The sequence below is a fragment of the Gouania willdenowi genome, chromosome 20 (genome assembly GCF_900634775.1).
Source record: "Gouania willdenowi chromosome 20, fGouWil2.1, whole genome shotgun sequence".
Taxonomy (NCBI): Eukaryota; Metazoa; Chordata; class Actinopteri; order Blenniiformes; family Gobiesocidae; genus Gouania; species Gouania willdenowi.
Window position 1 is genome coordinate 16,955,621 of NC_041063.1, and position 66,353 is coordinate 17,021,973.

Sequence of the window (66,353 nt, forward strand, 5' to 3'; positions counted from 1 at the left end):
TAAAGTTACATTAGGTTAACTATTATTTTTTGAAATGCATATTATAATCATGTTTTTTTGAAAAATAAATAATTCCTTTTCGTATTGAGTTTTATTATAATCGTGTTTTTTTGGAGAATAAACTATTCCTATTCGTATTGACATTGCTGCATGAGACACTATTACTTTACTCAAATTGTTGACTGAGATTGTCACTCACTCAAATCACAGCGGAACTAGCGAAAATTCATTTTCCGGTAGTGCGCATGCTCATAATCGATCTCAGCACGAGGTGGTCTGAGACGTAAGTGAAGCTGGTCCAAATTGAACACAAATGGTCTCAATCGTTTGTGCTGCTTTCATTTTTAAGATATAGCAAGTTCATTACAAGGTGATGACGTCACTCAGCCTCCCATAATGTCCAAATTGAACAGAAATGGTCTCAATCATTAGTGCAGCAGCTGCTGACAGAATTATCGTTTGTGCAGCTTTGGTTTTAACGATATATAATAGTTTCTCTCCCCATGTATCTGTCAGACTATCATTGTTCCCTGCTTTAGAATCAGAATTCCTTTATTAATCCCAGGGGGAAATTGCTTTTATTACAGCCACTTATGTCACAATTAAAAGAATAAACTTTAAATAAGTGTATAATTAATTAAAAGGGTGTTAAAAAAAAGCTTCACTTAGGTTAAACACCTTCCGTGACGGATGTCACGTACGCACTGTTCATAGGACGGACCTCAGCATCTTTTTCAGTGATTAAAATGACCGAGGATGAATATAGGAGCGGACAGACAGATGGACAACAGGTCAATATCAGGAGTACAGAACTTTTCCGGGTGTTACAGTACCTGTGGTTGACGAAAAACCCCACTCCTCATCATCGGTTGTGCTATGTGTGTTAAACGAAAACTCCTCTTATTACTAGTGACGTCACTGACGTGGTACAGCCCCGAAACGCGGAATCCCATAATAAACAGAGGACCATGAACGCATCGGACAGGAACTGTCTATTGTCTACTAGTTTCTTTCTTCCTAAGAGGCGTTCAGGTTCAACTGCCAAAATGAGAATTAGTGCTGCCGCCGGTGGCTTGAGAAACGTACATCCGGCTGACTAATGCATTCAGGATATATGCGATACGGTGAATACATGTCCTTTAATTGTTTGAACAGCTATGTTTTAATAGGCTGTGTTGTGTTATTAACGTTAGTAAAGTATTTTCCTGTGTTTTAAGCTAATCTACACAAAGCAAGGGGTCGCTGGTACCAACTATTTCATTAAGGTTTATTATTATTTGTTTTTTTGTTCATTGGTTTATTTAACAGGACCAGTTTAGATTAAGATCAATATCAAATATATACCATATACAGCCAAAAGGCTATTTTTCATCTGCAGTCCCTGGACAGAATGTTCGATTGTCACCCTAAAAGGATATTAATTATTATTATTATTATTATTAATGACAATACTAAACTCCATCACAGCATTGATTGGGTTATTTTTAGGTAATTCAGGGACTGTAGAGGAAAGGCTTTAATGTGATCTTAATAAAATAATATTTTACCACAGTGTAATTATAGTATTACATGTTTTTTTTTTTTTTTTTTTTTTAAATAAAAAGTTGAGAATTTTTTTAAATGCCTTGTCTGTTATTGCTTGGGGAATAGCAGCAGGTATTTATTGCACTCTTATGAAACAGAAACAAAGCAAAAAAACAACAACAAAAAAAAACAATGATGTAGTGTAGGACGTGATGCACTGAACAGGTCAGATTGAGCCATAAATTAACCTCCTTTAGTTTTTTTTTTTAGATGCATCTGATTTTAACTTCCTCTTGCCTGTCTATGAATCAATTCTACATATCCTCTTAATTGATTAGACACAGATAGTATTGCTTTCTTTAAGTGTATCCATTTGATCACCTGAGCACAGAATATTTAATATATTCAAGTTAACTTAAATTCCAGTTAAAGTACATTTAACTCAGCCATTGACACATACATTTTTTTTTTTACATATTCTAAAAGTAAAGCAGCTAATGTTCGGCATTATACTATTTTGCCACTAGATGGCAGTGTCAGCTTTTGACAAATGGGTTTTTGTGGCGCAGCACAAAAAACAAATCTGTGGAAAAACTGTAGCTCATGTAAAGCAACACAAATTTCCAAATCTACAAAAGCATTTTGTTTACCTAAATGGGGAATTTATAAGCATTTATACATGTCAGCATTGCAAGTCCAAAGTGAGGTTTATCACAAACATCAGCCCCTTTGACGGCCGCAGTAGAACTTAAGTTCAACACACTTGTTTGATTTGCGCTCAATAACTTTAATAAAAATACTGTCAGCATAAAGATTTGCTAATTAATTGCATGTTGGATGGTCTTAGGGCAGGTGTGTCGAAACAGTAATCTGCTAACGAGCCTCTCAAACTTACCTTCTTTCAACATGACGGACGCGCATGCGCAGTTCGCCAGATGCGCATGCCCATTCTCTACCGTAGGAAACCTTTCCCGATAGGGTTATTGACCCGTTTTGACCTGTCTAATAAGTCATTAGTGAATACCAGAGAACCACATGAGTGAGCATTAGAAATAAAAAGACAATACATAATGAAAATAAAATGTAAATGCCTAACTTAAAGACAAGCAACGTGAAATTAACAGTAAATATGCAACGTGTTGACTTGTATATTAACTGTAAGTATATTAAATAAATAAATGTGCTTCATATACACATTTATGTTTTAATTTAGGCTGTTTTATAATTTAGGAATTAGCGCTGGGCAATATATCAAGATTCAAGCTGTATGGAGTTTTCTATTTTGGTGATATATAAAACTACAATATTGCAGATATCAATATATATATATACAGTTAATATAGCTTATTTTGTATCAAAATGCTAGTTTTAGGAGTCGCTGCTTTTACTTCTCAGAACAACATGTAAAGCTCAGTTAGATGTATTTCTGAGTGTGTCCTAACCTGACCTTCCCCATAACAAGCTACACTACAGAACACACTCACACGTGCTGTCCCTTACAGGTGAAAAAGCCAAGAGTGCCACATATTGTACAGCTGTTTGTTAATAAATGTGCCTCTGTCGCATTTTACATGAGCAAATTTAACCCTAATTATCTTTCTGGTCTGACTTAATCTGATAAAAAATTATATAGATTCATATCATGTATCACCTTTTTTGAGAAAAATGATTGAGATATGAGTTTTGGTTCATATCACCCAGAATGTTCACAGCATTTCAAAGTAAAGGTCGGCCTACCAGATTCCAATTAGTAAGTGTAAGTGGTTGAAAAGTGAGTATTGTACATTTTTTTGCACACATCTTAAAATAAAATGGAAACTGTAGCTTAGTTTGATTAATCAACTCAATAAAATTATATGTAGCTCCCACTGTACAAACAACAACAACAAACTGTTACTATTACATCTACATCACGACCTAAAATTGATGACTCACGTCAGATTTTCAGAAAATTTCCAGGCAAAGTCAGCTGACACACCACTCCTCAGACCAAAGCAATGAAGCACAGATAGGGGAGATAACCAAAACCAAATACATTAAATTATGTCCAGCTGCTTTTGTTAACACCTTTCTTTCATCACAAAGTAAATTTCATGATAAAATATGGGGTTTACTTCACGTGTAGCGTTTGGTTTAAAGTTGTGTCATGTGTGTTGAATTAAAAAGTAAATCAGTACGCCCCTCTTTTTACTAGAGACATGGTACAGTCCAGAACGCGGAATCACATAAACACAGAAAAAACCGTGAACGCCTCAAACTAAAACTGTCTAGTTTGTCTAGTTTTCTTTCTCTCTCGTAGGTGTTTAGATTCATCTGCCAAAATGAGTATGTGTGGTGGTTTGACCGCCGCAAAGCCGGCTGACCAATCCATTCAGGATATGTGCGATCAGGTGAGATAATAACCCGTGAATATATTACGTGTTTGAGCAGCTTTGTTCTAATGGCCTGTGCTGTTTTTTTTAACGTTGGGTTTTCCACATTGTTTCTCAGGTGAAAGGTCAGGCTGAACAAAAAGCAGGAAAATCCTTTCCTGTGTTTGAAGCAAAGAGCTACTGCTCTCAAGTGGTCGCTGGGACCAACCACTTCATCAAGGTTTATTATTGTTATTCAATAACAATTGACGCCAATAACTATGTTTGACAATTTTTAATTTTTTTTTTTTTTAAGATTGTTACTATATTCTATAATTTTGGGATAGTAACAAAGTAAAATCTCTGTTATAATCAAAATATTAAACATCAGTGACAGTTGAAATTAAGTTCACTTCACCCTATATGTTTATTAGTGCTGAGTAGAGGTGTGTATTGACTGGCATCTGGCGATACGATTCGTATCCCGATAAATATGTCACAATACGATACAATACAATATATCTCGATATTAAAGTACAAGGCAATTATTGCGATTTATTTTATTTTATTTATAGATTACTTAAGAAACAACTAATATGTAAATGTGTACACCTTCATGATAACATTATGTATGAAATACATTTTATTGACATATTTTATACTAAAAACATTGGCTTTAACATGCCATGTGCCAACAAGTTAAAATAAAGAAAGAACATACAATTGCGATATATCGCTGAATCGTTTTTTGTTTTTTTGTTTTTTTTAAAACACCCCTAGTAACAATTAATTTATAGGCTGGCTGGATGGAAAATGTGAAAATTGCCCTGTTGAAGCCAGTCTATTACAACTTAATGAATACTTTAATTTCTTTGGTCACTGGTCAGAACATATTGACTGTTGTGAGCTGCTACATTAGTTAAAGTATTAACCTTTACACCTTTTTTTGAGATGAATGCTACTGTCATCAGTATTTCTTATGTACACAATTGATTCATCGTCTAATTTCTTCAGAGTGATGGAAATGCAAAGAACTTTCAATGGACTTTGCATCCACTGTCTTAGTTTAGTGAAGTCCTTATGGCAGAAAAGCCTTTCTGCCATAAGTTTAGAGAACATTGTTGCTTGAAATAAGGAACATTTGGTGTTCAAACAACTCATTCAGCAACTGTAGTCCTTTTACTCTTTCAGTACATGTGTATTTGTGGATATTTTCTGATATGATTCATGTTTCCTTGCAGATCCATGTTGGAGACAGCGATCATATTCACCTTCGTGTGTTTAAATCCCTCCCACATGCCGGTTCAGAGCTTAAGGTGCATGGTGTCCAACAGGGCAAGAAGCTTGAGGACCCCATCGAACACTTCTGATGAGACCAGAAACCAAGCAATGCATCAGTGGCTCCAACCAGCTGCACATTCATATACAGTTGTTTAAAAAAGGCTGTTACATTAAAACATTTTGGACCTGTTTTGTATAAGATTGATAAATAAAAGGAGCAGTTTTTTTGAGATTTTGTTGCAATACTTTTCATTCTCTTGTGTGTATTTAATGTTTTAAAAGTAACTGATAAAACATTTGATTCATACACCAGACATGTAAGCTTCTCTGCCAATCACTTTTATAAAAAGCTATAAACACTGTTGATTAGGTAATTTTTTTTTTTATTTTTATTTTTTGTTTTTTTTTACAATATCTAGCTCAGGGATCTGCAACCTTTACTCTCAAAGAAGCCATTTTGCCTCATCTCACCTGTATTAAACTCCTGGAGCCAGAAGAAAAACCTTCTCAATGAAGACAATACAGTGAATGAAATTCTATACAGTTAAAATGACATAGAATAATGTTTGAATTCATGATTTGATTTATATTGATCACGTAAATGGCAACTTAAAAACAGATTAAAATAAAATGAAATAAATTAACATCAAGAAATAACAACTAAACAGTATCTTGCATCTTCAAATTCTTACACATCTCAGTTTACATGAACACAATGTTATATAAAGAAGATTATTTTTAGTTAATGTATTTAAAGGGCTACAAAAAGTAACTTGAAGTTATCAACACATGCTAATTTCTCATTTCTTGCCACACATAAAACATGCATATTTAACCTGCACATTGGTGGTTAAATGAATCTGTCCCCACACAATTAAAATATCTCTATTTTCTTCCAGAATAGTGTTTTTGTTGGTTTAGTTATTTACCAGGGATTTAAAACTTAAGGTTAGCCACATCTTCAGATCGGAAATCCGAACACTCAAATTAGGTCGTATACAGTACATACATAAAAAAGTGTTGAGTGATTGAATCCTAATATTGCAATGATTCATGAAGTCAACCAAGTCTGACGAGTAATCAAAAGTGGTAACCTATCCCAATCGAGGTACATGTGACCCAAGTGGTATTAAAATATATTGTTGAGGGTACAGGGGAATCAGTTATTAATTAATGTCATGATAACATGAGACAATTTCCAGTGATTTTAGACGCTTAATTCAAACAAAGTGCGTGTGCACTTGAAAAACTCCACCATATCAATAATAAATTGTCACACAACTTTTTAAAAAAACATTCAGTGGAAAATGACAGAAACCAGAATTTCCAAATACATGAATTGGTTGTTCATGTACTGAATTACTTTTGCACTATAGCCTGCTGATACAAACATCAAATAATAATAAGAAGAAAAGAAAAGTGTATATAATTTAATTTAAAGGCTTTGGCTATCATCATCAAAAACACCCAATCTCAGTTTAATATACTCTGAATATTTAGAAACGACAGCTTTAATGTAAAAAAAAAAAAAAAAAAAATATGAATATTGGATCTCAACTCTATTGGTGATCTCACTTTTAGACTCACATGATTTTTCATAAATCTTTATATAAGGTCAAAGGTGAAGTAGCCTTTTTCACGGTGTAAGCAGTTATTTCTGGGTTTAAAATATGGTTGGTTTGTTGATGAGGTGAATAAACACAGATCTGAGACGTATACGTGAACATACATAAACAAACCATTGACTATAAAGAAAAGTCATCCAAATGATATTTGGATCATATTTAGTGAATCTTTTTCATCAGCTGCTGTGTTACAGCTGTGTATCTGTCCATTGATAGTTGCACTAGTGATTTTCTTAAATACAGGGTAAAAACATAGTTTTGAAATGCTCAAACACATCCAGCTAAATTCATCCTACACCCCTTCTTCAGTCTAATGCTTCTGCACTTTTCTCACACACGGTATAGGCTGTGACGCCCTTTCACGCTTCATTGAGCACCAAAAGAAGGTGATCCATAACCTGTCAACAAGCCTGTCTCTGTTCTGTCAACCAGAGTTCATTTAGACAACTAGTTTAGATTCAGTTTTAGTCGTAGTCTTTTGACTAGAATACAACCTAGTGTTAGTCAAAATAGTCTAGTCGACTAAATCAGTTACAGATACAGCTGACTTACATATTTTAAAGCTTCAATTACCATTTGGGTATATATGGGATAATATATGGGCTTGTCATTGTAGTTTTCATTGGATACCTTCCAAAAAAGAACCTATTTGTGATTGGATTTCATCCCATGAGAACATTATATACACTAGTTCATTTTTTTGTTAGACGCTGAACATATCAATATAGTTTTGTATGTATTTAAAAAACAAAAAAAAACAGTCATATTTTCATTATTGTCACTTAAAAAAATATAAAAAAAAAAAAAAAAAAAAAAAAAAAAAACCTTAGGAAATACTTTTCTATTTGGTTTCCAAGGAATGAATCGCTGACAGACTTCAACGTTGTCCCGCCTGGTCTTCAGCTTTACCAAGAATCACTGATGTCAAGCTTTCACTCCTTCTTCCATTGAACACTTTCACTTCTGTTAAAACAAACAAAGGAGTGGTGGACACAGCACAGAACCACACCGTCTGAACATGTGTAGGGGTCACAAAAAGGTATTTGCATTGTAGTAGGATCAGTAAGAAGCTGTGTAAACATATTTCTGTGAGTCGCACCCTACACATCACATGACATGAATAGGTTTAGCAATGCAGCCCAGTGGAGAAAATATGTTCTAGTGATGGGAATTAATTACATGATGTTCCATGTTAGCTGACATGAACAAAATCCATGTTAAAACTATGTTTGTATCCTTTAGAGCAAATGGACAATTCTATCACAGCAGGGGCCACGTGTGTGTGTGATTGTATCTGATCCAAGGGTCACATGATCAACATTCAGAATAATGACCCATTAGAGCAAAAAGGGTTTGTCTTTGGTTTTGATGTTTTCTCAGTTTTTAGTCATTTTGTGTGTATTAGGGGTCATTATGTGTGTTTTTGTGATCATATTTTAATGTGCATTTTTTGGGTCACTATATGTTTGATGTTTTTTGTATTTTCTTTTCATATTGTGTAATTTTAACAGTTTGTGCATCTTTGGAGCTATTCTGTAACTTGTTTTGTGTGTTTTTGTAGTCATTTTGTTTAGGTGGTTGTCGTCTGTCTTTTTGTGTATCATGGCATTATTTTGTGTACTTTGTGCATTTTGCTGCCAGTTTGTGTGTACAGGCAGTTATTTTGTGTATTATGTTGGGCTTCATATTCCTTCCAACTTCTTAAAGTTACAATTTTGGGGGATTTGCTTTGGGAGCTGCTAATAATTTGACTGAGGGCCACATACGGCCCCCGGGCCTACAGCTGCCTAAGTCTGATCTCTTTCCCTCAATCCATTAACTCAAAATCCACTTACATTGGATGAAGGCAATGTTGGAAAAATGTACAGGATTTTTTTCAGAATGCCCTGTGATGGACTGGCTCCCTGTCCTGGGTGAACCTGGGTCTGATAATGTATGAACACCATTTCTGCAAGATAAGCAGATTTAAAAATAATAAATCAGATATATACTGTGATACATAACTACACCCTAACAGATGAGTAAACACATCAGACTGCATGAGTTGTGCTGGTTAATCTCTAAACTTGATTACTCACTGCTTGACTGTTAAACCTCATGACTGCGGTTCCTCTTTATTACACCCTGCATGACTTTTGTTCCCAAGAAAGCAGCTGAAATGAAACTTTTAACACTGTATATCTTTTAAATCAGTTAAAAAGGGATGCTCTGATTGCTTAAAGCCATTTAAACAGCTTTTTTAATGCCACTCAAAATTTAAATCAAGCCCTACATCTCTTGTGATGTGATGTTAATGCAAGAGGGATTCGTTAAAAGTTACCAATCAATTTGATATTTGAGACAAATGTCAGAAATAAAAATCCTACTTATCACAGGTTAACATTTTTAAGACTTTTGAAAAACATTTTAAAGCATTTTACATGAATGAATGCCTTAAGGATCCACAGGAACTCTGGATTTACTCTTTGGAACACCTGAGAAAATGCCTGAATGTGGACACTCAGCCACATTATTTTATCAAATAAAGTTTAGCATCCTAATTAGGATGCCCCCTGAACGCCTCCCTAGTGAGGCGTTCAGGGCACGTCCCTCCGGAAGGAGGCCCCGGGGAAGACCCAGGACACGCTGGAGAGACTATGTCTCTCGGCTGGCCTGGGAACGTCTCGGGGTCCCCCCGGAAGAGCTGGAGGAAGTGGCCGGGGAGAGGGAAGTCTGGGCCTCCCTACTGAGGATGCTGCCCCCGCGACCCGGAAACGGCTAAGCGGAAGAAGATGGATGGATAAAGTTTACACAATAATATAGATTAGCTGGAAACTGCTTACACGAATGATACCATTTATCAAGAGTTCTTCAACATCTAAACTATTTTACTTCTTTAAATAAACAACGGATGCTAAACTTCTCCGGTTTGATGCATGAGCAAAGAACCAAGTCATTGCATTGGAATCAAAACAAAAACAAGAGGCATCATTTGAAAGTTCATGGCTGACTTCTTTTAAAAAAAACAACTACTTTTGTACAATAATTGTAAGTAGAGAAGTATACAGATGACTGTTTTACAGCGGTGGTAAAGTCAATCACATTGGAATATCAGTGGAGGTCTGAGTGGTCCTGATGCTGAACCAGCTGCAGTTATTAGGACTCAGCAGCAGGTCACAGCGTTGGCTCCAGTCTGGTTTATAGCTTCTAGTGAAGTGACTCCTTTCATAAGAAAGACGTTCACTTCACCTTTGGTGGCGTGTAATGGATTCGGCATCTTTCATTGAAAACCTGTTGGAAAAAAAGAAAAGAAACAGGGATCAGACGATGGACGTTGCAAGTCTGATTATTAAGTATTATTAAAAACAGTGAAGGAAACTTCACCTTCAAGCTTCTATCATTGACAACTTCTTCCACATTCAGCTCAGACTGCATCAGCTTTAACTGGAATTAATGAGCACAAACACAAGACATTAGTGACATAGTCCTTCTCACTTTCTCCCAGAATAAATATGCTCACACTAAATAAAAAGAATATAAAATGGAAACATTGCATCATTGATATGCGTATATTTGCTCTGCTGAAGAACTTTGGTTTGCAAACTAAAAAAAGAGAAAACCATAAAGATAAGCCACAAACCACGATAATAAACACCTCCAGTATTTCATTTTTAAAGTAGAACGTGCTTTAAAACAATATGTCCATAATGGTGATAAACACAAAAATGTTTCCTTTTAATCTCATTTAGTTGACTAAAACTAGGTCCCGATGATGACATTCTGACTAAAACTAAGTTGCAGAAACTAAATCAAAATTTGCTGTCAAAATGAACAATGATTTGACCCTGTAACTAAATGCAGAACCAGCAGTTAAACACTGATAAAACATTGTGCATTGGAGAAAAATAAAATATTCGATTGCTGCCATCTGGTGTTAGAAGTGTGAGAAGGTCGCAAAAATATTTCTCCTTCAAAATAAGAGAACTTAGTCCAGTAGCACATTAATACTGATTATTGGAAAAAAAGAATGTCTCATCAATGTTATGAAATCAAAATAAACAGTGTTTTAATGCAAGAAGAATTAAGGTAGCTAGTGCTTTTTATAGTTTTTTGTAGATTCAGCTAAACCAGTGTTTCACTTAAGTAAGGTATACGAGCAAGAATTCCTTAAACTTTTACAAGGACTTAAAAAATTCACCCTATGTCGACCAACAACTCAGCTAATCAATTGATCCATCAGAGAAGCGGTCTTCCCTGACTGCCTAAAAAAAAGGAAGTGGTTAAACCTTTGCATGAGGGAGGAGACAAAGCTGAGCTGGCCAATTATAGACCAGTGAGTAATAGTATCCTACCTGTAATATCTAAGGTAGTCGAGAAAGTAGTGGTCATGCAACTGATTGATCATTAGAATTATGGAGAGCACCCCCTGAATCCACTTCAGTTTGGTTTTAGAAAACACCATTCAACTGAAACGGCACTTAGTTATTTTGTTGAACAACTCAAAGCCATGTTGGATGGGGGAGGGGGGTGCCATATTTTTAAATCTGAAAAGAGCATTCGACACGTTAAACCATGACATCCTGTTATCCAAATTGTCCATCCACAATATTTCTGAAGAGACATTACAATGGTTTAAATCATATTTAGAGAACAGGAAGCACTGCACAAGAATTAAGAGCACTACTGTATGTCTTCTTTTTTAGACAGCTCAGTTGGGGTGCCACAAGGCTCCATCTCTTGTTCAGTGTTTATATAAATGATCTTCCATCTATTTGTCCTGAAGTTCACGTACAAATGTACGCTGATGACGCCGTGATATATGTCCATATCAAGTCAGAAAGCAGCAGCTGTGCTCCAGAGAGCGATGGAAAAAAAAATCTCAGATTGGATGGTGCAATCATGCTTGACACTAAATTTGAGCAAAACCGCCGGAATGTTTCTTTCAATAAGGAATTCTAGAAGCAGAGTCTGTTAAGTATTTAGGCGGTGTTGGACAGGACATTGTCATTTAAAAAGCACGTTTCAAAACTGATAAAAACTGTAAAATGTAATGTATCGCAGTTCAGATATATTCACCCTCTAATGAGCACAGATGCAGCCAAGCTTTATATGCATTCAATGGTATTTTCACATCTTACATATTGCATCACAACTTGGTCTCTATCAACCAACACTGCGTCACAGCCGTTTCAAAGCTTGTGCAAACAGGCACTCAAAACATTAAATAAAAAAACCTGTTTCATACCTCTACTGTAACATTGTGAAGAAGTATGAATTATTAACGTTTGAAAATTTCATTTTGATTTTGAATGTCAGTTTAGTGTATAAAACTCTTCATGTTTGTGAAATCTTGTGTAGAGGCAGGACTTAGAACAATGCAAGCCTCCTCCAGAGGAGACTGTTATGTGAACTTTAGGTCCTCTACCTTTGGACAGAATAGCTTCTCTGTGAAAGCTGCAGGGATGTGGAACTCGTTGCCATTAACTGTTCGAGAGAAAGAAGTGGTTGAAAGATGGTCAGACTTGTGATCATTAGCAAAAAAAAACTGGTTAATCAGGATATTATTAAAAATGTAAGAAGGTAAACATTTTTTAAACTGTAAATAATTCTAATTGCAATTGTAAATACTATAAATATTGCATTGAATGTTTGTTGAGGTGATCCTTTTGCCAGTGCTTTATCTGTTTTTTTCATATTGTGAATAGACTCTTCAGTAAGAATGCTCATTGACCACTGTATAAACCTGCTGTCACTTTACCTTTGTCCAGAGAATACAGATGAAAATTAGCTTGTATCTATCTCTGGTCTGTGCAACACATTTGTTGTGCAATATCCCTGTCAAATAAATAAAAAATAAATAAACAAACTAGAATATTTGCTGACCCTCATGCCTGCTATAGAAAACAGGTCTACGATGAGAGCTTGCATCTGCATCTCGCCAATAAACCACCGGTTCACACGTACTCCTTTTAATGTAAAAATAAAGTTTTTTACTTTATGTTTCTCTGCCTGTTGCCTTTGGAACATTTCCTGGTTCTGAAGGCTTGTAATTGTGGGAAACCATCAGAGGTGAAAGTAACAGATTGCATGTACTCACATTACTGTAATTGAGTTGCTTTTATGGGTATTAGACTTGTGCTTAAGTACATTTTAAAGGCCGTTTGAGTAAATTATTATTATTTTTTTGTTTGAAAATGATCAACAGATATTGTGAAACTACAAAAAAATAAAATGACCAGACAAAAATCTAATGCATCACATCATAGTCGACCAACCAGATTAAATAATGCACCGCGCAAAAACAGCATTGAATGGAGGTTATTTTCTTTGCTTTAGAGTTCCTAAATTTAGCTATAGTTAGAGCCTGAGATTATTTTTATTATTTTGAATTGAATTCATTGGTGTTGTTTTATTTAAAAATATATTTTTTATTATTTTATTCCTTCTTTTGTGGAAAATAAATTAAGTTCCAATTGAACAAGATTTGGTCTCTTCCTTTTTAAGTTTATACATGAGATGATTACTGTATGCAAAAATACACTGAAAGTAACTATTTTTTACTTGTACTTGAATCCCAACACTTCCACATTGTGGGGTCCTCAGTGATTAACATCAGGCCTTACATTGGTCTGCTCCTTCCTCAGCTGTTTGATCAATGCCAGGTTCTCACTGTCCTTGGCTCTTTCCTCGCGCAGCTGCCCCACCACCTCAGACGTCTGTGCGATGCAGACCTTGATCGCTTTGTCCCTGCTCAGATGAGCCTCCATCATCTGCACAAACCAGGTATTAAATGGTGGCACGTGTTCCAGGTCGGCGGACTCATTTGGGTTAGTTTTCACCTACAGATTCGTAGAGCTCTTTGCAGGTTTGTGTAGCATCCACTTTGCCTGAGAAGGAGACGGTGGGCACGGTGGTGTTAAGGGCGTGGACGATGCGGTCGTCAATGGTGCGCATCACTTTCAGCACCTCCTGAGGGACACATAGAGGTGCAGAGACCGAGACTGTCACAAAATACAAATAAAAGGCCAAAGTAGAAGAAAAAGACATTTCAAACCGGGAGGTAAACTCTTAACAGATTAAACTGTGTGCATGACTACCATATAAAATACAAATCCACTGTCGGTCTAGCTTTTCTTTACAATATTTTCATTTTCTATCATCTTTCAGCAACTGTAATGTAATGACCAAGTATAATGAATATTAGGGATGTATCACTATTAATTCAGTCTCACCCAGAGGTGTTAACATCTTTGCAGTCCTTTGAACATGTTTTTTCTTTAAACCAGATAACATTTTACACAAAACATCTTAGAAACACAGCATATACATATACACTAAAAAAATTATAATTACACAAGAGTTGTACGATATATCGCGATTCAAGATATATCTAGTTTTCTATTTTGTCAATATAGAAAATTTTGATATTGCCTATATGGATATTTTTTTTTATAACTTAGCAACAGTTTGTTAATAGATGTGTCTGTGTGGGATTTTATGTCAGCAAATTTAAACCTTAATTGTCTTTCTGGTCATACTTCATTTGAATTAAAATTATCGGGATTGATATCGTATATCGGCATTTTGAGAAAAAAAATATCGAGATAAGAGTTTTGGTCCATATCGCCCAGGCCTAAATGACACACCCACATCATGATAATTTTTCTCTCTTCATTTCTCTGCAGCCTGTATTGGATGTTCTAATAATTGACAATCAATGAAACTTGTGATAATGTACACTATCTACTTCCAAGTGTGTTGAAAAAGGGATTAAAAGGTTTTTAATGTACTTTAAGACTCAGGTCAACTTCTGTCCCTAAAAGTGATTTAATAATAAGTCAAGCAGGCCTGAAGCCTTTCGGCACTAAATGTACATTTGAAATTCTATACACTGGGTTTCTGATCAGGTTTGTTAGTATTTTGACCTTTTGAACCACATGTGTTCACTTCTAGATCTCTAAACCTGGACCAGCCTCACACTATGGAACTGCAGGGTCACCCACTAACCGGGCTAACACACAGAACCACCGGCACGACGTGTCAACGGGTACCGGGTGACAGCTCGGACCCAAGTGGCCGTGTTTTCGCTCTCATTCACACTGGGCTAAGCAACGTTCATTTACCTGAAACATTGAAAAGTCCTCACAGTTTAACGTCCCACCGTGCGCCGCCATTGTGGACTGCGGGGTCCTCCACACTCCCAACCACAGCGGCTGTTCAAGAAGGTGCCTGAAATAAATTATGTACAAGTGGGTGGTAGTAAGATAGTAAGGAGCTGATGGATCAATTTGTTTAAATCATTTATATCTGGAAATATGTCATGTTTAGCCTTTATCAAGACTGTTTTGATGGGGTTTTTTCCCCTCCGTGATATGCAATGCAAATGGAGAATATGGCAGAGCACTTAGATCTAAGTTAAAATAAATAATCAGAAATCGAGGCAAACAATGATTTACTTTGAACTATAACTATTTCAAAGAATGTTACAAGGTAGGTAAAAATTAATCTGTGTTTAAATCTTGCTTTTTTTGTGTTTTTTTTTTTTAAACAAATAACAACCACATTAACAACATATACAAAACACAATACTACATAGCTTTGAAAATCAAGAGCTAAGCTGAAAAACTAGAACCCAAACAAAATCAGAGGTTACACATTCAAGACAAATTTCCAATAATTTGGGAAAGAAGGTTTTGGATGAACAAACTTGAAAAAAAAAAATAAAAATAAAAAAAATAAAAAAAAAAAAAAAAAAAAAAAAAAAAAAATATATATATATATATATATATATATATATATATATATATATATATATATATATATATATATATATATTAACGAGTTAACAAAAAAATGTAAAATATGGTTCTATTTTAAAATATCTACATTTTTGAATGATTTTGTTAGTTTTGTTTAACTGGGGTTTCACGCGCGTTGACCGAATGAACGTTGTGCCCTATGACGCATGCGCGTTGGGTCTGCTTATAAAACCAGGCTTAGTGTTGTTTTTAGTCAGGCGCTGTACAGACCGCCCTGATGGGTACGTGTGTCGACTTTTAGCCACTGAAGGATCTCGTTGAGCAGTTTTTATCTGTCATGGGGGTGTAGAGACACTGAAAACTCAACAAACGAAACGACATGAATCTGCTCCGATCTCGACTTTCATTTGGCAGCCTTTTTGGTTCGTACGGTTTTCTTTCACCTTTATTCGTTGTTGTCTTTGCTGCGTTATTGGTCACCTTCAATAAATGTGCGCTCGTGTCAAACAGAGTGCCTCTATCGCTGTGGTTACAAACATAAGGTTTGGGGTCTAACCTGGCCCAGCAGCCTGCATGATAACTTTTGCAAAGTGTACACAAACTGAAAAATCAAAGCAAAAAAGATCAAGGGTTCCAACTTTACTTGTTTTTGTTCTGATGGTTAATATTAACAGGTCAGAGATGGAGCCACAGAGGGATGTGCAACAAACCAGAGGAGGTGAAATCTCAGCCTCCACTTGCTCCAGCAGTTCCAGGTGAGGATCTTTGAATAAAATAAATAAATTTAAAAAATCTCTTGAGTTTTTGGACTTCTATCTAAAGTGCATAAAACAAATCTAACTCAAATCACCATTCTATACATAAACTTGGCTACTTTTGCAAGAAATAAATGTAATTTAGAAAATAAAAGCTAAAGCTTTGATATATGGAGAGATCTGTCTCACGAATATATCCACAATTTTCACATGTATTTTTCACATGCATAATTTGTGTCGACGACTTTTCTGAAAAACGCGTGGAAATCTAAAAAACACGTGAAAATCTGAAGAAGAAAAAAACCCACGTGAGAAAATTGTGGATATATTTTTGAGAAAAATCTCCCCATATTGATGAGGGTTTTCATAACAGTCTCTCTTCTAAACAATCAGTGAATGATTTCCTTCATAGTTTAGTATGAGAATGTTTATTCTTTTTAACTCTCCAGAGACTAAAAGGGGGACACAGGAAATGAGTTCACTGGTTGCGAGGGGTCTGTGGAGCTTTGGTTATTTGTTCATTATTATAATGTTTGTTTTTCGAGCCAGAACCGCGTCCTGCTTTCAAGCTCCCTGGTTACAGGCCCTCAGAGATGGACAAGAGGATTTTGATCTGGTCAGGACGCTTTAAGACGGCCGATCAGATACCAGCCACTGTGTCGTAAGTCACTTTTTCCTGTTTATGTGGCGTCAGTACTGTCCACCCCACACAGCTCTGATTTTAGTGATTGAGTTATGTAAAGAACAGGACCACTGCTGCTCCTGAGTTCAAAGAGGACGTGTTGATCGGGGTCTGAGCTGCTGTGATGAGATCGTCCTGATATGCTCACAAAAGCTTTAATTAACCTGGCTTGTGTTTTCTGATCTAGATCTCTGAGTCTAGGAGCTTTAACATCAGTTTTATTGCTTGTTTTTTTTTAATCAACGGTCTAAGAATACCTTGTTGAGTGCGTATCTTTGTGCCACAGATTTGAGACCATCGACGCTGCCAGAAACAAAATCAGAGTGAAGGCAGCCTACGTCATGATGGGAGTAACAATCGGAGCCTGCTTAGTGATGGTCGTTATGGGCAAAAGAGTAAGTAAATTCACTCAGATGCAGAGTAAACGGTTGATTTTTTTTTTTTTTTTTTTTTTTCCTGCTTGGCTTTGGATAAACATCACATTTGATTGGTCTTTCATCAGACATCTTGGTTAGGAAATTAGCAAATCGTAAATCTGGAGATTTTCATGTGCAGTCAGTCCATAATGCCATTATCTTAAGGATAGTTATTCAAAGAACACCTCTGATTAGACGGGTGTACCTGGCACCCCTCCCCCCCCCAAGTGAACTCACAAAATGTTTAAGAAAAAAAAAACCAAAGTGTCAAATATAAAAATGACAGAAAATACACCAAATGAAAACAAATACACATAGGATAATTCAATATAGCAAAATTACTCACACGATGACAACACAAATAATGTAAAAATTATACCAAACTACAAGAGACAAATTGCGCAATATAGCAACATGAATCCTCAAAATTACTCCCAAAATGCACTCAAAACAACAAACACAATAAACCCTTGTTGATCCCTGTGTTAATGCTCAGATTGGTTTTATTTCTAAATGCTGACATGAATTAAGACAATGTGGCCCTTGGATCAAACAATTACATTTTAGGGCCCCTGCTGTGATAAGTTGCCCATCTCTGCCACAGACTGTTGGTTTCTATAGTAACAGCCTTTCCTCATCCTGATCAGCACTTTTTAGAAAGGCTTTGCCACATTTATATCCCTTTAAATACTCAAATTAAAGTACCTCTTTGCTCTTATTTTCATGTAATCTTACCTCAACCAATCATAAAACTGTTGTGGAACTGAATGATACGAGACACTGTGTAAAGGGAAGTTGGTCCTATTGTGTCATATCTATCTATACATACTTATCCTGATTAGGGGAGTGGGTGGGCCTTCAAAATGAGGATATAAAGTGGAGTGTCCTCACACACTTCACTATCAACACAAGTTTGTTTTGTGTGTAGGCTGCTGGTAGGAATGAGTCCCTGACGGCTCACAACATGGAAAAGAAGGCCAGATGGAGGGAGGAGATCCAGATGGAGAAGAAAAGTGCTGCAGCTCTGGCTGAGAAGCCTGAGTGACCCCATCAGCTGCTGACCCCTCACCTACACACCACCAGAGCGGTCCCCACTTTGCACTGTAGGATAATCTTTAACCAGGAGACGAGCACATTAACAGCCAAATGCTGAGTGATTGTTATGATTGAGGGTGAAATGAAACTACATTAAGAACGTTTGCAGTAGGACTAGGTTTTCTCTGGAGCTCCGATAGGACATGTCGTCATTGTAGAGGATGATTTGACAGTTTGAGCCTATTAGCAGTACATTGAGTAAAATTTCAGTACTTGCCTCACTCTCTCCAGTGTTAATAAGCATATGTCATGGTTTTAAATCATACCAGCTGCCTTACTTCTGAAGGCAAATCTTTCATTCTTTTCACCTGATTTGTGCCCATATGGTGTAACATTACTTTGTATATAGTGAACACCAGTTAACAAAAAAATAAAACTTACTACTCTTCCTGAGATGTGCCCTGTTATCTGAATCTACCTTGGAAGACATTCAGATTTTCAAGCATTTCTACACGTGAACCTGTTTGTAAAGTAACAGTGAGTAAACAGACTTTACTGCAACAGCAGCTTGATTTATTATGGTGAGGACAAGCTCTTCTAAAGCAAACTCACTCGTATCGTCTGTTAATCTACTGTTAGTATGTGCAGTCGTGTTGGAAAAAGTCTGCAGGTGTTCAAACTAAATTTTCTATAAAGGATTAATTGCACTGCTCGCAACCTATAAGGCTAATTTCACTGAAAGCACACAGTAATTAGAAAAACATACCAATACTGTAAAAAGGGTTCATGTAAAAAAGTTCTGCTGTTGTAATTTGCACATCCAAAAAACTGAATCATAACCTTTTAAATGCCTTTGATAATTAGGTAAGTTTTAACAATTAGTGTATTGTGAGCTCGCGTGCAAAATTAATTGACCTGTTTTTGGAAAAAAAACAGCAAAACTAATTTAAAAAGTTGAAATCATCACTTACAATAAAACTTTTGAAATCACTTTTATGCAAATGGCATGACAGGAGACAGATGCACAAACTCATCACAACAAACAGAAATGAACATGTAGAGCTGGTCATCACTTGGAGATTAAAAAAAAAAAAAAAACAAATTGTAAGCATTCCAAAGGTAAACATTCTGTTTTCACTAAAGTGATCACCAGGATTTTCAGTTTGATGTGTTCTTGAAATATTTTCAAAGAATTATGGCACCATTAGGTACACGACAAGTGCTAATCCCAATAATAATACCAAAATATATCCATTTTTTTCCCTTTAAAGAGACTGGTTGTTGAACTGGCATGATCGAATTAAAAGATTCTTCTACATGAAAAGGTGTTGAAAGCTCTCGGCTAGTTTACTACATCGTTACTCTAAAGTTACTCTGGCACTGCGGAGGAGGCGGGATCCTCTGATTATAAGAAATGTGCCAAAAGAATCAGTCCACAATCTGCTGGAATCCCAAAGGGCAAGCCATGTCAACATTGTAATACCAGAGCACAGAAGATACACACAGACCTCCTCTTTAAACACCAAACATCCTGAGGAGGAAAGAGCCACATAATCAACCAATTAAATAGTTCATGTCATAACTATAGTACACTGTCAATGAGCAGGCCTCAGTCTTGAACTAAAGTGCAGAAAATGAAATGAAATCCTTAAAAGATAATTAAAAAAATAATTCCTGCTGGTTGGCTGGACAGAATCCAGGCTTAAATAGTCTGTTGGGTTACGTCCAAGTCTGTCCAATTGTCTCAGTGCGAGGGAAGACACCAATTCCAATGGTTCCATGGAGTTTCCATGACTCATCAGGTAGGAGACAGTTGCCGCTCTCCACGAAGGAGCCTGTGTCGGCAGAAAAGTGCCACTTCTGGAAAAAGGAATGCATTATGTGGGATAGAGGAAAGGAAGCCGGGTCATCACTGAAGCTTCCTATTTAATGTGATCAAGTTATTGGTTTGTCCGTCTGTGATGACTGACAGCCAGGAGTGAAATCCAACCCTCTGGGTTTGAGACACTTCAAAGAAGTCAGTTTCCACACAGCTTTGCTGTGGGCAGTTCTGTCTGGTGACCACAGTCACACGGTCAACGTCTCCTGGTCAGTCCAGTGTTTCAGTTAAAATAATCTGATGGTCTGCGACAGGAAAATATTTATTTAATTTTTTTCTTAAATTTAATGTCCGTGTTTGTCTGTCTTATGAGTTCATAATGCTTCAATCAGACAAATAGTGCAGTCCATAAACACCCACCAGCTCAAAGTTAGCCAACGCTAATCCTTTAGGATCACAGAGAGGTGCTTCTTGTTGGGGGAAGCCCAGAAAAAACAAAACTATGTAGTGCTACAGACACTGGAGCTTAAAGCAAGTCTGACGATCCAAAACACAAAATGAGTGAAACCTTCACTAACTGGCTGACGAGACTCCAAAACTCCACCCATGTTTGATGTATGCATGTACACACACGCGCACTCCTGTTAGGTTAAATATCTAATAATCACAATGACTTCTTCAGCCTCTCGGGTGACAAGAACGGAAGAGGGGAGGCCGTGGGTTGTTTTCACCAAGCATCATGGCTCCGAGCAGAGTGAGCGTAGATAAGAATTAGGGTGGAGCTCGATGATAAGTGGGAGGGTTTAGCATTATAGCTGGAAACCATCCATCGGGGCCTCGCACTGCTGGAAGAGGAACTGCTGCTGCTGCAGATCAACGGCTGGAGCTAGAGCCTGGTCCTCGTCATCAGTGTTGAAGAAGCGCTCGATTAGGTCGAAGGCTTTCTGGTAGATGTCCTGGTTATCGTGGCCCTGCAGAAACTCCAGCTTGTCCAGACCTGAAGAAAGGAACAGGGTCGGTTCACCAAACGCTAATGGTCTTGTTCAAATCAGAGACTTCTCATTTACAACAAAGAATAATCAACATTTGAGCAAGAAAAATTTACTATTTAAGTACACCCCCAGGTTTTTGCTGATCTGCCACTCGGGGGAAATTCAAAAAAATGCCTTGATTATGGGCATTACTCCTCGAGTAGTTAAGACACGCCTAGTCACAGCAGCCCCACCCCCACAGCGCAGCATGGAGTTGTCAATCAATGCTCACTGAGGCCTGTGAGAGGAGAAACTAACAGTGACGGTTAGTGATGTCACTGGTCCAAATAAATGGTCACTGATCTAATCTCAGCAAATAGCAAAATTAAACTGCAGTAGCTGGCGTTCAACAAAAACACTAAATTTCAATACTTACACTAAATTGTGATGAACGGGAGTAGAATCAATAAACTACATTACTTCATACCTGATCATATGTATTAAGCAGAAAAAAGTTGTTTTTCTTATACTTTAACAGAAGTTTGACAGTTTAATATTCTCAGCAGAGTGAATACGAGAAGACATTGGGTCACACAGATGCTGCATTTAACTGTTATGCTTTACTTGCTTTAACTTGATATAAATTTGTTGTGGTCGAGCTGTGTCCAAATGCAATCATTCTTAAATGGACTTGGAATGGTAAATGGACTTGATTTTATATAGCGCTTTATCACCACACTGAAGCACTCTCAAAGCGCTTTACGTATCAGCTCATTCACCCAATCACTCTCACATTCACACACCAGTGGGACAGGACTGCCATGCAAGGCGCTAGTCAACCACTGGGAGCAACTTAGGGTACAGTGTCTTGCCCAAGGACACTTCGGCACATAGTCAGGTACTGGGATCGAACCCCCAACCTCTCGATCAGAAGACGACCCGCTACCACCTGAGCCACGGTCGCCCTTAAATCAATTCCCATTAGATTTGATAAATATCTGTTACGTAAAACAAAAGTGTTTAAATTGGTGGCATTGTGTGTAACTGAGTGAAATCAAACCATGACAAGTAACACAATGAAACAGACACAAGTAATAACTTTTTCTAGTTTCTCTCTATGGCTTCATAACTAAAGTAGCAGAGGGGACCCGACACCACCTTTGTGTCAATTAATCTCAAATTTCAAACAACAAATATATTGTGTTCATGTGGCATCTGTTAAAGACAAACCTGCCTGCATATTTAATTTATTCATAGTACAAAAACATGTAATATGTGACTGTTAGTGCAGCGTGGACCCACCGTAGGCCTCCTCGATGAGTGCACAGTATGGGTTGATGCCTCCACTGCGCTTAGCCTCCAGTTCTCCCAGTCGGAGGATGTTTTCGATGCCATTTAGAGCAACCTGAACTATTTTGGAGTCCATGACTGTGAGCAGGTCACACAGAGGTTTAATACAGCCTAGTTCCACCAGGTGCCTGCAGCAGGTAGAACATAATTAAGGATTTAATGGAAAGACAATGCACGTTTTCAGTTTGAAAAAATACAGTTTGCTGATAAAGTAAATATAGGTTTAGCCAAAACTAATGGATATTTGCTAATACCACAAAATCTGCAAAATTTGAAATTTGTTTTCCTTGATTTCTCATGTCAAGTTCTGTAGCCTTTAAAACTCACTAAAGATTTATAGTGCAATAACATAAAGCACATGTTTTGTGATTAGAATAAAGCTGTGTGTCATTCATCATTAATAATACAGGTTTAAATCCTCAGTCCTACCTGATCTGTTCTGCAGAGCCCCCGGAGGTGGCGTTGGTAATTGCCCATGCCGCCTCCTTTCTTGTGCGAAATTCTGCAACTTGTAGGATAGTGATTAAAGGAGGCAACAGACCTGCATCAATCACCATCTGTAAAAAAAAAAACATTGTTCAGTTATGACCTATACAAATTATATAACTCGTAATGAAATATAATGTAGATTACTACTGACACACCTGAATTTGTGCTCGGTTCCCTGCAGTGATGTTGGAGATGGTCCAACAGGCTTCCTTCTTGATGGACTCTTTTGGGCTGCTCAGCAGTTGAAGCAGAGACTGCAGGACACCACAGTTCAGGATCACCTAGAAAATAAATACCAGCAAGTCAGAAAAAACCAACAGCGTTCATAAAGTTGATATATCGCTCAGTCTTCATTGCGGGGGGGGGGGGGGGGGTACCTGCGTTTGTACATCATCTCCAGTGACAATATTTCCAACAGCCCGCAGTGCAGGAGACACCACTTTATAGTCAGAGTTCCTGAAAAGAAGCAGAAGCAGAATCAATGACCGTTATTCCTCAAGCTGTCATATTTAATGTTCAAGGGAAATAAATTCCAAAATTGTGACTTTTTCACACACACACACACACACACACAAAAAAACATTTTTCAGCTATAGGGTCAAAAGAGAATATAATATAACATAAAATATGTATGTTTATGCATGAATTTGTGTCCTTACAACAGCAGTTCAACCAGCCGGCGGCAAACTCCAGAGTCAATAACAGCCTGGATTTTCTCATTTGGGCCATCAGACAGGTAGGAAAGAGCCCAGCATGCATCAGCCAAGATGTCTGTGTCGTTGACGAACAGAAGCCAGGACAACACACTGAGACAGGGAGACACCTAGAAGAGAACATGCAAAAGCAATGAGAAAGACACACATTTATGTTATTCAATGAAAAACAAGCATTACTTTAGTCAAAATTAAGATAGGATGGTGATACAATTTATACTTTAGCGTTTACCTTAGCGAAGTCTGGAGGTGGGTTTTTTCCTCTGCAGAGATTTGAGAGCGCCCAAACAGCATTCCTCATCATTGTTAGACGATTTTGTTTGGCCAATAACCTGTGGGAGAAAATTCAATAGACGGTAACCAAAGTTTTGCTTCAAAGTCGTTTTGTATCCCCACAATGTTAAATACACAGATTGGGTTAATACTAACTGCACAAGGGAAGGCAGAATGTTGCAGTCGATGACGAAGTCTCTGCATTCTGTGCTGTCTCCTGCTATATTACCCAAGGCCCACACAGCCTGAGGAGGGGAGGAGGGACAGTCAGCCAAATGCAGAAAACAACAGTACGAAGAAGAAACATCTGGATGGATCAAATGTTGTCTTACTTGTTCTTGAACGTCTTCAAAATCTGAGCAGAGCATCTCTATGAATATGGGCACAGCTCCTGCCTGGATCACAACCCGTGTCTGGTGGGATGTTCCTGAAGCGATGTTGGTCAACACCCACGCTGCCTCAAACTGAAAAATAAATGCAGAAAAAACTCACTTGCACTCGTCAAACATTTTTGGAAATTGAAAAATGTAGCCAAGGTTTCTTTATTTTATTTATTTGAGTGGAACAGTGTGTATTAATGTACAGCCAAAGTTGTAAATACACCGGAATTAGCTAAATGCTAATTTCCACCCATAGTCCCATGGTGCAGGGGGAAATGGAATATAAAAGGCAAAACATACACAGCTCCACAACAGTATGACAATACACAATGAGGTAAACAACTAACTATTGACAAAAATAATATTTAACTCATTTTGTCAGGATAATCACCTGCAATGTGCAGTTTTCTCGTCTCTTCAGAAAATCGACAAAACGCTCCACCACACCTGGTGTGGCAATGACTTCATCAATAGGTGGATTGGGTTCTATGAGAGTAGAGCAAACAATGCAATGATCAATGTTCAGGTAAAACTAAACATGGACAAAACAGAAGTAACTGACGCTGATTTAGGTGAAGTTACCTTTAGAAAGAAGTTTCCTAAAACGTTGGGTTCCTATAAGCTGCTGCTCAGGAGACACCGAGAAGATCATTTGAATCATATCCTCAGAAATCACCCCACCCTGTGCAAGACAGCCATGAGAATTGAAAAAACGTAAGTGAATATATCAAAATCATAATCTGAATTAGGCTACAGCATTTCATGGTATGATTCCAGGTTTTTATTGGCATTAGAGAGCTTACCGTAAGAGGGTCCATGTTGTTGGCCTGGGACTCCAAGTAGCCGCTATCGGCCATCCCATCATCTTCCAGGAGGCCATCGTCCTCCACAGTGGCAACGTTCCTCCTCTTAAAAAGCTGAAACACAATAAAGTGATGAAATGATTCAACAACAATGGCAAGACAACATTAAAGGACTGCAAAAGTTGTTTTACGCTTCATGGCAGCCTTCAGAAAAATCCAAGCGTGTTCTCTTTCTTCAACACAGACTGCTGTGTGTACACCAGACTTACTTGTTCATCTTTCTTCTGTTTGCGGAGCTGCAGACCTTCCTCTTCCCTCCGTCGCCTCATTTCATCTGTGTTGAGGGACTTGTTTTTGTAGCTCTTGAGTCGAGCATTGTCTTTGCCCTGACTCATTGTGGAAGCTGAAAAGATGCAAACACATATGAGCAAATGACACATGGAGCCTGAAAACAATTCCTTCATTTTGACTTGGACACATATTTCCAATCTTGTTTAGAAGTGTGACGATATCTCGATACGGAAATATATCGCGATATTTTTTTTCGCACAATCGATTATCGATATGCTTGCACTAAGTATCAATTTTTTATTTATTTTTTTCAAAACCTTTTTTGCTTTTTCACTAAAATGTGCAGGTACGTCTTCACAGAAATTTTGTCACTGTTTGTTGAAGGAACCAATATATTTGTTACTGGAATATTGCACTATAATGGTGTCACTGGTAAAAAAATAAATAATAAAAAAAAAAACCCACCTATTTTTTGTTTACAGAAAGCACTATTGGAGATACTTATTCGTTTACGTTGGTATGTTGACACTTATTTACAGAAATGTTGAACTAAAATAGTGTCACTGTTCATAGGACACTTTTTCAATGTATTGTCTTTCAGAGATATAAAATAAAAACTGTATTTTTTCATTTAATCTTTTTTTTTCTTATGTAACAGATTACTGTAGATTGATTTCTGACCAATATATCAATAATCGCAGTATCATGAGATAATCGTTATCGTGAGTTTTGTATTGCGTATCGTGAGGTACCCAGAGGTTCCCAACCCTAATCTTGTTAGTTTTACAAGTTTTCATCCAGGCAAGATTAATAGATCACAGAGCACAAAATAACAGTCTACGTGAAATCCAGCTAACATTGTGTAAATAATGTTCAATTTGAAGACTATCAAGATAGCAAGACAGCTCCATCACTCACGGTTACAGAGCGAAATAATGTAGAGAATGTTAAGACAATCTCAGTGTTTTGATCTAGAAGCATCTTGTATTATATAAAATATAAACTCAGGTTAGTCATCATTATAACCGAGGTACCAAGTAATCCAAAACCTCCTCTTAGTCCCGAAAAATAGCCTCTACGCAAACGAGATATGGCTATTATAAGCAAATTAACTCTCAAAAATGTCACCCAGGACTACCAATAACTATATACTAATGAATTTTTCTTCCTTCAGATACCCTTTATTAAACCAGCATCATACATGTCAACACAGTTGTTTTCACGTCATCTGGCTATTGTCATACCCGCAGTTAGCTGAAAAGGTCTAGCATTAGCTTAGCGTTAGCATCAATCTCGATATCAAACATTGTCGTTGAGCTCACACACGTGTTTTTAGAAAACAATCCATCCTGTGTTAGCAAGTCAAAGAGCCACGGTTGTAATACGTTTCCAAGAATGTAAAGTTAATGTAGCGCTCTGTGGTTATTTGACCTGTCAGATCGGGCTCCGTAATCCTCTGCTAGGCCACCGTCCGTACAACAACCGGTAACGCAATACGCATGCGTGAAATCAGCCACCTCTCTTCTCTGGCCGCCCACACACGCTGGTTGTTCTTCTCTGGTTTACAATTTTTTTTTAAAGTGTATTATTATTATTATTATTATTATTATTATTATTATTATTATTAGACATACAGGTGTAAAAAAATATTTCATCTGTGGAAGTAATTGGAAAGTGTGCTATGCTACAACAGCTAATTATTTATTAATAATAAAAACAACAATTTCTCTCTTAAGGCACAGGGTAATGATTACGGAAAAATATGTTTTACATGGTAAACACTGCTTTCAGTTCATTAAAGACAAGAGCAATGGATTTGGAGTGTTATAAGATGAATAAACATGAACTACTGCATAAAACAAGACATAAACACACTTTTAAAGTGTGAGCCACAGTAGAAACACACAATGCTTAGTGGTATCTGCTGGTCAAAAACAAGTAAATTAGTATTTTTGTATACCTGTTAATTTATCATTAAGTGTCATATTTAATTCTTTAATTTCCCTTTTCTGGGTTTTTTTTTTTTTTTTTTAATCTGAAGTCTGAAATATATTTCTTTTATTTCTGTATTTTTGGAAAATGAAGAAAAAACCTCACAAGTCTATGTTCAGTTTTGAAATTCTTATTATGCGAAGGTGTACAAGCATGACAACAGTAAAATGTACATTATAGTCTGTTATTTGACATTTTAAAATAGCTGCATTTATTACACTTTGATTGACATAATTCAATAAATATGGCCTTTTTATTTTTAAAGTATTTATTTAAGTATGTTCTGTTATTTATTTTATTTTTTTGACTGTCTGCACTTTTGAAATTTCCAGTTTGCAAACCAAGAGCAAACAGAAAATACTTGATGGTAAACTGCATTGATTTTTATTTTAAGGTGCATATTAATCCAAGACATAGACATAAACAACATATAATGTAGTTGATAATGGATGCGAGAGATTTAGTGTAGGTGAATGAATGTGTGAATGATAAAGCATTTATTATTAACAATAGTTCATGCTTCCCAAAACCCCTAACCCTAGGTTTGTGTGATGTCACGATAAATGACTGTGCTGGAGGCGTACGAAGATGACACATTGGAAAATGTAAATAGGCAATCAGAATGATAAAATCATGAAGGCTATATTAGATTTTCCGTTCATGTTTAGAGTAAAAATAGTGGAACTATTGAACAAAAAACAAAAAGAGAGATGAGAACACTTTGAAGGTTTTTTATTGTAGCTTCAATGCTGATCTGAAGGTGATTGGTTGTGGATACAAGTGTTATTCAGTGGTTTGCATCCTAATGATGATTCACTTAGTTTTATGCACAAATTATTCAGGTTGAAGCAGCAGCTCTTACTGCAGGAGTGTGTTTACAGTAAATATAATGTTACGTTGTTGACAGATGAGATGCTGAAATAAAAGCCGGTTAAATATGACCAGTCTATGAGGAAGCAGGAATATGACAACACAAGAACTGACATTATTAAAGTAATTAAGCATGAACTAATTGTAAAATGTTTATAGAAAATATATAAATGTGTTAATAATAAAATAATAGAAATAAAAAAAAGGCATGGTACAGTATATATACAGTAAATATACATACATTTCTTAAGAGTTTTCACAAGTAATGGTCACTGTAAATACATTTACCCCCTCTTTGTCCCAAAGTTAACCTCAACAGACCTTTGGTTCACCATCTGGAAATCCATTCATTAAAAAAAATGAAATACAATTCAATATCAGCTTTTTGTGCGTTTTCCATCAAGGATCTAATTAATTATATCAATGTAGAATTAAATTATTAGTTTCATTAATAAAGGCAAAAAAGTTTGCCAACCTGCCTAATAAATGTCCATTTTAATTAAACACCTGTGACTTTGAGCTGTTTGAATGATCCTGTTTCAAGCGTCTGAACTGAGACATGACCTTTGTCTATACTTTTAAACTTTATAACAGGCAGGTGCACCTTCATTGAAGAAGTTCTCTTCTGTTTTGTTCTCATTTGCAATTTGTTTATGATTTGGATCATTCTTTTAATTTATTTTTTTCAACAGAACATGCATTGTTGGTGTAAAATAGTTGTGTATATTGCTGATCAAATACTCGTGAAATGTTTTCGGGGTCGAACATTCGTATTCAGGCTTTAAAGTGATCACTGTTGTTGGTAATCAAAGAAACTTTTATTTATTTATGCATTTATTTATTTTTAATTCCATAAATATTTTTATTGTAGGCTTTTTTCAAAGTGATACAATTTTCAATTATACTCACACTTACAAAGCAATTTGGTATCACTTGTTTTATACAAATATCGGAAACAAATATAAAAAGAAAACACAATAACAAAATAATAGTTAAAATAACACTTTTTTTTAATTTAATGTCACTTTTGGAATGAAAACATTTTTTTTAAGTGGAAACATTTTACAGAAGGATGAAATAAATATATAAAGAAAGGAAATGCCAGAAAAATGCAGGAATCAATACATATGAAAGTTAAATAAACGTATGTATAGTCAAAGTTTTTACAGTTCTGGGGTTTAATGCAGGCTGAATGGATTCTGTGTATTGTTCTAATTCTATAAAAATAGTTCAAATACTGTTTTTTTTGTAAGTAAATTTTACATTAATGAATATGGAATTTTGCTATGATGATCAACAATTTAATTATGTAGTATTGTTTATTTTCGAAGTTACAAACGTTGTAGAAACCTCACAAAGAATCCAGAGGTGAAAGTACTCACATTGTTGTAATTGAGTTGCTTTTATGGGTACTTTTTCCACTATATTTATAAATCAATATTTTTACTTGTACTTAAGTATGTTTTAAAACAAGTAACGTAATTGTTACATTTCTACACCCAACCGAGTAAACTATTATTTTTTTTGTTTTAAAATGATCAACGGACATTGTGAAACTACAAAAAATGAAATGAGCAAACAATCAAAAGCATCAAATCTTGAATGACCAACTAGATAACACGTAATGCACCTTGCCAAAACAGCATTAAATACCGGTTATTTTCTCAGTTTTAGAGTTCATAAATGTACCTATACTTAAAATCTTATAAATACATATGTTTTATTTTGTATTAAACTCATTGGTGTAAATAATTGTATTTTATGCCTTTGAGGAAAATAAATTAAGTTCCAACTGTGCAAAATTTGGTCTCTTCCTTTTGAAGTTTATACATGAGATGTTTACTGTATGCAAGGGAACCATGGCAAGATTCATTACCAAAAATAAACTTTGAGTAGCTAGTAACTTTGAATAACTTTGAGTAACTAGTAACTTTGAATAACATTGAGTAACTTTGAGTAACTAGTAACTTTGAGTAACTTTGAGTAACTAGTAACTTTCAGTAACTTATTTTTGAGTAACCAGTAACTTTGAGTAACTAGTAACTTCGAGTAACTTTGACTAGTAACTTTGAGTAACTTATCTTTGAGTAACCAGTAACTTAACTAGTAACTTTGAGTAACTTATCTTTGAGTAACTTTGAGTAAAACTTTGAGTAACTTATCTTCGAGTAACCAGTAACTTTGAGTACTATTTCATTTACTTTTTTACTAGTACTTGAGTATTTTGTATACTTGTACTTGAGTATAATTTCACAAATAACAGTACTTCTACTTGAGTGTTTTATGTATGACTTACTTATACATGTATAGGACAATTTCAAGCAGGTAACGGTACTTCTACTTGAGTATAGGATATAAATACTCTTACACGTCTGAAAGAATCAAAGAAATATAGCACATATTGGAGGATAATAAGATGCTCAAGATGCAGATGTGGGACATCAGCCAAACACAGGCGTCGCCTCCAAACACCTGTGGTGGACGTTAATCGATGGCACGTGTCTGGGGCGGCACACATATAATTTAACAATGTAAGGAATGCAGGTCGCGTGCGGGTCTCTATAAAAAAACAAACCAACCGTGTGGCCCTCCATCATCACCCTACGACCACAATGCAGAGAACATCTGACCTCCACAGCTCCATCATCTCCACCGAGGACTGCTTTGACATGTGGCGGGACTACATGAACCTCAGCGGGCTGATGCTGAGACTCTGCGCCGTACGGGATGAGGAGACCCAGGAGCACCAAGAGCCCAAAAAGAAGCAACCAGGACCGAGGGGCCGTTCCAGGGGGCGTCTGCGGGGGTCGGCTCAAAGTTCCCCAGGTACGAGCTGTGCCAGCAGCCCGTCGGACAGCAGCTGCAGCCGCGGGGCGTCAGACTTCTGTCGCTTCTGTAAGCAGAACGGAGAGACCCCCAGCGTGTTCCGCTCACACAGGCTGAAAACAGACCAGGGTAAAGTGATCTGTCCCATCCTGTGCAGCTTCACCTGCCCCATCTGTGGGGCCACCGGGGACTCAGCGCACACACGCCGCTACTGCCCCAAGGCACAGCGGCAGCAGACGGGAATCAAACTCTAGCAAAGAAAGAAGATTGTAGTATAGCACCTTTACTGCAGATGTTTATGTGTTTACAGACTCTGTTCTGGAGCTGTTTCATGTTTGACGATGTTGTGGAGCATCATGACCCAAGAAATACGTACATGTCTAAAACCATTGGAAACATGTGATTAAAAAAACAACAACTATTATTGTACATACATTGTGATTGTTCAAAGTAAATACAGGAAAATATTAACACTCTTTGAATTGTGTCTTCTTTCTTTGCACTTGTTGTGTGTTCGATTGAATAATAATCGAATAGTACGGGTGTAGGCTATCACCCGTAATATGGACCAACTATTAAAAAAAAGATTATTTCAATAAAAAAGATACATTTTCAATCATAGAAAAAAAGGTTTAAAGGCAATTATTTGGGTGTGAAATATTTTATTATTTGAAAACTTTTTTCTTTGATTAAAAATGTTTATTTTTGATTGAAAAGTGTTTTTTAATTGAAGTGATTTTTGTAAATATAAGTTTTATTATTATTATTATTATTATTATTATTGAATAATAAAGGCACAAATCTACCTCCATAAATCACAAGCTTTGCTTAAATAACACTTTTTCAAAACAAATCTTATTTATAGTGAAAAAAACCCGACAACTTTAACAATAAACAACAAACAAGTTAATCTAAAACAAAAATAGAATACAGATTGTTCAATAAATGCACTATTATATCCAGTCAGTCGGTGATGCAAATGTGTCATAAACTCATAATATGCATTAAATATACAGATTCTAGATCTTCATGATTCTGACCTTGTTTTTGTACTTTAGTTTATTTGCCATCAATCCAATTTGTTCTCACATGTTTGATTTTTGGTCTCAGGTCCCCTTAGTAAATTTGAGAGTTTTACAAAATCCAAAGGCTAATGCTTTATTCTGTACTTTATAAATCTTCTTTTTAATAATAGTACTGTCTCAACTGAGCACAACTAGTAACACTGTCCAGTCCACAAAACAATGGCGCATCATGATACATGTCTAAAAACATTGGAAACATGGCTATGCCATTTTTTTTAAAAACAGATTGTATTTTTGTACATACATTGTGATTGTTCAAGGTGAATACAGACAAATATTTACACTCTTTTAATTGTTTCTTCTTTCTTTGCATGTGTGTGTAACTCAGTCACAAGCTTTGCAATTTAAAATAACACTTTAAAAAAAAAAAAAAAAACTTCATCTTAGATGTACTCTTTGGTGTATTTTGAATAAAAATGTTCAGATCAACATGGATTTATAGGTTAAACATATTTAATTCATATTTAGAGGTGAGAATGTGCTGAAACACATTTTATTTAATCGTCTGTTTTCAAGATTCAAGAAGTTTATTGTCATATTTGCTGAGCAAGCAAAATCCTACATATAGCAAGAAACACCAGACCACTTTAACAATAAACAAAAATAAGTTAATCTGTGCAATAAATGAACAATTTAATAAGCCATCGGTGGTGCAAATGTTTCATAATGTGTAATAAATATACAGATGTAGTTTTGTCCTTCTAGATCTTTATAATTCTGACCTTGTTTTTGTACTTTAATTTAGTTTATTTATTTTTTGCCGTTAATCTGATTTGTTCTTAAATGTTTGTTTTTTGGTCTCCGTAGTCAAACATTTGAGTGTTTTCCAAAATCCGAAGGCTTATGTTGTTCCGTACTTTATAAATCTTATTAATCAACAGTCACAAAGAGGTTAAATTGACACGCTTCTTGTGAGCACAACTATAGTAACACCGTCCACAAAACAATGGAGCCCTAGCCAGTGCTCAGGGTCATTTATCCTGCATTACACCAATTACCATTAGTGGAAGTCAATAAAAGTGCAAATCAAAGCAACTCTTCGACCCTCACAAACTAAAGGGTCTCTACTAAGACATTGGTCGTTGGTTTTCACAACAGCAAACTCTGCCCCCAGCTCACGTGTTGTAAACCCAAGTGTGTGATAAGAAATGGTTACTAAACGACACATTTGGGTCAAAGTCTTGCCTTTGTTTTATATCACAGAGCTAAGCTGTATAGTGAGACCAACATATTACAAATGGCAACACTCATTTGAATCGAAGGACACAGGGAGAAGGCCTTTGGAGTGAGTTTTAACCTTACATATGCTGGCGTGCCATAAAAACCTTCCACTTATACAACACACGCCCATTTTTAATGTCACTGAGCTGCTCTTTGGCTTGAGCATTATTTTTCCCTGAAGAACACGTGCTGAATGGTTCATCAGGGTTGTTTTTTTTTCCAATTCTTGCAGGTTTTTATTAATAATTCTGGAATCTGACTGATTGCTTGTATTAATATCTGAATTTTCTACAATGGCAAAGCACAACATCACACGTGCTCTTTTCATTGTGCTGGCGTTGGCCTTTTTCATCACCACTATGGTGTTCACAGCTCTGGCAGGACCAGGATTATGTAAGTACATGTTAACATTTATTTATTTTTCTGCTCTTTATTCAATGCTTTTAGTCACTCACTTTACCTATGATTGTCCTGCACTTCAGATCCTTTTCTATCGAGCACTGGGAATATTTCAGCTGACTTCTCCACCCAGATAACACCAGCTGGTTGGGCATTCTCCATTTGGGGAATAATTTACTCATTTCTAGCTTGTTCATTGGTCTTCATCCTCTCTGGCCTTTTTAGAAAGTATGTAACAGCAAGTTTATCATAGATCATAATACAAATGCATATGACTAAATAATGCATTTTCTTGTAGAAATGCCTATGGTTACATCTACTGCAGCCCTGCTGTGCTGCCACGTGCATTCTTTATAACATGGTGCCTAAATCTGGGCTTGAATGTCAGCTGGTTGTTTCTGTGGGACAGAAGGTAAGAATTTTTTCAGCATTAATAACCAGTTTGTGTACTTGAAAGTTATTTGCAGTTTTAGGCATTTATTCAGCTTTGAGTTGCAGCACAAATTCTGTAAAAAAAATAAAAATAAATGCAGATTTGTTTTTGCATTGAGAATTAAAAAATAAAAAATAAATAAAACTTACCCCAACAAGTTACACTGGGAAGTTTCTGTATAACTCTGGATGAATATTGTTTGGTGTGAAATATATTTATTGACATTTATTGATTATGATGTGTTTTATTGATATGGTTAATTTATTCTCAAATGAGTGTCCTCAAGTTGTAAAAAAAAAATGTGCCACTGCCATGTAACTGTAACGATGGCAATGACAAATAAATGTAATATTTTCCACTGGTGGAGAAGGCAGTATCGAGCCTTAACAGTGCATGCTCGTGTTGTTCAGTTTGCATGTTTTCTTTGAGGAAAACATAGATTTCCTTCATGTGGCATAAACTCAAGTGGCTGCATGAATGGTGTTGCCAGTTTGGGTAGTTTGTCAACATTTGTTATGGATTTTTGGTGTCTTTTACACCCCATGTTGAGGCCGGTATTCATGCTATTGAATCCACTCAGATTAGTGGTATACTACAAACTATATTGTTTGATTTTAAATATTTTTCTTGTAATAAAATGTTGTTTTCAGGTATATGGTTCCTGCTCTTGTATTTCTCTGCCTCATCGCATCAACAAACTATAAGATGATCTTCCTCTCCTGCTATGGTCTACAAGCATATGGACCCTGGCTCAACAAGTACCACAAAGTCGACCTGTGGCTGTATCGTGTGTTGGTCAGTTCAGCATCAGATTGATTTTCTTCCACAAAACAAACAGCAACTCTTAATCTGAGTCTTAACTTTTTTTAAAAAATGTTTTTGCTGTTCTAGATTCAGAATGGGATTGCCATATACGCAACATGGACAACCATTGCATCACTGCTAAACCTTACCATTGTCCTGACTAGCAATGAAGGCATGTCTCAGACGGATGCTGCCACCCTGTCACTCTCCATTTTGGCTGTGATGGTGGTTGTTTGGTGAGGACACACACACATATATCAAAGTGAAGCAGTTAAAAGGCAGTTTGTACATTGAATGTGTTTGAAATCTCTTACAGGTTCATCCTGGAAAACTCTTACTTCGAAAAACATGTGAGGTTTATCCTCAGCATCTACCCTGTTTTGATTTGGTCTCTGACTGGGGTGTTGACCAAAAACTACAATGCAGCTGCTCCCACAAGGAATGACATCTTCATTGGTTAGTGACAACCAAGTGAATCACCTTCATCATGATTGCAGCCATGGTTATACGGCTAAATCTTTCTTTGTGTTTTTGTCTCCGCTGTAGCTGCGCTGCTCGCTGTAGCCTGTGTGCTGTGTGCCTCTCGGGTGGTTTTGGTCATCTGGAGGCAAATGATACAGCCCATTTTCAAAGATGTGGACCCCGATGACATGGTTCCAATGGAGATAGCTGAAAGGCAGAAGACAATCTTTAAATAATATTAGTAATTAGGTGTTTTGTGCCACATGGCAGATGAAAGGGTCAAACTCTATCATAAAATGCAATTAAATGGGGTCACCGAAGACAAAAAACACAAACAAAAACAAAGCATATTTCTAGATTTAGATGGTTTAACCCCCCTCCCCAACCAGAATAATATGCCTAGGTCAATGTCTGATGTGTCTGGATAATCAAAGATGGAATTCTACGGACGTTTCTGGCTATAGACAGTCCAATAACAGCCTCATAAACCTCTAGTGGCCCCAAAGCTTCTTCACCCTTATCTGAGAAGAATTAAATGTTTGTGACTTTATCAACAATATACTTAAGCCTTAGGTTTTGGGATGAGCATGCATTGGGCTTAACCTTAGACACATTGATCCTCCCAACTATCAGTTCTAGGTGTAAGCATATCATCATTATATACTTAAGCCGGGTCACCCTCTTTTTTGTCACTGTACTGGTTTAACAGATTACACACCACACAATATGCACCAGAGTAGCATCACATTACACTTTCAGCACAACCAAAATAACTGTTAACCACTTCAGCCATTGTCCCACCCTAAATCCCTCTTCCCTGTTCTTTTCCCCCTCACCCAGGTGTGTAACACTGACCTCTCTTTTTATTATATTTATTCAATAAAATAGAGGAATTTGTTTCATTGCAATAATAAAAACTGCATAACGGTCATAAAAACATTGCACAACATGTAGTGTTGACCTTCGACATGGACAATTTACATTAATGGGTGAAAAAGGCAATTCCCCCCCCCACACACACACACACAGACACACACACACACAACAATTTGCATAGAGGCCCCAAAAAGCTAGAATCTGCTCTGATGGAATTAATCTGACCTAGTTGTTTATTACAGTTTGGCATGTTTTAGAAAACATTTTTACTTGCAACTTAATTTTTCCAAACCACTAAGAGGGGCCACAATAAAGACATGTACTGTATATTGTTAATGTTAATATCTGACATGTAAGGGGTCAGAATATTGTGACTGATATGTGTATATTGTTTGAAATGTTTGTAATGTTTGTAATTGATAAAATTAACCTGATAACACAAGATGATGATATGGAGGATCTGTAATGAGATGTATAAATACTAAATAATGCTGGTTATATACGTGCTGTTTCCACTTTTAAAACATTTTTCTTCTTTAATAAACTTCTTTTTTTGGTTGTTTTTATTCTTTTTTTATTTGTTTTTTTTTTCTTTTTGTCAAACTGAGACTCGCTTATTTATTGGTCCCACATTTGATTCGTTTTTTTGTTTGCAACCATAGTGACTGACATGTAAAAGTTTATTTTGATAGTACAGGTTTTTTTTTTCTTCCCAGCAATTGTTTGAAGTCATTGAGCCAAAACTCTAAAAACTATAAAAGATAAAACACCTGGAAATAAAGCATTTACATACATGACCAACTGAAACACAGAAATCAAAACATAAAGAATATTGGTCAAATGCAACATTAAAGGTAAATGTATAAACTTTTCAATCATATGAACAGCAACACGATAACTTACTTAACACAAACACTCAATGGTAAAAACACCATTGCATTCTTGAGCATGGTGTGTATTTAGTAGCACATGTATTTAAAATATGGTTACAATAAACGTTTAATCACATTGATTTAAGCATATATTTTTACTGTGTAAGCAATCGAAAACAGTGCATGTCTCAACACAGTTTCATCGAGACATAGGGTCGTTTGAGGACAAGAAAAATCATCAATATAAATCAAACAAAATCTGTCTTAAACGAATGTAAAATTTGTTAAGAATCAGTTCCATAATAAATACCAGTGAAATTCTAGAAAATTAATTTTATTTAACTCTCCCATTGAAGGATTATTAACTTAACCTGACTTATGGCACGTGGCATCACCTGTTAATGATTCCTTTATCAGTTATAGATACTTTACCTTGTACGAGATCAAAGATTATAACCCTGGATGAGTCCAGTCTGTCACATGGCCAACAGTTTCTTATTCAATCTTCAATCTTAGGACTTAAGTTCTAAGATCAAATGGTTATATATATGGTATCATGTATCATTATTGTATAATATATGGTCAATATGTTATAAGTGCTAGGCTACATGTATTGTACAGTACAAATGACAATAAAGCTGACTTTGACTTTGATATATACTGTACATATATATATACATATTTTTTAAATTTCTTTTAATTTGTTTTTGTGTCATCTTTACCCAGGCTTTACTAGGTTATATAATCATTATCTCCAACATGTTTTTGAATTACTACAAGCTCATAAGCATGTGGTTAAACCTTGATATGCTAGTGCTAAAGAAACCTGTGAAACAAATGATTTTGTTTACTTTCTCCTGGTTTTAAAAGCGTCACTTTGTTTCACCCTTTGGCTTTATGTCTGTGACAAAGAGCAAACAAGTACACGTGCACGTGTTGTAGGATCATAAAACCTCCTCTTACACAACGCCTTTTTGTACAACACACATGTTTCTGCCCTGGCTCACTTATACACACAGTTTGTATTGATGTCTCTGCTCACATGAGGAAGAGCAAAGCGAGGTATGTGTACACTGTTGTTATTAAGATGTCAGCTTGGTATGAATAAGCAACTATTGATTCTAAAGTGAGACCTTTCAAAAGTCTGTGGAAATACACACAATGGACGATTTGCCAGAAAATCCCAGACATTTGTCAGATCTCATTGTTATTTTAACGTTTATTTTTATGTTAAAATACTTACTCAGGTGATTCCAGTATGAGCTGCTTACTGTGAATGTTTTCTTTTCTTAACCCTGAGTGTAGGTTAGTGCTAAAGTGTAATTTGGATGTTCTCATCAAAATATGATTTGCCACATCTTTTCAAGTTCAGGTGGGCTGTGTGTGCTCATTTTCTTTTATTTTTGTTTTAAAACGTACAGTAACACATTTTTATAAGACATAAATACATTTTCCAATTACACATATTGTTGTTGTGGCTACAATCTTAAATATGTGGGCAATATAAGTGTCGCATATATGAACACTAACTTCCAGTTCTAATTTTTACCTCTAAAGAACTTAAAATTGGTAACACACTGGACACAGGTGGATAACATCTTTATTTAGACTTTTTTCCCTTCCTTTTTTAATTACATTATGAAATAGCTTATTTAAAAGAATTGGCCATGAATCACTTGCAGCAATCTTGTCTATTTAACAAAAGGTTGTGACAAAAACCAAATCATCTGACAGTTTTTGGGTTTGTGGAGTAAAACATTCCATCAGTTGATGAGTAACTAATGGATCAACTCTTCCATTTTTCCTTGTTTCTTTCTTCTGACCTTAATAATATCCAGTTACCACAATGGGAGAACACAATCCTGGGCGTCTCGCTGCAATAGTTGTGTCTGTGATTGGCTACATGATCAGTTTGGTGTTTAATGGATTGTCTGTAGTTGGCCTTGGTGAGTTTATTTTCTATAAATATATATGATTAACTCTAAATAGTAATATATACTCGATTAAATGTTTTCCTTTTTACTCTTTAGGTCCATATTATACCACCACTGGCAACGTGTCTGCTGTGTTTGACACCCAGATCACACCCTCAGGATGGGCCTTTAACATCTGGAGTGTCATATACATCTGGCTCACTGCAATGATCATCTACATTGTTGCAGGACTCTGCAGAAAGTATGGAAAATGCTTGTTAAAAGTTGAACAACAACACACCACCGACTGACTGTTCCTGTGTGCTTCAGGAATGGATATGGATACGTTTATTGCAGCCCTGCGGTGTTGCCTTATGGATTCTTCATCAGCTGGTGCTTCAATCTGTGTTTTAATATTGGCTGGCTCATCGTTTGGGACAGAGGGTGAGGACGTGTACATGCACTAACAAAATAATGCACAACTGAGCAGATATCCTGAAGTTTCAGTCTTCTTCCTAAGCATAATGATCGCAGCGCTGGTTTTCCTCATCCTGGTCATCTGCACAAACTACCTGATGATATTCTTCACCTGCCACGGACTTCACGTGTATGGGCCGTGGCTGAAAAAATACCACAATGCTGACCTGTGGTGCTTCCGTGTGTTGGTATGTGCAGACTTCTATAACCAAGTGTGATTAGATTGATATGAAATTACAGGTTCAAGGTTCACACTGAGCTGAAAATGTTTACATTTGCAGGTTCAGAATGGTGTAATGATTTATGCCACGTGGACAACAATTGCAACACTGATCAATCTGACTATTGTGCTGACGTATGAGGTCAAAATGACTCCTGAAGATGCAGCAACCATCTCTTATGCAGTTTTGACAGTTGTGCTGCTGGGCTGGTAGGTTGGCTATATTTAATACAGTATTTATTAAAACTCACCCATAAGACTCTGACTGATATTGTGTGTGGTTTTACAGGTTTGTTTTAGAAAACCTTGTGCTGGACAAGCATGTGCGCTACATCTGCATCACCTATCTTGTTGTGATCTGGGCACTGTCTGGAAATCTGGATAAAAACTTTGATGCAAATTCGCCAAATCGCAATGGTGTCTTTATCGGTATGGTCCCAAAATAAACACATTTTATTTATTTTTTCAAACAGGCTATTAGTAAAGGTTTTTATGACATTTTACAACAATAAATAGTCATCGCAAATCCATCCTTTTGGCATAAATTGCCAAAAAGAAAAAAAGTTGTTTGTGTGACCCTGGAGTTAATACCTTGGTATAGAACATTTATTTTGAAAACCATAATAATCTGAGCATACATGTTTCTTTTCTCAGCGGTGCTTCTGGCTTCAGCCTCGCTGTTGTTTGTGGTGCGGCTCATTTTGGTCATTTGGAGGCACATCAAACTTCCGCTGTATGACGACGTCAGTCCAGAAACCATGGAGCCGATGGATATTGGTCAGAAGCAGAAAAAAATGTTTCGCTGAACCATCTACATCATAATAACACTGTCATTCCAAGATTTACTATTGTAATGTTTTTTTTTTTTTTTCATATTTGATTGTTTATTTAAGATTTGTTTTTTATGGAAAAGTTCTTCTTGTGTGTTGACGGTCTGTAGGCCTATAGTTTGCACATTAAACATGTCATTTTCACCTTTGGCTCACTGGTCTATAAACTTGTCTCTGCCTACTGACTGATAACACACACACACACACACACACACACACACACACACACACACACACACACACACACACACACACACACATGCACACACTAACACGTGCACACAGGTACACACACAGTTGTATTAAATGCTATCTTAATTTCACAGGGTTCATTTCCTTAACTTTATGGTCCAATGAATTTATACCATCCTTCCTTTTTTCATTCATAACTGTTTTAAAAGAAGGTTCTATAGATTTATTCAAACTGCTTTTACCTTTGAGCCTGCCATTCATACAACGTCTTAACTGCAATTCCTCTCAGGGCGAATTCTGAATTATTTCAATGGGAAATGTTTAAAATTAATTAAACTAACATTAATGTGTAATAAAACAAAGGCAACAAACATGTTAATCAGGGGCCTATGCATCATTAAACCTCATTACTGTACATACAATCAACCGGCCTACCCTACAGGGCGTTAACGTCATACATCAATCTCTTATTGTCTAGGCTCAGTTTAGATGCAAAATTATTGTTTTCGTTGTTACGATTAGGGGTGTCCCCATTCAATATTCACATCGGTTTGATTTAAGGAAAAAAAGAGTCGGATTAGAACCTTAGGTGGGTTTCGTGAATATTTTGTTTAAACCTTGGACGGAATAGGCAAATTTACAAAATACTTCATCATCATAATAAACCGAATTGACCAGAAGCAAAATAATTTTTCCCCAAACATTGATATAAAAATTTGTCTTTTTAGAGCAAATTAAAACAAAATATGTTTTGAGCTAGAGTTGAGAAGCTAGGCTACAAAAATATAATAATCCATTGCTCTCTGGGAATATGAGAAGTGAAATACTAATATAATAAGTCTTGAACCTATTTATGTTCAATCACATTAAACTACTGTTTCATTTTTTTTTACACTGAATCCTCACAATGTTGGTATTGATGTTATTGATATTTTGGATCGATCCTTCCACAGTTACACTGCAGTGTGAAGTAGGAGAAATCACAAGGAGAAAATGAAAAAATATGGACTTACAAAGTATTTTATTTTATTTTATTTTATTTTATTTTATTTTATTTTATTTTATTTTATTCAATGGACTGGGCTGCCATGGAGAAAATGAAAACTGGCCATTGTGAGAGCTATATTCCACAGGGTGGCGGTAGTCCAACTATAAGGATGCAAGCTGCCAAAAAACCGGTAGAAGAAGAAAAACTCAAACGAAGAAGAAAAAAAGAGATGGGTTGTTTTAACCCTGTGTTTTGACTTACAAGCAACGGGTTTTGATGAAAAAAATACTTTACGCGCATTTCACATGCTATACTTCGAAATCGAAAATGTTTTATTTCTAAATGCAAAGTATAAATGCTCACGGCAGTCAGAATTATTTATACAGTAGTCGATCATACTGATATATGCTGCCTGCGAGACAATACGCGGGGTTCGAAGGAAACTACATTGCGCGCGGTATTTTTTTTTTTTAATTTACGTGAATACTGTTGTTACAAACAAACATTTTGTCGGTCAGTAGTTGAGCTAAACTACGAGTCTTCCTGTCGTCTTATGGCCTAAAGCTAATCTTTAAGTTCCTAACGTGTGCACAGGGAATCGTCCATGCTCTCTGTGTGCTAAGCAACACAGAGAAGGAACAGATAAATGGCATCCAATCGTAGCTAACTGGTTAGCCGCTTTGGGGTTTTGGGGCCGTGTCCTCGCCACACAAACAAGCAGATACATGGAGAATAATACACCCAGGATGGTAAGTTTAAGTGTTTTTGTGTTGTAAATAAATAATAATGTGGTACAGTTGCCCACCTCAGCTGTACCGTTAGCTTCTTCTATCCTTTAGCTTCTGACCAGCACAGCTTAACCTGTGTTTTGGTCCGAGGTGCGACACAAAATGGGTTCAAGTTTCCATTCGAAACGTACATGGCATTGTTTATTGGCTGATTTCCTCAATATCAACTATAATATGGATGTTTAAAATAAGAACTTTTTGCATAGATCCTGAGTGGGTTGGGTAGAACCACAAATGGAAAGGAGGCTGCAGTGTTTGTTTACGTGTCTGTAGTGTACACATACATACACACACACACACATACATATAAAAATGTAAATGTCCAATGAAATAACGTTATGCGTTTTGTTTTGTGCCTGTTTTTTATTCACAGAGGAGACCCAAGAGGAAGCTCTGCTACCTCTCAAGCTATGAAAAGTATGTTTTTATTGGCAATGTTTTTAGCCTACCCTTTGAACACCATATATTTAATTCACTAGTTTAAATACGTTTATTTTAATCCCCTAGATTTGCAGATGAGGAGTTATTAGCATTGGTTATGTATGTGTTTTTAATTACCATAGTATTATTCTAATCAATCCTAATTTTATCCTCATCATTGATGTTTTAGTCCTCCTCAGCCATGGACAGGAGCACTATCTCTGATGGATGTTGACAAGATGTTTGATGACATGGGTATGTGCGTGTATATACATATATGTGTCACATTTATTACATTAATTTCTTACTTATTTACCTTAACTCCCACCTGTCTTCTTTTCAGACTCTTCCCCACAGGATGATCTATGTTCTCCATCTCCTCTGCTCACGACCTTTGACGTTGAAAAACTACCAGATAACAAAGTGGTTTCACCTATCTCACCAGAGGAAACGGTAACAGACACCTTGGTGTGATATTTGATAGTGACAGACATGGATTTGTCCTCTTGTAAAAAAAAAAAAAAAAAAAAAAAGACTTAATTTGCCAGGAACCTATTGTTATCCTGCATGTTATTTTTCTTCTTAAGAGGAAATCATACTTTCCATATGCAAAACAATCACCAAATTTTGCACAAAGGTCCACGCCCATGCCAAAATACACCAATTGTCCTGAAGGTGGTGCTAAAGCAAACCTCTAACGTCCAAAGTTTAATAATCAACCATATGTGCTACAGATGTGCAACTTTTACAAAAATGTAGGCCCAATATCAAATTGCAAATTATGTAGTCCATCTCTTTTTTCCCCCTCCAATGTTTCTTCAATGTTTACAAACAAATGCTAAATTTTGGTGGATGTTGTTCGGATTTTTTATTTTTTTGCAGTATTTTGAATTTTGCTGTCATGAAGAATTGGAGTAAATGCAAAAAAGGAAAATTTGAAATCATTTTTTTCATTTATGGAGGCAATAAGTCATTGTTAAAAACAAATTACCAACATCTCCATGCAGTCTAGTTGCTATTTTTTTTTTCCATATAAAACCATCCTTTAAATGCTAACAACTGCTGTCTCGTTTTTCCTAATATTGCCTGGCCGTGTCCATTTTTTAGCTGCAGCTATTATTATTTTCTGTTATTCAGTTTGTTGATCTGATATATTAATGTGATGTGATTTTTTTTTTTTTATGTATTTTTTTCAAATTAGTTGAGGTATCTACATGAGTGTTGAGTAAATTAATGTGTATTTCTTTCTTCTTTTTTTGTGATCATTTTTTTTTCAAGCGTTAGATTGCATTTACATTTTCGCACTTGTTTGCCTACATCACACTTTTCTTTTTCTCCCCTTTTTGTTCCCCACTTTCACATTTCCCTTGTGACGGGCAGAGAAACTCAAAATTACACAAAAAGAAATCCCTTACAAAATGAGAAAAATACATTGATACATAATAAGAAAAACACAATTATATTTATGTATTTCTTTTTTGAAGGGTTTTGATAAAGACAAACCGCATCCTTCAAAGAGTTCACCAGGTCCTACATTGGATGCTCGTAAGACTTTTTTTTTTTTTTTGCACTATCCGTTTGATTTCTTTCTAAGTCTGATATTTATTATAATAATTATAATATTGTTTTGTATAGGTTTATTCCTCATGTTCACAGTGTTATCTTTGGCATTTTGCAGATTTGGACATCCCATTTGTGGCACATCTCCCTGCAAAGACGTCCAGCCCCATTGAAGAGAATATCTTTGTAAAAAGTGCAGAAAAGCTCAACGATATAAACTCCCCACCAGTGACTCCAGTTCTGTTTCCTTTGGAAGAGGAAACACAAGATAAAGCCAACGCTGAGCCTCCACTTGCTCATGAACACCAGAGCAATGAGCAAGTCAAAGAGGAGTAGGCACTTGTTGTTTTTCATGTCCTTTGGTCTCATAGTTGTGTACAGTTTTCTAAATAATTCTTTCTTAGGTATAATATCGCAAATTTAGAGAATCCTCCGAGCAAGATTGTTATCACAAAGCTGCCTAGTCACAAAAAGGACACACATTCCATCCGGTATGAGATATTTTGTTGTAATTCTTAATTTAAGAATAATAATTTATATGTATTTCATTCTTACCTCTATTATTAGTTAAACTATTGTGTGGAGTACAATCAGAATTAGTTTTTTCAGTTATATATTAATATATTTCTTACAGGAAAAAGACTTGGCAGCCAGATGAGCCTGTTGTAGCACAGACGAAACAACCTGAATCTGCAACTTCTGATGATGGCTCAAAAAAGGACCCGAAGCCCAAGGAGTCGTCCACACGTGTGGTGAAAGACATGACTGCTTTCCTGCAGAAGCTCAGAAAAGCTGTGCAGTCGAAGCCCCCCCCATGGTAAGCTGAAACATGAATAATATTATGGTTATCTGCTAAATCTCTCAGAAAAAAACAGCTTTACCTCTTTATTCTGCTTTCTTTTAAAGCTCTCGGAAGAGTGAGTTACCAGTTGAAGTCCCTGCTCCTTCCCCTCCCCCTTCCCCTCCTCCTCCTCCTCCTCCTCCTCCTCCTCCTGAGCCAGAGGATGACTTTTTGATTCTGGACGATGACGATACGACATTTCAGTTCTGCATCCCACATAAAAGTGGGCCCAGTAGGAAACAGAAGCAGAGCAGGTTTTCCAGCAGTAACAAAGACAGTTCATCAGAAAAGGGCTCAAAGGATAGCTTAGAAAAGACGCCACGAAAACAGGAGGAGCCTGAAAAGGCCTCGGACAAACTGGAGCATGACAACATGGGTTTAGGAACAAAGAGGAAAGGAAATAAAAAGATTCACGAGGATGCTGAGTCTGAAAGTTGTAAGGCTAGTTTTGTCAGTCCGGTGGATCAACCTTTAGATGCTGTGAAGACTCAGGAGAACGTGAAACCTCCAAAGAAAGCCCAGTCGAAGAAGAGTCCCAAGAATCATCAAACTGACACGGAGACGGAGAAGCCTTCAGAGAAACCGAAAACAAAAGCAACCAAGTCCTTTGAAACAAAGAAGTCAAAGCATATACAAACCAAGGAAGAACATAGGAAAGCTAAAAAGTCCTCAACAAGGACCCGAAAAAGGCAGCATGTATCAGAAGCTGGTGTGAAGAAAAATACCTGTATGAGCAGTGAGGAGCAAAATGACACCGAAGCTTTGGCTCCTCCTACAGGTGAGATCGACTCAGTATGTGTGTTTCAGCTGTTTATTATTATTTATTTATCGCTTCTAGATTTAAAATAAGTGTTTGCTTTTTGTTTTAGCCGCTTAATAGCTATTTATTAGAGATGTCGGGGGTTGGGTGGGTGGAAATTAATCCAACAGTCGATCGTAATGAGCGTCTCCTGTTCTTAATTGATTAAGAAGTTAATTTATTTACCATCTGCTCTGTGTGTGCTTAGACAGACTCATCATCAAGCTATAAACAAGATGAATTAATAGATTGTTCAGTAGAAAACAGACTGGTGGATAAATGTTGTCTCTAAGTACTCGTCAATCCTGTTCCAGTTTTCAGTTATCAAAAGATAACCCAGACTTTCTTGGAAGTTTTTAAAATGTTTTTTATTACTGCTACATTTGTGCGAGTTGCATTTCTTCATGTTTCTTGAATCTTCTTTGCAGTGCATTAAAAACGCGACAGATTTGTAATGTTTTCATATAATTTTCTGTCGGTCTACAGAAACACAAAGGGTGGATTCTGACCCAGATGGGAAGGTAAAGCAGTCAAAACCTGTTTCTGAACAAAGCTCATCAGATGACGAGCGTGTTTTTGGAAAAAGAAGAAGAAGGCAGACTGGACAGTGGTGGATGATTAGCAGTCATAGTGCAGAGGAGACAGACAACCAGGTGGATTTGGTGAAAAAGTCCAAAGTTAGCACCAAAAACTCAAATACAGCTGTTCCACTGTTGGCTGAAAAGAACAAGAAAGACAAAGTTTTGAAGAAAAGAAAACCGAAAGAGACAGTTTTGCCCAGCCCGATTTTAAATCAAGCTAAAGGTAAGAAGACCAAACAGAAAATAAAAAGAAATACAAAAGAAAACATGCAAGAAAAGAAGAAAAAAGCCCAGGAAGTCTTCAAATCAGTTGAGGAGGTGGAGGAGCAGGAAGTAATTGATGGGATGGATCAGGAGCAGAGCTGCCCATCGTCCTCCAATCACAGAAACCACAACAACAACTCAGGTAGAACATGTTTAAAGTTCTTTATTTTATTAACATTAGCTGTGCCTTAATGAGAAAGTACCTGTTCCCTTTATATGAGGATATCTCTTTGAGATAAAACATCACTTAGGGGTATTTGAATACCAATCTTTTGCTTCTAGTCTTAAAGTCTTTGTATTTTATTAATAAATTAGTATAAAAATTGCTTCAGCAACTTTTTGAATAATTTAAATTGTAACAAGAAGTGTATAAGCAGCTGTATAGAGCAGTGATTCTCAAATGGGGGTACACGATGGCACTACAGGGGGTACTTGAGAGAGAGAGAGGAAAATTAACAATGAAATTATTAAACATATGGGTGTTTATTGTGTTTATGTTCATGATTATGAAATGATTTGATTAGAACATGAACTGAAAATAAACGGGCCAGACTTGGTCCCACACCAGGTGGGAGATGACCGGACATGATAAAAACTATAGAAATACAAATATTCAGGAGGCACTAAATACTGTTTGTTTTCCACTTATTTACAAAATGAGATTCTTTATAATGTGTGTTATCACTCATTTATTCCATCGTAATGCTTTATAGTGGTTTTTTTCATAGTATTCTGAGGAAACTGTTATGGTATAGACTTAGAGCATAAAGACGCCTAAACCAGGGTTTCTGCGAATCCTTAAAAAATCTTAAAAGGCATTAAAGTCATTAATCTAAAAATAATGCCTTAATTTTTGTTCAAATTTTAACAGATAAGTATGTTTTTATGATTGTAATTAGTGTCACATTTCAAAATAAATGGTTACATTTGTTTTGAAATGTGACTGTCCTGTCCTACAAAGATTTTTCTTATTGTTTTTTTTTTTTAAATTTTTTGTATTTTTGTTGTTTTATAGATTTCTGACTTTTTGTAGTCGTCTTGTGTTTCTGGAGTGACTTTGATTATTTTAGTCTGTTTTTTTGTGTGTTTACTTTGAGGAGGTGCCAGTTGCACGTCTGCACTAGACATTGGAAAGAAAAAAAATGACCCTCGATTTTTGCCTTGATTATGTTTACTGTGAAGTTTTTTTTAAATTGAATTTCAAATGGCAATAAAAAGTCTTGAATTTAATTTGACTAAAGCTGAAGGAACCCTGTAAACGCTGTAACGCATCCTTTATAATTGAAATGTCTTTTTGATTTACAGAACAAGTCATTCAGACTCAGCGAGTGGATCATCACAGCATTAATGAAGAAAGAGTGCACCCCATCTCACCCATTCATAGAAAGGAGCAGCTTTATGGAGCTGAACCGTCCAAACGTAGAAGGAAGCCGACCGGTAACTGGTGGATGGTAAACGACGACAACAATGTGGCTGCAGGGGTCTCGTCCCCTCTGACGCTTCCTCACAAGGAGCGCAAACCTAGCAAGGACAAAAAGAAGCCATCAAAACGGAAAACATCACCTGAAAGCAACAACCAGGACACTGTAGACCAGTCGTCAAAACCAGCAGAGGGCGCTCCAGTGATGATGAAACCAGTGTTTACTCCAAAGACTGTCAAAAGCGCTCTGGTCAAATTCAATGACATTTTCGCCTCAGGCGTGGAGACTCCGAGCGTGATGAAAAGCAGAGACGTACCACAGCTCCACGGGCGTGAACTCACCACACATCCTGCAGTGGAGGATTGTGAGGCTAATGCAGAGATGCTAACAGAGAGCCAGAGAGAGAGCACGTAAGGAAACATTTAGCCCAGGCCTCACTTCTGTTTCCTGTAGTGTTCAATATGGTATTGAAGATTTTTTTGTGGCAGGTCATACGTCTTCAGAAGTGGCCCGACTTCCCTCATCGAGTTGGAAGAACATGAAGAGAACGGTGAAAGTGGTGCGTTTTATCAGCAACCATAGGAATTCTGGGTGTCCCAATACAACTTTTTCACTTCTAATACGTTACCGATATTATATTGTATTAGCATAAATCACACATAGTTTTATTACTTATTATTTTGTAGTTTGGAACTTTAAAGAAAGGCTTGTTCGAGTGATATTATTCAAACAGAGTACTATAGGGTAGAGCTGGGTGATTTGGACCAAAATTCACATCATCATATTTGGGAACAATATAATAACAAGTAGTTAATTGATCATTAATAAACTGTTATTTATTAACTGTTAGCAAAAGGAATAGTTGCAACTATAGAATAACATCCCAACAACATATATAAAGTTTGAACTGATGCTTAAGTCATTAGTAATGAGTTTATTTATTATTTACTAGATTATTCATGATCTATTACTAATTTATAAGGTATAGTTATGAATCATTAACGTACAGTCATCAAGAAATTGATAAATTCTTAACTTACAGCTTGTAAGTTATCTATTCGCTATCTATAAGACAGTTATAAATCCTTAAACTGTATTTTATAACTGATCAACTAAGAGTTTATTAATGATCTACTTATAACAGATAGTTATTATAAATTGTTACCCAACATTTTTTCTCAAAATGTCTATATACGATAGAAATGTCAATATTTTTTACTCAAAAGTCTGACCAGAAAGACAATTCTTGGTTAAATTTGCTGATGTGAAATGCCACACAGGCACATTTATTAACAAACAGCTGCACAATATGTGCCACTTTTGGCTTTTTCTCCTCTAAGGGACAGCACGTGTGAGTGAGTTCTGTAGTGTAGTGGCTTGTTAAGGTGAATGTCTGGGTTAGAACACATTCAGTTATCCACCTAATTGTGTTTTTCATGCTGTTCTGAGAAGTAAGGAAAGCAGTGACTCCTAAAATGAGCATTTTAATACAAAATAACCTATAAAATAAAAATGTTTTGATATAGGCGATATTGTATTGCTCACACCTAGTATAGAGACACTTTTAATAGTCATATATTCACCTGGAAACTAGGGGTGAGTATTGGCAAGGATGTCACGTTACGATATATCGCACTATTCTACCCAGTTAATATAAAAATTAAACGTAAATACGCAAACATAAATTGACAAATCAAGTTGCTGTATATGTTCATCAGAAGATATTGATCATTCAGAGGACAAATTGAGTCAAAACTAGTTGCTTCACAACATCCTATTTATTATTAGTGTTTTTGCACATTTTCACTGAAAAAAAGAAAATACAGTGTTACACACTGCCATTATAAAATAAAGTACAACAAGTTTCTTTTCACTGAGACTACTGTGTAGAAGTCTCAAAGTAACCATGACAACATAATGACGGCATTGTAACAACTGTAAGTGAGAACATTAAGGATAAAACACCCTGAGTTAGTGACAATGCACAAAAATAAGAAAAAAACAAGTGTTCCTATTGTTTTAATAAAATGTCTGTGCATACATAAATATTGCAGGCATTACACACTGCCATCATAAAATCAAGTAACCATTGCAACACATTGAAAGCATTGTAATCACTGAAATATTGCACAAATACACAAAAATCGCGGTATATTGTGAAATCCATTTTGTTTCACACCCCTACTGATAACATATGATTGGTGTGATTAGAGTAATTAATTTGTATATTTCCAATTATTTAATGCATAAATATACAGTCATTATTTTATTTGTGTATATATACATTCACCCCATGTCGTTAGGTGCATGTTTTAATTAATTGTCTTTAACCTTCCCTTTGTGTAGTTTTACCAACAACCAGAGGTCAAGCGGTGCTCTCTGTGTCTGATCTGTGTGGTCCGCCTCTTCAACCACTCAGCCTACAGCCCAAAGATAAAGTCAACCTGGGAGAGATGTTCAAGTGTCTCTGGTCCACTCTTGCAAAGAGTAAGTAAATATATGGAACTTTGGACCCTTGGATTGGGTAATTTTATCAGTGGAATGGACAATGTTTGGTACTTAATTTTAAAGCAAATAGAGGCAATACGATAACGTGCAGATTATATCGTGCATCACTAGTTTTAAATGGTTATTACAACTAAGAATGTTGCTTTTCTACTATTATAGCAGTCAGGTACGAGGTATTTATTTATGCTTTTGACTCGAGTAGATTTATAAGCCTTTGCAGGAAGATGCTTTTTTTTCTGTAACAAGCTGTCATCAACCATCAGACCAAACATCATGTTTACAGTGTGTATTTGATACATTTGTCTTTGGCTTTTCTTTGAGTTCCTTCAAGTTATATTTGGTGAGATAAATATTGATAATTATTATTATTTTTTTTTTTTTTTTTCAAAAACAATCTTGTGCTTGTGTTTTTGTATGTATAATCTATATTTTGTCGTAGATGATGCAGAGATCACCCCGGACCACTTTGACTGGTTCTTCCATAAGGACAGAGCTATGGGAATCCTAGAGGACCTGAACGACAGCACGTACTGCACTGGGAAGCTTGTGTTGGGCTCCTACATGAAGAAGCCTCTCTGGGTGGATCACAGCGCCACAACGGTCGGTGTATCAAACTCATTATGTTAATATTAACTGTTTGTAAACTTTTTCATACTAAATAACTCCGATTTTTTTATGTCTCATTTCCTTTTTTCCACATTTTATTTATTTGTTTGTTTTTAAAAAAGGTGTTTCACTTAAATTCAAGCTCTGTGAATGTCAGCGTGGATGCCAGGACGTTCAGCTACAGCCCAGGACAGGCCTTTGTGGTGCACTGTGGTAAGCAGAAGCTCATGTTAATGCAATTTTTTATATATTGTAATATGTAAATGTAAAATTAGAGCCTCCAATTTTCCCTTCCAAAATGTCCCTAATTCCATTTCTGTGTCGTATTCCACTTTTTTTTTGTTTCCTTTCTGTTTCATCATTATTCTCCGTTTTGGTGAATTTACGGGCTAATAAATCTCCCCAAATAGTGCCAAACATGCTAAATAGGATTAATAGAGTCAACTACTGTTAATAATTTTTGTAAATTATTTTATCTTATACTGTAAGACCCTCATCTACTTGTTTAATGGGAAAAAAAAACACATGGAAATATGTGATATGATCCCAAAACATTATCTGTAAAACATTTTAATTAGGGGTCATCCAATATCGATATCGGATATCGGTCGACACGTAAGGCTGCAGTATCGTATCATATTGAAAATGGAAAAGTTGTATCGGGACATCCCTGATTTTAATTAATTAATTTTAACCCTCATTTTTTGCACAACCCAGCGCAGCAGTGTGACTGTAGATGCCTCTGTCGTTTTGTGTCACCAAGTAAAAGTAAAATAACCACCAATTTAGCGAATACACCAACAACTAAACCTGTCTCTGTACCAGAGCATTTTTAAGATTCTAATCTGTACCGCTTGTTCATCACAACATATTAAAAACACACTTCAGATGAAGCTCTGCTTTTATTTTTAAACACAGGATAACATGATTGCTAGATAAATTGTTACACGTAGCAAGAAATTTTAAACGGGATAATTGGCACAATTGGACATATTTGTCTGTTTGTTACACTTTGTAGACCTTCAGTCACCCACTTTCTGGTTAAAAAGAGTGTGTGAAGGTGTGATATTGTAGCAAAACAAGCATGTGAGGCATTTCAGTGACATGTTAGGGTACGATTTTAAAGAAAGCGACAGAAAGCTTGGTTTACCTTTGCGCGCTTTTGAAATGTAGGCGGAGCACAGAGAATTGCATAATACAGCATCTATTCAAGTTAACTCTGATTCATAATAGTCAGTCGTAATAGCAAGTAATTACTGTTTAAGTAGAGTTTGCATGCATTGGTTTTCTAAGCATGGCTTTAAAATATGGAGGACCAGACCAGTTAAAGGTAAAATCAAATGAATTAAGAATTATTATTATTTATTAAAACTAAAAAAAGAAAATTAAAAATAAGTGGGGAAAAAATGCAAAAATGTAAATATGAATACATCATTAAATGCATAAATGCAAAAAAACATCAAATAATAAATCTAAATATAGATAGATAAATAAAAGTGAAAATACAAATAGGATTTATTATTTTTTATTCATTCCATCATTTATTTTATACATATAAAAATGTTTTGTTTTTTATTTTACTTTTATTCTTTTCTCATTTATTTAAAATTTTGGCAGGTTTCGGTTGCAACAAAATGTAAATGTGAGCGCTATATTATATTTTTGGACAATATATATTTTTACTATTATTATTTTTTTAACTTTTGTATTTTTTCAACTTATTTATTCATTTGTATTTAATTTAAAATGTTCAATTTAGTTATTCATTTATTTTGAATTGTGGCAGGTTTGGTCCTCCACAATAAAAGAACAGTTTGATGTAAAACTATTAGACGTTGTTTATGCAGACTTCTCATGCCCACTGTTGTCCACGTTTGGAAACGTTTCCTCTTTATGAGACGTTTGGTTACATGCTGAGCGTTTCAGAGCCGCTTCAGGATTAAACCAATTAAAGAAGCTTGGAGCGTTCTGTTCTTTTTTTTTTTTTTTTTTCTTTCAAAAAGCAGTTAATGTTTTTGTTATTCTCAGCTGGTAGTGGAAAACATCAACATGCTGCATTCATATTTGTGTTTATTGAACTACTTGTGTTTGTGTGTCACTGTGGTGTTTTCAGGTTGTGCGTACAGCATTAAGAACATCACTGCTCAGCCTGCCTTGCTGTATTTTACCAGAATGTTAGCGGAGAGCTCAGACTGAAAGTGGATCATCTTCAAGGGAACCACATATTTTAAGTGATTGTGTCGATACTTTATTGTTGTTTATTTACTGTTGATCAAATGATGATTTTTTTTTTTAAAGAAATGACAGATTGGTAAAATGTTTGTTCAAAAAAAGGCTTGTAAATAAATGCTGTGTTTTTCTATACTTTGCTAAATGGCGTGTTTATATGCTGGGCTTTGGTTTGTGTAGAAATCAAACTGCTTTTAGAAACTAATAAGACGTAATTTTATGTACAAAGTTTGATCACCTATTTCATCCAAGTTATTTTTTTTATTTTTTATTTTACCTTGTTTGCACACGCTGTAGAAGGTCAACACTGCACTGCACTACTATGCATGTGTTAGTATTGCAATTAAATAATTACATTTATTTTATTGCATAATTGTGACCATCATCAACCTAACCTAGGGAAGGGTAAGAAAAACATTATTAATGGGAGAATATAAAAAGGAAGAGCAGTGTTAAACCTTAGTGAAGGGGGAAAGGAACACGGAAGATGGAGTCAGGGTAGGACAATGGAAGGGGTAGGGAGGAGTTGACAATTTTAAGTTGAAAGTGCAATTTATCAGAATTCTTTATCATCAAAAAGCTTCAAAAATAAGTAAATACTTATTGTCAGCAAGAAAAAAGTTTGGTAAAGTTAGAGATCAGTTTTCTGGAAACCTGACCTTGGAACTCAAGGATCTGCTTGTGATTGTTTTATTATAAATGTGGAAGCATCTACAGTACTGGTAGTAAACGTGTGCAGGGTTGGTGGCTGTTAGAGAAGGTGGATTTTTGTCATCAAAGTAAGTATTTCTCCTCTGAAGAGAAACATTTGAACTGTATTTGTAAATCCAGTAATCAATTGAACAGTCACTACTACTTCATAACTCCTGCTCTTCATATTCAGAATACGCTCATCTCTTATCTCGTTATTTTTGTGCCACATTTGTGAGTAATTAGTGCGCAGTTTTGAGCACAAAAATTGTGTTTTTCATGCTGTTCTGAAATCAATTTAATTTTGTGTAAAAGTTGTAAAGTGCAAAATAGAGCAGTTTGACCGAACAATGATTAATGTACTCAAAATATTATTTTTCATGCTCGCTGAATATACATAAACATGCATTAACAACATTTTTCCCCATGTGCTCCCTTACAGTGTTTCTCCCCGTTTGCTTGTACTCTCTCTCTCTCGCTCTCAGTCTTACACTCCCTGTGCGCTCAACTCTGCCTGTACATTCGCTCAACATGACGGCGTTATAATGTGACACAAAGTCAACCAATCAGGAGTCAGACCAGACAGGGCAAATTCTGATTGGCTGTTTCGGTAACCAGTCCTGACGTCGTAAGGAAGTGACCCTACCCCTACGCCACTTCCTTCACTCGCAATCTTTACGACAGCTGCTGGGATGTGATATTTGAATGAAAACTGACCATACGACGTTTGTTAAATATTTGAATAGTACACATTTAAATATGTGACTGCTTTGTGGTATTTTCAATTGTTAATTTAAAAAAAAAAGGTTAGGCTTGGTTTTCGAAACAGCCAATCAGAGTTTGCTCTGTCTGGTTTAACCCCTCATAAATGTGGCACAAAAATAATGCCATAATATTTATAAGAACCATGTGTGAATATTGACAACCATGAGTGTGTATCTGTATCTTATAATTCAAGTATCTTCACTGTGCATTGTGTTGTCTCTGACCTGCTGATTTAAATATAAATTTAAAAAAAATAAACAACTTCGGCATAAATTGACATTTAGTATATGATTATTTGGGCACTCATCACGATAAGCTGGGATTGTTTGATTTTTTCACTGAGGCATTAGTTGCCAACCTTTTTTGGATCTTGACCACATTTTGATATCAAGCATTTTTGGCAACTCTAAAGACATTTCTTTCTAGAATTGCTTTTGCATATGTTTGTTATACTGTATTACAAATACAGAGTAGCCAGGATTAGTGACAAGTTGTGCCAGCTCAGAATAAAAAAAATAAATGCATTTGATTGTTATTTTGTTGCGTATTTGACAAAGTGAAAGTATAGAATACAGTTGTTTAGGATTTAGGTTTTAATTTGAAAAAATAAAAAAATAATTTTTTTTCTTCTTTTTTATCAATAACAAGATATTTCAGGCAACCCCATTAGATCTCCAGACCCAAAGGGTGAAAAACACTGCACTGAGGGGTCAGAGAGGTTGTGGATGCTATAGTTCCCTTTCATCTCCATGACTTCTTTGTATCTAGGGTTGCAAAGGGGCAGAACATTTCCGGTAATTTTCCAATCGAACTTTTGCAATATTACAATATTTACTTTTTCATTGGGAATTATTTATTGGAATTAACCCAAAATTTGGAGTAAGTTAAAGCCACACTGCAGACTTTTTAACCTACCGCATATGAGTTATTTTAAATGATTCCTCAGGCCAATATACAGCGCTTGACAGTATCAATGCTCCGAGTGGGGCTTCCCTCTTCAAATACCGCCCATGTAAGTTTGGAGAAGACCAATGACGTGCCGTGGGCACTAGGGTTGGGTAGGCAGGGCGTTGCAAATCCAGACCACCAATGTCGACACCAATGACGATTTCATCCGTTTCTGGTGTTAATCAAACAAAAGCAAGATCGTAAAACACCATTAAAGAAACATGAACAATTATTCAATAGCAGCCTTCATTCTCTCCCAACAAGATATATCTCATGATGCGACAGCGCATCTGTTGTTTGTGTTGAAAACACAGAAACACTGAGAAAATGACAGCAGCAGCAACAGCTCAGAACAGCGTCACAGAGGCGCATCCACAAAGTCAATCCTTCCTTTTCTACCATTCACTGTGGAAAGTATAAGCATTTTCTCACCTTTCCTTTGCTGAAGGTCTGGTAACTCAGGTGTTGGTCTACCATCTTTTAAAAGCTGTCGTTTTTCCTTAAAAGAAAGCTTCTTTATCGTCTCTAGTGCTGTTATCCCGCCTGTAGTGTTATTCCGCCCACTAGCTAGAGAACGCAGCAGAGGCCACGCTTTATCAATTCACTAATGCACTGTGAAAGTACGTATAGCATTTAACATAGCAGGGTTGTGTCCAAAGGCCACGTAGAGAGCTGCCTTTTTACGTAAATGGTTTTCATATTGGGGAACTGACTGCACATGCCCAAACACATATACAGTAAACACGCTATGGGGCCAGAGGCAGAGCAGCAATGTGCATGTGCAATGTGTTTTTGGGAGATGCTAAAATATATTTTCTCAACTTTATTTAACATCCATGTTAATATAGAAACTGTCCTGTTTCCAGCTTTGAAAATTCCTGTAATTTTATAACCCTGGTTGCACTATTATAAATGAATGCTAATATTTATGTTTTGGATATAATACAGTTATTTGTGTCAGGATACAAAGACTAATTATGGAAAAATGAAACTATATTTCTGGCCATTCTGAAACCGCCTCCCTGTAAACTAATAATCAATCACAACAGTGAAATCCATTCAAATTTCTCTGCAATGGATTTCTATGTTTGTTTAGTGGTCCACTGTTTTTTTTTTTTTTTGGGGTGGGGGAGGCTTCAGAAGAGTGAAATCTATTTTTATCAGCAAAGTACACACACAGGAAAGCTCTCCTGGGTCTTTAATATTTAACCAAGTCCATGACAGAGTCATTTTTCTACTGGGCAACCTCTGATTAAGGAAGTGAGCATGCGAAAGCTTGTTTTTGCTCCTCTGATTGAAAAGGAGGATTGTGTTCATTATTATCAGGGTTATCTTTGGTTAAAGCTTTCTGAACTTTCACTTACATGATGTACACATTGTTTACTTTTGGGATTAAACTAAATAACAGTGAACCGCAGTCTCCAGCAGAGATGCTGCAACTCGCAGTTCTACTGATTCTTTACATTTATATAAGTATGTACTAATATTCATTAATGTGTATTGTTTGCGTAAGCAAAATAAATTGAAAATAATCAATTTGATTTTTGGTTATTGGTTATTTAAAGATGTGGGAGAACTTTATCTTCTCCTAAAGGTTTGGTTTCCTTGCAGAATGTTAGTGGGAGGTTCAGAATAAGGGGACTGTCAGCCAACACAAGCAGACGCTGAGTGAAAGGATTTTTATTACTTTGAATTAAGGTTGGAATGAAAAATAAAAGCTAAACATGAACGCACAAGCTTCAATCTGTAGGGAAAACAAAATAATAATGAAAAACTACATTTGATTTGTGTGAGGAAAATGCGTAAACTAACAAAGGATGTGGAAAACAAGTGGGAAAATAAAACCATAAGATTGGATTTTTTTTAATATATAAGTGTAAATGTTTAGTAGGGGAGCTATCCTGCCTCTCAACGGAAATAAACCTACTTACTTTATAAAAAAAAAAAAAAAAGTGAAAGAAGAGCTATGTTTTCATCTTTGCCTCAACTGGAGGTAAAGTGCAAAATACAGACTCCCATCTGTGGATAAATTAGTTCAAGTTGCAGGAGCGGCACTAAATAATGTATTCCTGAGTGTCTGCCTGACACTGAAGATATAATCTCAGTCCTCCTCTGCAAAATACAGCCTCTGTTGTGGCTCAATGGGCATGAAATAATGTATTCAAAACAGCACAGATATTACTATTATTAATTCACACACCTTTTTGGTATTTGTTCTTGAGAAGATGCCGTCAGCCCATGGAAATGAACACAATTTTGAACATATTTATTCAAAGGGTTTGTCTCTTTATTGCACAACATACTTTTGGAGTTAAATGATGTGTTACTGATGTTGTTTGCAGCTTCCAAAGATAAGTGGATTGTGGTGTACATTTAGTTTTTTCAACTTTTGAATTTTTCAAAGCGGTTTGGAACAGTTTGTCTTCATTCAAGGGCATTTTTGGGCAGTGGTTATTATGGCTAAAATGGGGCATGATGTTGGGCACTAAGCAAACAAACCCACAAGACTCCTTTTCACTTTTTGATTCAAGATGTAATTCAACCTTTTTACCTGGGAGGCAGTAATGAAAGAAAGGAGGATTCACTCTTCTATAAACATACAAAGAAGTCATCATTTTTTTTTTTTTTACAAACACATTCTGAAAGGATAGTAGGGTGGTAGATTTGTGTTTTTATTATTCAATAAAAAAACACTTTTCAATCAAAAAAAAATAAAAAAATGAAAATGAAAATAATTCAATTAAATTGTTTAACCTTCAAACACTTCTTTTCTTTCAATGAAAATATATTTTTTATTGAACTTTCTTTCTTAAAATGTTTTATTTTTTGGATAAATAATAAAGACACAAATTTACTACCCATAATATCTCCCAAATACAAAAAATACCCTTTTAATAATAATAATAATAATAATAATAATAATAATAATAATAATAATAATAATAATAATAATAATAATAATAATAATAATAACCTTTTCAATAAAAGAAACAAAGTGTTCAAATGCAATTATTTGTGTCTCAAATTCTTTCTTGCATTTGAACACTTTTTTTCTTTGATTGAACATGTTTTTTTGATTGAATAATAAACACAAATCTATAGGATACAAGAGAGAAATGGGCTTATAACAATGTGCAATGTACCTTTATTCAGATACATTTGATCAACATACATCTTTTCTACGATTTTATTTTCCTTCATATGCTCTGACTGATTAAATTAAGGGGAAAAGAGGAAAAGCATAAATGGAGGGGGATCTTCATTCTGCATCCTAGGTGTGAATTTGTTGTTATATGTATATTTTATACCTCATCTATTTAATTTTTTTACCTGTTTGGATATAATAGGAAAAATGAACATGCAAAAAAACAACTGGTTTAATTAAATCAGCTTTTTGGCAAATATTGAATATAAGCTTTTGTTTTCTATTTGTAGTTAAAAAAAAATTACATTGACAGGAATTAGTGATACAACTTTTACATTTCTTCATGGTGGTGCAGCGATCTTACTGCAGACACTGTAAATACAGTGTAAATATTTACTGTGGGATTCTCCACTTTGTGCCCCTCCAATATAAACAAAGCTGCACATGTTGCTGCATTCACTCATCCAAACAAATCCCTGGCCACGAGGCTGATATTCAACATAAACAGTTTGCTTAAACCTTTGAACGGGGGTGAAATGAGGGTCAACACCTCCTTGAGATTTAAAAAAAAAAGAGAAGATCTAATGAGGCTTTTGGAGGAATCTCTCTTGCAAAGAGCTTAGCTACTTTGTGCAGTTTGTAAACTGTGTATTAGACCGCACCACAGAAGGCAGAGAACATTTGCATTTTTATTTTCCGACTACCGACTTCCAAATTGGACTTTCCATTGTAAACCTAAAATAATACCAGGAAGAAACACCTGGCTGTAACTGAGAAAATGTAATTATTGGAAAAGATAAATCACTATACACGCAATGAATCCATTTGGCAAAACAAAGGTTGCTGTGGTTCGTCTGAGCCTCAGTTTTTGGAACAAACTTCAAGTGTTGAGTATGATTTCCTTCTTTTGTTCAAACTGGCAGCAACTGTCCCTGCGTGTGTGTGTGTGTGTGTGTGTGTGTGTGTTATATCCCTATTACACCCTCACTAAGAATAACGCTCACTGAGGTCATCACAACTTTCTGTGTGTCTTTTGGCGTGATCTTAATATTTTTTACTTGTCTTGTCATGGTCTACTTCTGTGTCAATTTTCATGATTTTACGAGGAATTAATTTTTTTGGCAATTCCTATCTCGTAATGCATTTTTGGCATACTTGGGGGTGCTGGCGCGTCAGATTTTTGCATTTTTTAAAAAATCGGAATTAGCCAGAAATTAGAGACTCGCGCGATTGGAATTTAGGTTTAATTTTTGAGACTCTGTGAAAAGTAGGTGAGTTGGTTCTGACACCGGGAAACAAAGAAGAAATAATATTCCAGCAAAAATAACAACGTTTTCCTCTTTTTGAGTACCATGAACTATACATTTTCAAGAAGCGCGGGGACATGCCTACGACATGGGTCCCTGGTCATTGACAGACACGTGGCGTTCGCTAAGGCTCCGCCCCTTCCCTCGTAGTGTGTCCACTAGCAGGGCAAGAGGCCCTTCGGCAGCTCGTGGCCTTCTGGCCTAACAACTGATTTAGAAATATACTCCAAAAAGTATCAATAAAAACAAATTAATCATAGTACTGTGAGTATTTGTAATCCGTTACTTTCACCTCCAGCGGTTTCAATGCCAGTTTTTACTTCAAGTTTACCGGAATCTCTCTCTTCCCTGTTCTCCTTGTCAAACTCCCTATAACTATTTCCCTGCCAGCCACTCCACCGCCGCTTCTTACTTCCTGTGATCTCGTCAACGCCGCAGCACCTCGTATCTACACCTCAGCTCAATCAACAATAAACCTGTCATTCTGTCAAACTCACCCTTCCGTCTCGCTCTTGGGTCCAAATCCATGCTGACGTATGTCACAAAAAAATGACTACAAGGCCAATACGACAGAAGTGTTGATAGCATTAAAGTCAAGCTGGGATTCCTTTACAGATTTTTTCAAATTAAAAGCAATATTTCTAAATGTCGACCAAGTCAAATTGCGCTTTGAACGTGTTTCCATTGAAGGTTGTTTTGGGCAGGAGCCTAGTATCTCCCATGAAATCTCAAACCGTGAGACTTCACTGCAGGAAGATGGACGCTCCAAACATCCTTTTAACACTGCAACATTTTTCTTTGTTGTTTCACGTCTAATGTGGCAGTAATAATTACGTATAATGCTAATAACTGTCCCGTCTCCTCTTCTAACCACACGTACCGAGCCATTTTTTTTTTTTTTTTTGGAGAGCAGTGGTCACGTGACCATGTTCACGTGTGTTTGCCGAAAAAGTGTTTCCATGGCGATTTTGCGACACATTTAAGTATCGAAACGTTATCATTCCTCCTCATGAAAGCGTAAAAACTTTTTGGCAATATTTGAGTGCTTTTTGGAAATTCAGGTGTTTCCATTACCAGTTTTTATTGCGCTTTTTAGATTTAGTGCATTTGTGATATGTCTTTTATGCTTTTTAATCTAATCAAATCTCAATCAGTATAATGTAACGTTTATAATTTGGTCTAAATGGTTTCCTTTGATTTTATCAGAGAATGAAAATTCTCCCTAAGACAAAAATCAGATTGGACAAAGGGCCTTTAATTGTGTCCATCCTTTCACTGTTAAAAGCTGTTTGATGTTCTAAAGCTAATCAAGGGCATGGGCAGACATTTGCCTTTTCTCTTCTTACATTTTTCTGCTCTCACTTTGGGACGTCACTGGAGTAAAACCAACACTGCTTCTGCATTTGTAGATTGGAAAAGGCACTTCAAGGTTAATGGATTGTTGTTCTGCGGCAGCATCTCGCAACAATTTGTTAGGAAGCAAAGGATTATGGTCAAACAAGAGACACTGATGATTGAGTGTCTGAGTCTCAAGTCTTTACTTTCTGTCATTTTTAAAGCTTATTAAAAATGAACTAAGAAGTCCAGGTCATTTCAGTTCAGAAGCCGTACTTGTCTAACCAATAATCAGCAACATACAATGACTTTTTTATTCAAGTATCATTTTCATATCAGGAACATAATAAAATAATATTTATAAAATCCTTCTCTGGTAAAATGGATGTTTCTTTGTTACTCTTAATTGCACACTGCACGTCTAACAATTCAGCGTAACATTTAGGTGAACTTTGTTGTTATTCTCAGTTTACCCGACCTAATCATTTCCTCAGATTATTTCCAACCCTATTTCTCCATCTCATTGAAATCGGAGAAAAATCCTCGATGCCTTTCTGTCACGACTGTTTGAAAGCTGACAATGTCCTCCATTGGTGATTTACAGAATGATCATGTTAGCAGTGTGCAGGATCCCCCGGGTCCTCCTCCTGCGGCTTCGGTGTTTATCGTCTGCTGCAACAAGGCCGGACGTATCAGTAAATTCTTCCTGAGCTGAGAGGGAAAGGAGCAGGAATCTGAGCATGGAGAGGCAGCGCTTCCAACAGTCATAAATCCACCAACACAATCTTTAATGCCACAGGGATCAACATTTTCAAACGTCCAGCTATAAACTGCCACTTGATCTGTGGAAGAAGTGAGGGATTCCACTGAGGGGCAAAGCACAGTCATCCCAATCATGTAACAGCCAAACGATAAAAGCCTTGACTGCAGAGAATGTTTCTTTATGTGTGTGAAACACTTTGATCCATCAACCTGAAGCTCTTTTGTCAAAGCTTTGGCTAAATTACAGCTTATTTTGATCTTAAAATGAAGCTACGTTTAAGATTTCTTTTTTGAATCAAAAAGTGGCTTGTTGTGAAGAGAATGAACCATCCCTAGCCACCCACCAGTATGTGTTTGTGTTGTTCGCGAACAATAGAAAGCAACATTTCTTCCTCATTCAGGTTGTGTACATCTGACTGCGGACAAAAGGGAGAGAACAGAAATCTTTCCTGAACACAAACTCTCTCAGCGGAGTGTTAAAAGAAGGCTGAACTTTATATTGTTTTGTCAAAAACACTCTAGCAACTCCAAGTTTTCTTTGAAGACATTTCCAGCTTTTATCGTTCAGAGCTCCTGAAGTGAAGTGAAGTCTATTTTCTACATCTATCAAGTAGGATGAGAGTTGTCTAGGTCTCCAGTACAAAAAAGCTCCTATAGTGTGCACAGCAAACAGTCTGGATAAAAAAATAACAAATAGGTAGCTTGATGTAGAATATCAACTTTCACTGTCTGTTTCAAAGTTCGTAAAGGAAACCCTTTTATTTATTTATTGATCTTTTTTTATTGGCTAACGCTACATGTAGTGCAAATTTGCAAACTATGCAAGTTTTATTCTTGCAAAATGCAAAATAATACATTTATCCAAGATTCATGTGAACAGTTAGGGAACTGTACAGGTCTTTCTTTCTTATTAGTTTATTTATTTATTTTTATTTACTGTTGCCTTCCTTTTACTTCTTAGTGGTCTTAAGCCTTGGTTGCATTCTGTGGGGATGCATGGCAGGGTGTGGGGAAGGATGGGATGATTTGTACAGGAACCATGGCTACTCAATGTGACCGATCACATGGAGTATGTAAAGAATTGACGACTATTTCCTGTACCTATTGTATAAATTAGTAAAAAAAAAAGTAATAAAACATTGATCACAAAAAAAGTAACTGTACTGGTCCAAGATAGAAAAATCAAGTATGAAGTGTATTGTGCAATTATTACATACGGGAGGGTAAGTTAGACTTTATTAGAGGGACAAATATAAAAAGAGAGGGCAGTGTTACACCGGAGTGAGGGGGAAATACAAGAGTAAAGAAGTAAAGAGACACTTTAATGAATGATACAAAGTCAAAAAAAGTATATTTGTGAGCAAATACAATAAATATTTATCAATTTTATTATCGTCTCGTGGGACATGCGGTATTCATGTGTGTTACAGTATGACTGCTTGGTCTTTACAGTCAGTGACTTCACACTGACATCTAGATATAAAGAAGGACAATACTGTCACAATAAGAATTTTTGCAGGCTCTAATTAAACTTGCAGGTGACGTTCTAGAGATAAGTTTGGTTCCAGGATGTTAATTAAGGTGTTCTGGCCTCAATCCATGTTGGACACAAATAGCCACCAATTATGATAAAAGCTCCTCACCAAGGGATGCTGTGGGGTGGATATAATAGTGTTGAAAAGCAGCCAGATACCCCCTTTAATCCATCCGTATCCACATAGAGCAAATAAAAATACAGCAGAGAGTGACTCATCTTTCACAGTACCTTCAACAAACTGCTTCCAGTCTGGGATCTGAAGGCAATCACTTGTACAAACAGAGAGAAGGAGCCCACCTTTCTCTTAAGGTTGATGTTCTCCATCATCCACCTGTATTGGTTACTTTTCAGCCCAGTTTTTTTTCATTCTGCTGCACCATTACTGTCACCTTGTACGGATTGGGATTTACCTTTATTCATCTAAACTGTCTTTTGGTGTCTTTGTATGACTGACAGTTTGCTCATTGGTTTTAAAGAGAAAGAAACCCTAACAGGGATATTTACACCTTATTATGAACGATTTGTCTGTACTCATTATCCTTTTGTGTGGGCATCATTTTGCACACCAATTTGTGGCTCACTCAGCACTGAGCCTTCATGTTGTTTGTGATGACACACACACACACACACACACACACACACACACACACACACACACACACACACACACACACACACACACACACACACACACACAGTAAAAGAAAGTACGAATTTGATAATACGGGTCTGATTTTTCCAAAGCTGTGGTTGTCAAGGGTCCAGTGGCGGTCCTAGGGTATGCTGGGGCCTCAAAGGGAGGAGAAGAAGAAAAATAAACAACTCAGTTCATGTGATAAGTTGAGGCTCTTCAATTCGTGAGGGTCCAAGGGTTCAGGTCATGATTTTGTTTCGTTTGCTTTTTTCAAGTTTTCGATTCCTACCACGTTGTTGTTGTTGAGGATGAGTAGCTCACCATCCGCTGGTTTGGGTCACGTAGGTTGATGGGTTTTTTGTAGGCAGATAAAAAAAAACCTGACCTAACGAAGGTCAAAACATGAATTATATTTCCTGTAATCTATCATTACATGAGAAATACATTTCCCGTATTACCAATCATTAATTCAAATGAATAACCAAAAGTATATTGATAGTCATTGCAATGATCAGATTGTTCACAATCATTAATTCAAGTTGTACAACATAATCATTCATTTTCATAATTGGGCTCATTCAAAATCAAGGTTGGTTTACAAAACATACAAATGTAATTTCATCAAAGACAAAATAGGTGTAAACAATACATGGAAGCATTTATCAAACATTCAATTGTTCCCTGAATTCCAACCCACACTTCGGCATAATTAGCTTTCAAAAAGAAATAATAGTTTTCTATACCTTGACGTAACTTCGTTTAAAATTATTGTGAAGAGTCGCCGGGTTTGCCAGGTTTTCAAAATGGCGCTTAGCACCTCCGCTACAAACAAACGGGAAAATTAAAGATATGTCTTTTTAAAGATTATGTTCTTAAAAACCGAACGGACCGATACACTCACCGTTGAATCCAATTAAAGGTTGCTTATTCAGTGTCCATCCATGTACAGTATGTAATTCGGGACTTTAATGCCGGTTCACATTAGGAGCTGACACAAGTGCGGCTTGGTTGCGATTACCCAGAAAGTTTTCAAAATAAAAGCAGTTCAAGTAACATGGGTTACAGGAGTAAAGTTTGTCAGCCGTCAGGGGCCCCCCTGAGGCCTAGGGCCCTGGGCAGTTGCCTGGCTTGCCTGTTGGCAAGGTCCTACATGAGCACTCTAGCTGTCTGTAGTGGCATAGATCTATAAACCAAGTGCAAAGAAACAAGGATACATACATACTTTTATCTATGGGAACTTGCTGGTCCATTCTAATG

General features: G+C 36.2%; 9 protein-coding genes across 13 annotated transcripts in view; 6 read left to right on the forward strand and 3 right to left on the reverse strand.

Moving 5' to 3' along the window:
- LOC114454298 (thiosulfate:glutathione sulfurtransferase) overlaps nucleotides 1–2,522 on the reverse strand; it is a 10,847-nt gene extending 8,325 nt beyond the window's left edge. The window contains exon 1 of one of the 2 annotated variants that reach the window (XM_028434655.1): nucleotides 2,420–2,522. Coding sequence is in view for 1 of the 2 variants with exons in the window: in XM_028434654.1 (XP_028290455.1) it covers nucleotides 834–953 (120 nt within the window). In the remaining variant the exon portion in view is untranslated. Of the gene's footprint in view, nucleotides 1–833; nucleotides 973–2,419 lie in introns of those variants that run through there. The other variant, XM_028434654.1, reaches the window with a different exon arrangement.
- Nucleotides 2,523–3,741: 1,219 nt separating this feature from the next.
- Nucleotides 3,742–5,388, forward strand: LOC114454269 (cystatin-B-like). The gene is made up of 3 exons (XM_028434599.1): nucleotides 3,742–3,914; nucleotides 4,015–4,116; nucleotides 5,117–5,388. Exons 1-3 carry the CDS (start codon nucleotides 3,846–3,848, stop codon nucleotides 5,243–5,245), a joined length of 300 nt encoding a protein of 99 aa, XP_028290400.1. The 5' UTR covers nucleotides 3,742–3,845; the 3' UTR covers nucleotides 5,246–5,388.
- Nucleotides 5,389–9,751: 4,363 nt separating this feature from the next.
- On the reverse strand, nucleotides 9,752–14,983 carry mix23 (mitochondrial matrix import factor 23). The gene is made up of 5 exons (XM_028434605.1): nucleotides 14,884–14,983; nucleotides 13,604–13,729; nucleotides 13,384–13,530; nucleotides 10,145–10,204; nucleotides 9,752–10,051 (listed from the first exon to the last, which is right to left on the reverse strand). The coding sequence occupies exons 1-5, from the start codon at nucleotides 14,932–14,934 to the stop codon at nucleotides 10,001–10,003; spliced, it is 435 nt and encodes a 144-aa protein (XP_028290406.1). The 5' UTR covers nucleotides 14,935–14,983; the 3' UTR covers nucleotides 9,752–10,000.
- Nucleotides 14,984–15,777: 794 nt separating this feature from the next.
- Nucleotides 15,778–18,862, forward strand: fam162a (family with sequence similarity 162 member A). The gene is made up of 5 exons (XM_028434376.1): nucleotides 15,778–15,941; nucleotides 16,194–16,274; nucleotides 16,824–16,935; nucleotides 17,243–17,351; nucleotides 18,301–18,862. The coding sequence occupies exons 1-5, from the start codon at nucleotides 15,899–15,901 to the stop codon at nucleotides 18,415–18,417; spliced, it is 462 nt and encodes a 153-aa protein (XP_028290177.1). The 5' UTR covers nucleotides 15,778–15,898; the 3' UTR covers nucleotides 18,418–18,862.
- A 521-nt stretch (nucleotides 18,863–19,383) lies between these two features.
- Nucleotides 19,384–27,047, reverse strand: kpna1 (karyopherin alpha 1 (importin alpha 5)). Of its 2 annotated transcripts, none has more exons than XM_028434375.1 (14): nucleotides 26,928–27,047; nucleotides 25,475–25,608; nucleotides 25,206–25,319; nucleotides 24,985–25,084; nucleotides 24,794–24,888; nucleotides 24,355–24,486; nucleotides 24,179–24,267; nucleotides 23,982–24,081; nucleotides 23,696–23,859; nucleotides 23,414–23,492; nucleotides 23,192–23,317; nucleotides 22,977–23,104; nucleotides 22,500–22,675; nucleotides 19,384–21,223 (listed from the first exon to the last, which is right to left on the reverse strand). In XM_028434375.1, the coding sequence occupies exons 2-14, from the start codon at nucleotides 25,598–25,600 to the stop codon at nucleotides 21,036–21,038; spliced, it is 1,617 nt and encodes a 538-aa protein (XP_028290176.1). In that variant the 5' UTR covers nucleotides 25,601–25,608; nucleotides 26,928–27,047; the 3' UTR covers nucleotides 19,384–21,035. The 2 variants fall into 2 exon arrangements, with proteins under 2 accessions (XP_028290176.1, XP_028290175.1); XM_028434374.1 differs by having other exon boundaries at nucleotides 26,823–26,957.
- A 3,800-nt stretch (nucleotides 27,048–30,847) lies between these two features.
- On the forward strand, nucleotides 30,848–31,438 carry nanos2 (nanos homolog 2). Its single transcript, XM_028435106.1, has one exon. The coding sequence runs from the start codon at nucleotides 30,971–30,973 to the stop codon at nucleotides 31,436–31,438; it is 468 nt and encodes a 155-aa protein (XP_028290907.1). The 5' UTR covers nucleotides 30,848–30,970.
- Nucleotides 31,439–33,467: 2,029 nt separating this feature from the next.
- LOC114454343 (uncharacterized) lies at nucleotides 33,468–36,915 on the forward strand. 2 transcript variants are annotated; one of them, XM_028434738.1, is made up of 8 exons: nucleotides 33,468–33,554; nucleotides 33,723–33,883; nucleotides 33,973–34,117; nucleotides 34,188–34,301; nucleotides 34,973–35,117; nucleotides 35,214–35,362; nucleotides 35,443–35,582; nucleotides 35,673–36,915. In XM_028434738.1, the coding sequence occupies exons 2-8, from the start codon at nucleotides 33,784–33,786 to the stop codon at nucleotides 35,822–35,824; spliced, it is 945 nt and encodes a 314-aa protein (XP_028290539.1). In that variant the 5' UTR covers nucleotides 33,468–33,554; nucleotides 33,723–33,783; the 3' UTR covers nucleotides 35,825–36,915. The 2 variants fall into 2 exon arrangements, with proteins under 2 accessions (XP_028290539.1, XP_028290537.1); XM_028434736.1 differs by having other exon boundaries at nucleotides 33,507–33,883.
- A 1,399-nt stretch (nucleotides 36,916–38,314) lies between these two features.
- LOC114454358 (uncharacterized) lies at nucleotides 38,315–40,920 on the forward strand. The gene is made up of 8 exons (XM_028434770.1): nucleotides 38,315–38,398; nucleotides 39,175–39,282; nucleotides 39,367–39,511; nucleotides 39,580–39,693; nucleotides 39,770–39,914; nucleotides 40,008–40,156; nucleotides 40,236–40,375; nucleotides 40,601–40,920. Exons 2-8 carry the CDS (start codon nucleotides 39,183–39,185, stop codon nucleotides 40,750–40,752), a joined length of 945 nt encoding a protein of 314 aa, XP_028290571.1. The 5' UTR covers nucleotides 38,315–38,398; nucleotides 39,175–39,182; the 3' UTR covers nucleotides 40,753–40,920.
- Nucleotides 40,921–42,416: 1,496 nt separating this feature from the next.
- Nucleotides 42,417–55,426, forward strand: LOC114454218 (proteoglycan 4). 2 transcript variants are annotated; one of them, XM_028434514.1, is made up of 16 exons: nucleotides 42,417–42,705; nucleotides 43,118–43,161; nucleotides 43,355–43,419; nucleotides 43,508–43,617; nucleotides 44,649–44,709; nucleotides 44,843–45,056; nucleotides 45,129–45,215; nucleotides 45,359–45,541; nucleotides 45,631–46,343; nucleotides 46,851–47,351; nucleotides 48,515–49,040; nucleotides 49,119–49,189; nucleotides 50,977–51,117; nucleotides 51,578–51,738; nucleotides 51,867–51,957; nucleotides 53,858–55,423. In XM_028434514.1, exons 1-16 carry the CDS (start codon nucleotides 42,682–42,684, stop codon nucleotides 53,938–53,940), a joined length of 3,075 nt encoding a protein of 1,024 aa, XP_028290315.1. In that variant the 5' UTR covers nucleotides 42,417–42,681; the 3' UTR covers nucleotides 53,941–55,423. The 2 variants fall into 2 exon arrangements, with proteins under 2 accessions (XP_028290315.1, XP_028290316.1); XM_028434515.1 differs by lacking the exon at nucleotides 45,129–45,215 and having other exon boundaries at nucleotides 53,858–55,426.
- Nucleotides 55,427–66,353: the final 10,927 nt, after the last annotated feature.

Coding starts and splice junctions, on each gene's coding strand:
- LOC114454269 (XM_028434599.1), top strand. CDS start 3,846: ATGAGTATGTGTGGTGGTTTGACCGCCGCAAAGCCGGCTGACCAATCC. Junction 3,915..4,014: donor TTCAGGATATGTGCGATCAG/GTGAGATAATAA, acceptor ATTGTTTCTCAG/GTGAAAGGTCAGGCTGAACA. Junction 4,117..5,116: donor GGACCAACCACTTCATCAAG/GTTTATTATTGT, acceptor GTTTCCTTGCAG/ATCCATGTTGGAGACAGCGA.
- mix23 (XM_028434605.1), bottom strand. CDS start 14,934: ATGGCGGCGCACGGTGGGACGTTAAACTGTGAGGACTTTTCAATGTTT. Junction 13,730..14,883: donor AGGACTTTTCAATGTTTCAG/GTAAATGAACGT, acceptor TGTGTCCCTCAG/GAGGTGCTGAAAGTGATGCG. Junction 10,205..13,383: donor TGAGGAAGGAGCAGACCAAT/GTAAGGCCTGAT, acceptor CATTAATTCCAG/TTAAAGCTGATGCAGTCTGA.
- fam162a (XM_028434376.1), top strand. CDS start 15,899: ATGAATCTGCTCCGATCTCGACTTTCATTTGGCAGCCTTTTTG. Junction 16,275..16,823: donor ACTTGCTCCAGCAGTTCCAG/GTGAGGATCTTT, acceptor TTTTCGAGCCAG/AACCGCGTCCTGCTTTCAAG. Junction 17,352..18,300: donor TGGTCGTTATGGGCAAAAGA/GTAAGTAAATTC, acceptor TTTTGTGTGTAG/GCTGCTGGTAGGAATGAGTC.
- kpna1 (XM_028434374.1), bottom strand. CDS start 26,844: ATGGATTGTTTTCTAAAAACAC. Junction 25,609..26,822: donor GGATTGTTTTCTAAAAACAC/GTGTGTGAGCTC, acceptor GCATCTTTTCAG/CTTCCACAATGAGTCAGGGC. Junction 24,487..24,793: donor GAGAAAACTGCACATTGCAG/GTGATTATCCTG, acceptor TTTATTTTTCAG/TTTGAGGCAGCGTGGGTGTT.
- nanos2 (XM_028435106.1), top strand. CDS start 30,971: ATGCAGAGAACATCTGACCTCCACAGCTCCATCATCTCCACCGAGGAC.
- LOC114454343 (XM_028434738.1), top strand. CDS start 33,784: ATGGCAAAGCACAACATCACACGTGCTCTTTTCATTGTGCTGGCGTTG. Junction 33,884..33,972: donor TCTGGCAGGACCAGGATTAT/GTAAGTACATGT, acceptor CCTGCACTTCAG/ATCCTTTTCTATCGAGCACT. Junction 34,302..34,972: donor TTGTTTCTGTGGGACAGAAG/GTAAGAATTTTT, acceptor TGTTGTTTTCAG/GTATATGGTTCCTGCTCTTG.
- LOC114454358 (XM_028434770.1), top strand. CDS start 39,183: ATGGGAGAACACAATCCTGGGCGTCTCGCTGCAATAGTTGTGTCTGTG. Junction 39,512..39,579: donor GTTGCAGGACTCTGCAGAAA/GTATGGAAAATG, acceptor TGTGTGCTTCAG/GAATGGATATGGATACGTTT. Junction 40,376..40,600: donor TCGCAATGGTGTCTTTATCG/GTATGGTCCCAA, acceptor TTCTTTTCTCAG/CGGTGCTTCTGGCTTCAGCC.
- LOC114454218 (XM_028434514.1), top strand. CDS start 42,682: ATGGAGAATAATACACCCAGGATG. Junction 45,057..45,128: donor AATGAGCAAGTCAAAGAGGA/GTAGGCACTTGT, acceptor ATTCTTTCTTAG/GTATAATATCGCAAATTTAG. Junction 45,542..45,630: donor CAGTCGAAGCCCCCCCCATG/GTAAGCTGAAAC, acceptor TTTCTTTTAAAG/CTCTCGGAAGAGTGAGTTAC.